The sequence below is a fragment of the Triticum urartu genome, chromosome 1 (genome assembly GCF_003073215.2).
Source record: "Triticum urartu cultivar G1812 chromosome 1, Tu2.1, whole genome shotgun sequence".
NCBI classification, from domain to species: Eukaryota; Viridiplantae; Streptophyta; class Magnoliopsida; order Poales; family Poaceae; genus Triticum; species Triticum urartu.
The window spans coordinates 556,363,650-556,435,738 of NC_053022.1; the positions used below are offsets into that span (position 1 = coordinate 556,363,650).

The 72,089-nt window shown below is 44.5% G+C and overlaps 2 protein-coding genes, 2 long non-coding RNA genes and 1 pseudogene across 4 annotated transcripts in view; 4 read left to right on the plus strand and 1 right to left on the minus strand.

Annotated features, from left to right (window-relative positions):
• Nucleotides 1–16,915: 16,915 nt before the first annotated feature.
• Nucleotides 16,916–18,220, plus strand: LOC125539191 (protein RADIALIS-like 3). Its single transcript, XM_048702563.1, has 2 exons — nt 16,916–17,287; nt 17,935–18,220. The coding sequence occupies exon 1, from the start codon at nt 17,018–17,020 to the stop codon at nt 17,282–17,284; it is 267 nt and encodes an 88-aa protein (XP_048558520.1). The 5' UTR covers nt 16,916–17,017; the 3' UTR covers nt 17,285–17,287; nt 17,935–18,220.
• Nucleotides 18,221–28,578: 10,358 nt separating this feature from the next.
• On the plus strand, nt 28,579–29,691 carry LOC125539199. Its single transcript, XR_007296728.1, has 2 exons — nt 28,579–29,241; nt 29,383–29,691. It is a non-coding gene; the product is annotated as an uncharacterized LOC125539199 (long non-coding RNA).
• Nucleotides 29,692–37,440: 7,749 nt separating this feature from the next.
• LOC125539205 lies at nt 37,441–39,308 on the plus strand (annotated as a pseudogene).
• A 29,489-nt stretch (nt 39,309–68,797) lies between these two features.
• On the plus strand, nt 68,798–70,320 carry LOC125539211 (protein RADIALIS-like 3). Its single transcript, XM_048702592.1, has 2 exons — nt 68,798–69,495; nt 70,010–70,320. Exons 1-2 carry the CDS (start codon nt 69,227–69,229, stop codon nt 70,077–70,079), a joined length of 339 nt encoding a protein of 112 aa, XP_048558549.1. The 5' UTR covers nt 68,798–69,226; the 3' UTR covers nt 70,080–70,320.
• The window catches only part of LOC125539220, a 2,958-nt gene continuing 227 nt past the window's right edge, over nt 69,359–72,089 (minus strand). The window contains exons 1-3 of the long non-coding RNA XR_007296729.1: nt 70,990–72,089; nt 70,327–70,438; nt 69,359–69,488 (exon numbers count right to left, since the gene is read on the minus strand). The exon at nt 70,990–72,089 is cut by the window's right edge and continues 227 nt beyond it. This is a non-coding gene — a long non-coding RNA (uncharacterized LOC125539220). The remainder of the gene's footprint in view (nt 69,489–70,326; nt 70,439–70,989) is intronic.

The window sequence follows — 72,089 nt, forward strand, 5'->3', positions numbered from 1 at the left end:
TGACACTAGAAAAAAATTGAAAGCAATAAGAGGCAGCGGATATCGTTTCGTCCCCAAAGGTGGGACGTTCCCTACCGAAACCATCAGGCTTGTTGTGAGAAGATCTAGTTTGTGAGAAACTTATACCCAAACCTGCCCCAAATGGGGCAAAAATTTTACCATGGCATGTAGATGCCACTCCATGATAGCATAGCAAGTTTCATGAATTTCAGACGAGTTTTGGATTTACTAGAATTTAAAAACCAGGTATCTCAATGTTTGTGGTCGAGTGACCGTGGCACGTTGTTTGACATTCATTCTCATTTCTTGCATGAGACCTAAGCATGCAACCAATGACCCAGATTTGAATTTTTAACCAGTTTATATGCATTAGAGCATGTGCATGTAGTTCAAATTTGAATTATGCATATAAATTCATTGAAAACTCAATTAATGCATCAAAATGTCCAAACGAACCCCCAAAAATCCCAAAAATTGACACAACACTCCTGTTGTTTTATTTTGACACGAGAGAAAAAATTGAAAGCAATAAGAGGCAATGGATATCGTTTCGCCCAAAGGTGGGACGTTCCCTACCGAAACCATCAGGCTAGGTGTGAGAAGCTATGGTTTTTGAGAAGCATATCCCCAAACCTGCCCCAAATGGGACAACAAATTTACCACGGCATGTTGATGCCACTCCATCATAGCAATGCCAAGTTTCATGAATTTCAGACGAGCTTTGGATTTACTAGAATTTAAAACTAGGTATCTCAATGTTTGCGGCCGAGTGACGGTGGCAAGGTGTTTGACATTCATTCCCATTTCTTGCATGGGACCTAAGCATGCAACCAAGGGCACAAATTTGAATTTTCAACCAATTTATATGCATTAGAGCATGTGCATGTAGTTCAAATTTGAATTATGCACATAAATGCATTGAAAACTCAATTAATGCATAAAAATGTCCAAACAAACCCTGAAAAATCTGAAAAATTGACACAACACTCCTGTTGTTCTATGTTGACACGTGAAAATTTTTGAAAGCAATAAGAGGCAATGTATATAGTTTCATCCCCAAAGGTGGGACATTCCCTACCAAAACCATCAGGCTTGTTGTGAGAAGCATATCCCCGAACCTGCCCCAAATGGGACAAAAAATTTATGGTGGCATGTTGATGCTGCTCCATGATAGCATGCCAAGTTTTATGAATTTCAGACGAGCTTTGGATTTACTAGAATTTAAAAACCATATATCTCAATGTTTGTGGCCGAGTGACGGTGGCAGGGTGTTTGACTTTCATTCCCATTTCTTGCATTGGACGTAAGCATGCAACCAAGGGCACAAATTTGAATTTTCAACTAATTTATATGCATTAGAGCATGTTCCTGTAGTTCAAATTTGAATTATGCACATGAATGCATAGAAAACTCAGTTAATGCATAAAAATGTCCAAGTGAACCCCAAAAAATCCCAAAAATTGACGCAACACTCGTGTTGTTCTATGTTGACACGGGAAGCATTTTGAAAGTAAGAAGAGGCAACAGATGTCGTTTCGTCCCCCAAGGTGGCACGTACCCTACCGAAACCACCTGGCTTGTTATGAGAGAAGCTCTGGTTTGCGAGAAGTTTATACCCACGCCTGCCCTAAAATGGATGATATTTTTACCAAGGCATGTCGCTGCCGTTCCATCATATCATGTCAAGTTTCATGAATTTCACATGAGTTTTCAATTTACTAGAATTTTAAAACTATGTATCTCAATGTTAGCGGCCGAGCGACACTGTCAAGGTGGTTGACGTTCGTTCTCATTTCTTGCATGTGACCTAATCTTGCAACCAAGGACAAACATTTGATTTTGCAACCATTTTTTATGGATGGAGCATGTGCATGTAGTTCAATTTTGAATTATGCACATAAATGCCTAGAAAACTCAATTAACATATAAAAATGTCCAAACAATCCCCAAAAAATCCAGATTTTAACATGACACTCCTGTTGTTCTATGTTGACACCAAGAAAAAAATTGAAAGGAAGAAGAGGCGATGAATATTTTTCCACAAAGGTGACACGTTTCCCTAATGGAACCATGAGGCTTTCTTGTGAGAAGCTCTGGTTTGTGAGAAGCTTATACCATAACCTGCCCCAAATGGGACAATATTTTTACCCCAGCATGTTGATGTCATTCCATGATAGCATGCCAAGGTTCATGAATTTCAGACAGGTTTTGGATTTAATAGAATTACAAAAGCAAGTACCTCAACATTCTGACTAGAGAACTATAAGCCGAGAGAACTCCAAGTTGAGACTTGTGTTTGGATCTTGGTAAGGTGTATCATTATTGATGACGAAACCTGTTTTGATCTCGTATTCTCCTGTATTAATCATGAATTAAGCATTGCTTTTTGAAGCATAGATGACATGCATAGGACTCCATTTCTGCTTATTAAAAATAAGATCATGCCTAGCTTTCTAAATATCCTATAGAAGTGTAAAAATAGTATCTAGATTTAGTTCAACACAATGAGAAGACTGAGCCATTTGAATCACATCAATGGGATATAAATTAGGACTCAACTCATCAGACTTGAGACCAAATTTGAACCATATGAGATACTATATTTGAAGAAGAGATGAAGATCTATTTCAGTATCACACATCTGCAACATTCTTTTTAAATATGGGTAGAATACTTGGATCCTCTTACTCCTGTAGTTAGTGCCCGTCTTAAAATTCTTCAGGCAAAAGTTTTGAGCCTAGGAGCCAAATTTTTGCTTTTGCAAACCTGATTAAAGCTAGAAATCTTAGGCTCTGAACAAGCGTTTTTTTGGGCTTCGGACCAGAATTGGGTTTCCTGCATCAAAGCTTTGTAAGCACTTTTTGTGGTGCATTCTACATTAGAAGTGTGAGTCCATAATAAAGTATCATCCATGTTAACATTAATTATATGATGATCTAATTTTTTTCAATACTTATCAAAGAATATGCTAATTTTATCGTCATCCCAACTTTTACAATTGGGTTTTCAAAGATCACTCACAACTTTGGGACGAGGCCTATCTAAATTGGGGTTAAGATGATCATAGACTTTATCCCAATGTTTGCACCAAAGACTAGTCCAAATGCAAGTAGTTACATTAGCAATTTGAATTTGAATAGCCTTGCAAGTGAAAGGATGAATTTTGAGGATAGAGGACCAGAAAGAAGATTTAGGAACATGAACATTGGCTTTCCAAACAGAAGAGTTATGAAAATGTTTGCTTTGAGAATGTTAGTAAAAAGGAATTGGGATTCTTAATAATTCTCCAATCCATTGTAGAAACAATGGACTTATTCATCGTTTATAAATCTCTTATGCAGTTATGCCTAGGCCATATTTATGCATAGGTTTGCAATTATCATCCCAAGCTCTAAAGCAGATAGGTTTAGAATCATTGTCCTTGTCGATATGAGTCCACCAAAATTTTCTAATATTGGAAGTGATTTTATTGATGGTGGATTTATTTAACATGATATTATACATGGAATAGGTAGGGAGAGAAGCAAAGACCAATTTAATAAGATTGAGCCTCCCTATATGAGACAACATGTTTTCCTTGTAACAATTATCAATAAATAAAATTAATAAGCCGCATGTCTATTTTTACCAGGAAGAATAAGAGGATGTCCAAGTTGATTAGTATTAAACTCCATATTAGGGGTAGGAAAAATAGTTTCAATTTGGTTCCTCAGATTGTCAGTAGTAAACTTACTAAAAAGTATGGCAGATTTAGTCTAATTAGGGGTTTGAGCAGAAACATCACTAACCTGATTGATGATAGAAGCAATAATTTTGGCATACCCATTATCTGACATGCCACACACAATCAGATCATCGGCAAACATCAGAGAGAGAATAGGGGACAACCTAGCCCTAGATGGATACTGCTCAAATGACTGGCATTTAAAGCCTTCTGCATGGAAAGTGACAACTCGTTAACTACAAAGATAAAGAGATATAGTGATAAAGGGTAGCATTATTGGATGCCTCGGGAACCCCTAAAGCTGCCAAATGGTTGCCCATTAATGCTAATAGTAAAGGTGGCAAAATAAATGCATTCCATGATTAAATCTATGAAATGACCATGCAACCCTTTACGTAGCAAAGCCCTCCTAATGAAGCACCACTCAATTATGTCAAAATATTTGGCTAAGTGAATTTTAAGAATAAAACCTTTGTGCTTCCAGGAGTTAAGAAGAAAGGGGTGAATGATTTCTTGAGCAACAATAATATTAATAGAAAGCCTTCTACCCTGAACAAAAGCTTGCTAAGACTCATGGATATCTATGAGTCTATTAGCTAAAGTCTTTGTGATGATTTTATACACGACTAATGAGCTTAAAATCTTGAGGGATTTTGGCATTATCTTTCTTCGAAATTAAAGTAATGCGGGTTTTATTAAGTTGAGGATGAGGCTTGCCCCTTGTGTAGAAATCTTTAACTAATATAGTTACATCTTCTCCTGTCCACTTCCAAGTTGGGAGGTAGAAGGCTACATTAAGCCCATCTGGTCCACGAGATGAATTCCTCTTCATTCCTTTAAGAACCTGCAAAACTTTATCTTTATCTCGTATAGAAGGACAATCCATCGTGTCCTCACTATTGTTGTTCGAAGAAGGCAAAGTATTTAAAATGGGTTTACTGGTTGAAAATAAATTAGAGAAGTAATTTATCAATAAATCCGCAATTTCATATGGATCCTGTAAAATTAATTGTTACTATCAAGAATAGAACTAATCCTATTCTTCCTTCTCCTCTTGAGAACAGAATTATGAAAATAATTAGCATTATGATCCCCTTTTATAAGCCAATGCATCTTAGCTCTTGGCTTGTAAAATTCTATTAGCTTGGTCATAGTTTTGTCATAAAACTCCACCAAGATAGCTTCTTCATTGTGGTCCTGCAAATAAGTAGGTTTAGTCTGGAAATTTTCCAGATCCTGAGCGTGCCTACAAGAAGAGAAGTTCTAACATGGAAATATTTATTAGTAGTTCTAAAATGGAATGGTTAGTGTTGTCCTATCATCATTGCCCACCTTCATTATCAGTTGCTTATTGCTCTATAAAGGAATCATTGGAAATATTGGTAATTACAAAGGCACCACTTCTGACATGAAATAGGCTTTTTCCTCGCTTTATAAATAAATTAAACAACACGTCCATAAAACAAGTCCATGAGCGGCCAAAACTAAAATAGTCAGATGGGAAACAACACAAACACGCCCAAAAGAAAGCATAAAAGAAAGATGAAAAAGACCGCCAAGTGGTTGGGAGCTCAGGCGATCTGCTACATATCAAGAAGGCGCGCATCAACAGTCATAGCGACCACCCTGTGTCCTAGCCAGTCTCGATCACGTTGTCTAGAGAGTGGGTGCTAATGCTGCAAAAATGCAAGGAATTTGAAGATAAGAGTCAGAGGCCCACCTAAGAAAGACCCGCTCAATCACAAAATATTTGGACAAGAATAATCCTCCCATTGCTGCCTGGGACTTAATTTGCAGACTTGAAACTAAAGGAGGACTGGGTAATATTAATCTGCATACACGGAATATTTGTCTGGTTCTTAAGATGGTGCATAAATTCCTCAACTATGCCGATCTTTCTTGAGTACACCTGATCTGGGAGGCTTACTATCAAAATGGAACCCCAAATGAGCAGATTTCCAATTGTTCATCATGGTGGAGAGATTGCGTTAAGTTGTTGCACGTCTATAAAACTCATGTTGGTTGCTCTGTTCGGAATGGTCAGTCCATTGATCTTTGGCATGACAAATGGCAGCACATCCCTAGTATTAGAAAATGTCCATACTTGCATTCTTTTTCTTAGGATAAAAGTATATCCTTGCAAAGCTTGTAACTTGGAAGATTTCTCGGATCATTTCCATCTCCCTCTCTCTGAAGAAGCTTACACTAAATTCCAAAAGCTTGGCACAATGTCACAAAAATTGCAGCCCACTTCAGAGACATACAATTGGAATCTACCTCCAGGTGCCTCCAACTTCAAAGTGTCCAAAGCATACCAATTTATCATTGTGGATCATCCAGTCATGCCAGCCATCTAATGGATATGGAGGACTTGTTGTCAGCTCAAATACAAAATCTTCTCATGGCTACTTCTCCAGAATAGACGTGACACTAGAGCAATGCTTCATAGGAAGAATTTCTCTCTTGCTGGTTATACTTGTGTTACATCTGGTATGCAGGTCTTGGAAACTAGAGGTCATCTTTTCATCCATTTTCCTTTTGCACATGTATGTTGGACATACCTTTCCCATCTTGGAAACCAAGCTACCAAGGAGTCCAAGCAGATATTGATCACATCAAGGAACTCCTGGGAATGCCTTTCTCTTTTGAGATCATCATTTTAGCCTCATGGGAAATTTGGAAAACAAGGAATAACTTCATCTTCAAATGCATTACTCCTAACCTTTATACTTGCAGGAAGAAGTTTAAGGAGGAGCTCAAATGAACTATCCATGGAGCAAAGAGAAAAGGGTATCTTCATATTGAAACATGGGTCAACGCTTTTAGATATGGTTGACCTATGAGCCTTTTGTTGTTGTACGTAAACTCATGTTTAGCTTTTTTCTTCTTTGCTTTTGTTTTTCCTTGGAACACCTCGTCTACACTGTTTATTTGAAAATTAACAAAATAAAGCAACAGAGTCTTGTTGTTTCCCTAAAAAACCTTTCCTGCCCTCACATGTATATATACTTTCCCAGGAAGCTCCATACTATACACAAAGCATTACGCCAATCCCCTCATCTATAATCCTCTTACACGGTATCGACCATAAGTTCCTAGACCTAGCTCCAGAATGCTAGCTATTTTTGTCATACTACATTGATGTGTTTTTGTCATACTATGTTGCTGTTGATACTACGAGACTGGTTTCGGTCTGGCAGAAAAGTTTTGTAAGTTATCTTCTATTGGACTATTTGTGGACAATAATTTGTGATTGTGGTGAAAGCCTGACAGTATCATAAATCATGGTAAAACTTATCTCAAGCTTGCTAAATGTTGTGGCCTCGAAAACACAGACCGAAAAACGAGGACACATGTAGCTACGGCCATATATTTCCTACTAGCAATAGTAGCATTAATGAATACATTGGCCACACTCCGATTTATCTTCTTAGAACGAACCTGCGGCGGCGTGGGTAGTGTGTGCCGTGCACGTACCCTGTGAAGAGGAGAAAGCTGGAGGGAGTCGGCCGTTTCCTTTTCAGGTGAAAAAGAAAGAAAGAAGGGCGGGTAGGTTTGAATCCACAGCATATATAGCGACGCCTGCTACCCTAGCCTGGATTTCGATTCCCATTTGCGATCCAGCAACTTGTTGAGAGAATTGAATCCGGATCCTAGAGCTTTTGGGCTCTAATTTGGAATATGGCCAGGCGATGATGCAGTGACATGGAATCCAGTCCAATCCAAGGCTACTACTTGGCATCCATATAGGGAAGGATCAGACAATTATCCAGCCCAGCAGCTGGCAAAGAAGAAGATACTATATACCGACTAATGCTGGCTTAGACAGAGCCCAAAAGCATTCCCACTTTGCTTCTTTTCTGGAGATAGATGATGCTTGTACTTACAAATTCAGCCTGGTTGATTCGTAAAAAAATAAAAATAAAATCAGGCTGAAGGAGGGGCCATCGAGGGACACCCCGACGACTTTCTCATCTTACACCATTGCTCTTCCGACCTATGATATGCTAAGACGAAGGAGGGAAATTGTTTTTTACTGTTCTAGAGTTTAATAACTAATCTATATGTTTTTTCTTAGAATTTTCAAAAGATTTAAATGCAAACAAATTTATTTTGGATGGAAGAGTAGTGGTGCATTGAAGTGGGATTGTTTATATACATGTTTTTTTTTGTTAATATTCGGAAGCAAATAGGTTTTTAGTATGTTGATATTATTTTTAAGAATTGCAAGATTATATTATGTTCCCTTTCTTCTGAAATGCCAACGGACCTCTGTCTATTCTCTAATTCACCCGACCCGATTGTATAGAATTATGCATAGATTGACTTGTAAAGAAAGACGAACCGAACAGTGCTAAGCAAAGAAAAACTCTCTTATTTCTATGCTCGATTCAATCTCTACTCATCTGCTTTTCGACGAAAGCTTAGCTTGGTAGGCTCAGCTTACTCACCCTACTCCCTTAGACAATGCAATGCTCTGGACACGAAAGTTTGCGAGGTAGCCTTGCCCTAACGTCATAGAGAAGACGTGCCGCAGCTGAGAAAGGCAATTTTTTTGATAAATTTCATGTGAAGGCCACGTACACCATCAATCTACGCTTCTTCTACATTTCAGCAAACAAACCAACAGCAAAGTAATTATCCCCACCGAGTTATCCTCCTGTCTTTTTATCCACGCAGCAGCGCTGCTCCTCATCACCCACAGCAAAGGCCAGCACCCCGCATCCCTTCCCACGCAGCAGCGCTGCTCCTCCTTCTCCGCCCTGGCACCAGGTTCCTACCCACGGCACCGCGTACTCGCCCTCTCTCTCTTCCCTTTTCCAAGACCAACCAAGAAGAAGAGCACAGGCGCGGTCACACCTCCCTCCTTCGTGTTCGACTCCCCTCCGGCCTGGGCCAGGAGAAGACCCGTCGAGCTTCTAATCTAATGTCATTGATTCAACCGGCCTGACCTGCCTGCCGATCTGATCTCCCACTTATCTGATTCTTCCTTCGGGCTGATTCAGCCGGCCTGACCTGCCGATCTGATTTCCTAGATATGTGATTCTTCCTTCGGGACTACTCGCTCTTCTCTCTCTTACGGACTAATTCCTAAATTATGTTCCCCTCAGAAGCTTGTTGATTTCTGATGCGGCAAAGTTGCCCGCGTATATAAATTGATTGAATTGGTTGAAAAGGAGCGAGGTGGGACTATTTATCAGTTCTAATCCTCACGGAGAAAATACTTTTTCGGATTTGCTAAAGCACATCTAGATGTGCTTTAAGGTATTGCACATCTAAATTTATGACCGTATGATCTAAATGCTAAGATTCGTGTTTTGTCTCTCGGTCAGGCCATACTGTCGCGCCGCGTCGCACGACCAGTTTTTCGTGTAGGCTGTGTTTTACTCGCTCGGTAGGTCGTCCTGTGGGCTGTGGGTTGCCACCTCCGTGTGTGGGCTTTTTGTTTTGTTTTTTCCCGATTGGAACGAGAGGGAGCGACAGCCTGGGTTACATTTTTTTTTTGTCTCGTGAGGGGAGGGAGGGAGTGCCGCCATTTATAGTTTCTTCAGTCCACTCGTGCAGACTTTGTTTTCTTCTGTTTTTTGTTTTCGTTCTACATTATCTGTAAACATTTTTTCTAGCAAAACCTCGCTAGATTATGTATACAACACGATGTCTAGCTTCCATGCTACCTTCTGTACCCGATTAATATTGGAATTACTCCCTCCGTAACTTAATATAGGACGTTTTTATATACTATGGTAGTGTAAAAACACCCTGCAATACTTAATTGTATGTGTCCCGGTTTCAAGTCAACCCTCGACTCATAACTGTGGGTTTTTTAGGTTTGTAGTTGCCATAGTTGCAAGTCAAGTCTTCACTCGCAACTTGTGCTTTTTCATAGTTCTTTGTAATTGCCCCAATTACATGTCAACCCTCGACTCGTAACTAGGACTTTTTTCGTAGGTTTTTGTAGTTACCCCACTTGCATGTCAACTATAGGCACGCAATTGAGGCTTCTTTTCTAGGTTTGTAGTTGGACCTTGGGGGGGGGGGGACCCAGTTGCATGTCTACCATCGACACGCAACTGGGCTTTTTCAAAGGTTGTAGTTGCCCAACTGTGGGCCTTTTCATAGGCTTTTTGTAGGCGCCCCAATTGCAACTCCACCCTCGACTCGCAATTGGGGCATTATCGTAGGTTTTGCAGTTGCCTGAGTTGCAAGTCAACACTTGACTCGCAACTCGGGCATTTTAGTAGGATTGTAGTTGCACCCGGGGGCCCCGACACAGTTGCATGTCAACTATCGACACGCAACTGGGCTTTTTCAAAATTGTAGTTGCCCAACTATGGGCTTTTTTAGAGGCATTTTATAAGTGCTTCAATTGCAAGTCAACCCTTGACTCGCAACTGTGGCATTTTTGTAGGTTTTTGTAGTTTCCCAGGTTGCAAGTCAGGCTTGACTCGCAACTGGGAACTTTTTGTAGGTTTCTAGTTGCAACCGGGGGCTCCGACCCAGTTGCATGTCAACTATCGGCACACAACTGAGATTTTTCATAGGTTTTTGTAGGTGCCCCCATTGCAATTCAATTCTCAACACACAACTAGGCCTTTTCCTAGATTTGTTGTTGCCCCAGTTGCATGTGAAATATAGACATGCAACTGAGGCTTTTTCATAGATTTGTAGTTGCACTCGGGGGCCCTAACCTAGCTGCATGTCAACTATGGACGCTGAACTAGGCTTTTTCAAAGGGTTGTAGTTGCTCAACTTTGGGCTTTTTCATAGGCTTTTTTATAGGTGCCCTAGTTACAAGTCAACCCTAGACTTGCAATTGGGTTTTCGTAGGTTTTTGTAATTACCCGAGTTGCAAGTCAACCCTCAACTCGCAACTAGGGCATTTTTCGTAGTTTGTAGTTGCACCGGGGGGCGGGGGGTAGACGCAGTTGCATGTCAACTATAGGCACGCAACTCAGGCTTTTTTCATAGATTGTAGTTGCCCAACTGTCGGATTTAGGGCTCTACACCCAAGAAAGGTCCGAACTCTGGGGCGTGTGCGAAGAACTCAATCTCTCCAGCCAACCAGCTCGTCGCCCCCACGACCTAGCTCGAGGAACGGGGAAGAAGATGAACACAACAGTTTACCCAGGTTCGGGCCACCTTGCGGTGTAAAACTCTACTCCTGCTGATTGGCGAGGGGGGGGGTCGGAAAATAGGTGTGTTTGAAGGGGGTTTTTTGTTCGGAGTTTTATTTTTTTGTGTGGGATGTTCTTTTTGCAGTTTTTGCACAAACTAACATGAGGGAGGAATTTCAAGAAGTGTAGGAATCTATTTTTTCAACAAATACCCCAAAATAAGAAGCACACAAGACTTAAAAATGGCAGACACATGTATTTCATCTGGGGAGGGGTTTTATTCTAAAACAAGAGAACATTTACATCAAATCCCTTTATCCTCATTTCTCATGGTCAATTTGACCCCCACCAACCAAAATCAATAGGCGGCACTGTTTGAAATCAGAGAAAGAGGGAGAAGACACGGGAGTGTGCACCTCGAAGGAAAGGGGGAGCTCGCCGGAGGTCACCGGCGATGAGCCCCCGCTGAAAGGCGCCCATATAATGGATCCCAACCCCGCGGGAGCCTCTGAAGTGAGTGATTCTCACTGATTTTCACCCCCACTCCACTCCCTCCCCCGCAAGGCATTCAAGTTTTTTCAGAGACGAATTTCTATAGCATTTTTTGTCATATTCAGGGTGAGTTGGGATTCGAAGTTCTAACGAGTAATCGACCTGTTTCCCAAGCAGAGTCTCGTTAGAACATACGGAGGTGAGAGTTTGGATTCCAAGTTCTATTTAGACACATGGAGGGGAGGGATTTTGGATGGTCCAGAGCAACAAATGGAAATGGAGGCGTAAGCTGATGGTGCCGGAATTTCGAGGAGCTGGATGCAGTCCGATTTCCAAGCGGGGAATTAATCCAGTTTTCACGAGGGGATTCGGTGTGGAGGTGCTTTGTGTATTGCAATTTTTGCCTGCTACAGATTGTTTCGTGCTGGGCTGCAGAGTCAACGAGACGGCGAGCAGTAAGTGAAGTTTTTCCTCATCAGCGAGTTGTAGTTTCCCCTAGCTCTGTTTGTGGGAGGAAGGAATCAGTTCATGCAAGTTAGATGGCCACATTTGCCCCGTTTATTCTGTAATTGCAGGGGATTCCATTTTGATTTTTCGTTTTGGGTGAGATCAGGGAGTGAGCTCTGTCAGTTGATTCTGCTGTTCTGCTGTGGTTGAATCAGTCGGCACGCCTATCTCTATTTCTGCACTCGAAATGGCCACACCCAAGCTGGTTGAGTTCAGAAGAGTGACCGATAAGTGCTTGTCTAGAGGCACAGTATCAGGATTTTGATGAATAAGCTGTCATACTTGTCTTCATAACATGTTTCTGTATAAATGTTTTTTCTGTAAAATGTCTGTTCAATTTGTTCACCCTTATTTCTCTGTTTTTTTTTCTTTTGCCTTTTCTTTTTTTTTCTTGCCTTGACGATGAAGGCAGACATGTGCGTACGAATCGACAACCCAGTTGATGCATAGGCCCAGATCCAATGCTCAGTCGTATCAACTTTTTCTATTTCCGGCCTGCCCAGTTGTTTTGACAACCGAAAACCAAGCCCAGTTGACAACCCAAATTAAACAGCGAGCTCAAAAGAACGACAAGAGACAACGACAACCGCGGGGAGGGAAAGGATGCTTGTTATATATTCATGACATCAGTTTTTAGATGTGCAATATCTGAGGCACATCTAGATGTGCCCTAAACAGACCCATATTTTTTCCTGCTCCTATGTCGTTTTAGGAAAATGTGGGCCATGTCAGTTCGGCCCACGCGCGTGACAACAAAAATTGCGGCTTGGTCCAGTCAAGCGACGGACACGACCTGCTCGATGCGGGCGGGCAAGGATACATAGATAGATTATTAGTACCACCTCGGATATTGAAAATAATAAGTGGACGAACGACGGACAAACCAAAAATGGACGAAATTACGGTGGTAAGAAGCAATAGCTCTTTTATTAGTAGGTATATATATAGATATAGATATAGATAAAGAATATTGGCAAAGTATGCAAGAGAAAATGCCTTCCTGTAGGAAGCAGAAAAACACATAAAGAAAATGACCGCAAAAACATGCATGTTAGCAACTGATTTTCTTTTTCTTTTTCAAAACTAAAAGACATACATGCAGATATAAAGTTAGTTTTTGTATACAAGATAAGAGATAAATTCCACACAATATTCTGGTCACTCAAACTTGCCCAGAAGCAACTCGTTCAAAACAAACCAATCTTCCGTTTTTGCTCCGCAGGATTAATTAGAAATGCCAAATAGCATATTCAGTTTTTTTAAATCATATATCAGATACTGTCATGTTTAAAAATACGGGACCACGCTTTGTGATAACCTGCAATTGTTGTGATACTGCTATTTGGAAGTTAATAACCCATCGGAAAGCAGTGGCCACTCTCGGGTGTACTACACCCAAGTTAGCAAAAAATTGAAAAAAAAAAGGTTATCAAACAACATCCAAAAAATCTGAAATTTTCTGGCATCAAACTTTACCATATGTTCAAGGTTCTTGCAAAATTTCATCCAAAAATAACGTTTGCGAGTTCATCTACAACGCAACTTGCAAAAATAAGCGGGGCTACTCTGAAAGGCAATTTGAAGTGCGTAAGCAATAATATTCACAATTTCATTTTATTACACCATCATTTCTGTTGAGTTTCATTCATATATATGTATTGACCCCCTTCTTCAAATTCGACGTGGCAGATACGGGATGAACTCCTACCACAAGACCGCATAAAAGCAATTCAAGAGGAATTGGCAAGATTCTTTCTTGACCACGTCATCAATAAAGCCGGAGAATACCATGTGGAGGTTGAGTTCAGATGTTAGGGGTTGTAAGAGATCTTACATTGTATATGTTCATGACGATCCTGTGTATGAAAACTTGTTGTTCGACCAATCTCTCGGAGAAAGAAAGGTCGATCACTTCTCTTTGTATATGTTCATAACAATCTTGTGTAATTAATGGTTTCCTTCATTTGTTTACTAGCTAGCGTGTCGAGTCCTCTCTATACGTATAGTACGTAGCGTCGACCAAGCACGGAGATAAGAAAGAACACTTCTCTCTATTAGCTAGCTAACGCAATATATGAAACCCCTAAATTAACTCTACAAAACCCCTCAAAACCCCCAGCCCCCCCCCCCCCCCCCTTAAAAAAAACAAAAACTTCAGCCCCTGAACTGCTGACGCGTGGACACTTATTGGTCCCGGTTGATGCTACCAACCCGGACAAAAGGCCCCCCTGCCTGGGCAAGGCCCATTTGCCACGTGGAGCCCCATTTGTCCGGTTCATGGGCGAACCGGGACTAAAGATTTTGGGCTTTAGTACCGACCCTTTAGTCCCGGTTCCCCAACCGGGACAAATGGGCCTCTTTCTATTAGTGTAGGAGCTCTCACGCAAAAAATCACTGCTTAAAAAGTGCACAGAACTTTGAGCAGTGATTTTGTTATTTTTTGTGCTACCTCCTCAGATGTTATTTTTGGATAAATTTTGCAAAAACCTCCAAAAATTGATAAAGCTTGATGTCATAAAATTTCAGGTTTTTTGGATTTTGTTTGATAACTGTTTTTAATTTTTTTGCTAACTTCGGTGTAGTACACCCAAGAGTAGAAAATCCAGTCTCATAACCCATGCATGCATGACAGTGGAACCATAGGAAATGCTTGCAGAAATACTACATGAAATAAGTACGCATTTTGCTGGTTGTTTACACGGGCTAGCATCTTCCTTAAAAGCATTTTTGCTCCAATTGTTTGAAATTTGACGGGGAATCCTGCATCTTTCCCATGGCATTTACGCAGATATGATTCCGGTGAAGAGATCTCCGGTGGACGGGTGGTGGCCACCGGTCCACACGCCGGCAAGAATCAAACCCCACACAAGTTGCGCCCGCCACCCCCTCCACAGTCCAGTGCATCCGATGCAAACCTCAGCCTCCTAAGTCTCCTTGAGCAAGCAGCAAGCAAGGAGCCAGGAGCAGGATGGAATTTTGTCAATGTCCTTTCCAAGACCATTGGAGATGGAAAGATAGATATATACCTTCGGTCCCCGGACCCACAGGGTGTTCTTCTCCCTCTTTGGAATCTGTTGGCCGATCAGGTGGCGGAGATCATTCGTGCGACATGTAATGAATGGAAGCTCTCAGCCCACATCCCTGCGCTTTTTCTTACCCAAACGGATGAATGGTGCTCCCTAAACTAATGCATGGTCAAGCAAAACACCCTGTCTGAATTCCGTGACCCCTTTCTGAACAATGCAAAAATATTTCTGTAGACGATTTCTGTATCACTTATAAAAGATTTCTCTATCGCTGACTCACTGTTAGAAAAAAAAACTACGATACTATATCGTCGATAATGTAATAAAAGATACAGTGATGCTTAATCCATGCTTTAATTCACAGTTTCTGGCACATATGGCAGAACCACTTTTAGTTGAAATGGTGATTAGCTCAGAAAGCCTCAGATAGGCTATGAGGGTGCATTGTATGACATGCTTGCCAGCATTGGGTCAGAGGGGTTTCAGAAAACTAATGGAAATGAGCATGGATATGAGAGGTTTTTGGGTGTGCGCACCTTGGCAGCTTTGTTCAGAAGATCACGTATCCTCCTCCTCTCCTGGGGCGCCTTGCAGCCTATTGGCTGATATACACTCTTTACGAGACTCTCTGCCGACCCATCATTAATGTCAGGATCACACGGCTGAGACATCGCCATGCATTCTTCCGTTGGTGATGTGAGCAGAGCACGCAGCCTGTGTCCATCGATCCACGCTGCTTGCTATGGCAGCTAGCAATGTGTGCCAAAATGTTGAATTTGGAACCATGTAGAAGATGTGGCCAGGTATGTATTTGAAAACTAAATACCAAGAAAAAAAGAATGGCGATCGACGTACTGAACACATGAATTTAACAAGGAATTTAATTATGAAACAAGCACAAGTTTGACGCTGAAAATTGTTGACAACAAAGCCGGGTTACATCGTGCCCATGCCATGGTCAAGAAGTTGAAACTTGGACACTACAAGTCTACAACCTTGGTGAGATCTAGGCATGTGATCAATGTGACCTTCTACTATACTTGAGTTGAGGGGAGAGGCAAGCAACATGTGCAAAGCTCCAAAGGCTTGACAGGTTTCTACTTGGAGCAAGGCCAGCTAGCTAGCTAGTGTAGTAACTGAGTGCATACATCCATTTACATGTGTCATCGCCAGTGAGTGGTAACTGCTGCCCTCGCGAATGGAGATGAACAGTTGTCAAATGCATGCAAACCATTGGTGGAAGGAGAGGTCACACCACATTGCCATCTGTCAGTGGCTGCGGTGCCACCCTGACATGGGGTGCCCACACCCAGCCCAGGGTCACCTCCATCTACCTGACAGAATATGTTTTGGAGTTTCGAAAATTCTCGAAAAGAATTATAGGATGTTGAAGAGATGGTTTCTATAGACATGTCGAATTTCAAGTTCAAGTTCGAAAACAGTACAAATTCATTTACAAGGCATGGCGAAAACAAATACAGTAATCAATAGCAAGCTATAGGGCCAGAATACGCACACACAAAAAAACATTTCTAAAAAAAGGGTTTAATTTCCCTTTGAGATGCAGCTTAGCCAGGAAATTACATCAAACAATTATTTGAGAAAAAAAGGTAAATTAATCGAATTGTCTTTTACATCAAACCGAAGCACTAATTCAGATTTAGATACGACGGATTCAAGAGTTGTGAGTTAATTCAGATTAAGTTGATGTGTATAGTGTTGGGTACAACTCGATGTCCGATTAAAGAGTTATGAGTTAATTCATACTAAGTTTATATGTGTAGTGTTGGATACAAGTCGAGATGACGTCGGCATCCGTTGGCAGTGCGCAAATGGACCCAAAAGGCTTAATTGCTCAAACAGGCTATCACTTAAATTGTTCATGTCTGATACTGATACCTAGCTCAGAAGACCTGCGAGAACCTTGTTGTCCTCTCCTCAGCCACCTTTTAACACACAGCCACAGAGAGAGACATGGCACGCTCCCAGCTTCTCAGGGCCTATAAATAGCAGCCCTCGTAGCAAAGAGAGACACCAAACCAAACCACCAGAGCTTCTACAAGAGCAAAGGACTACCTCACTTCCAGGAGAGCACCCCAGGCACAAGAAAGTAGTGTTATTAATTCGAGTAGAACATCACATCTCACCTCAAGATGTCTTCCGGGTCGTCGTCTCGGAGCACCTCCCCGAACTCCGACTCAGAGTGGAGCAAGAAGGAGAACAAGATGTTCGAGCAGGCGCTCGCCTACTACGGCGTGAGCGCCCCCAACCTCTGGGAGAAGGTGGCCAGCGCCATGGGGGGCACCAAGTCTGCCGAGGAGGTGCGCTGCCACTTCCAGATCCTTGTCGACGACGTCAACAGCATCGAGGACGGCCGCATCCCCTTCCCCAAGTACAAGACCCAAGGCTTCTGGACCTGAAAGGTATAACTCAACCAAAAACTGTACAGACATAGGATGCTCAAACTGCTGTTTTCAGTTGAACATAATTAAGCATAGTGTATTTGTCTGCTTGCTGGGAAAAGTAGATGTTTGACTTTGAACTCAATGTCAAAGGCACAGCATGCAGGGGCATTTATGTATTGTTGAAAGTCTTCTTCATTTAGTCCCAAATGACTAGTTTAGTCCCTAAAAAGTCCCTCCCATTTGGTAAAAAAGTCTTTAAGAGGGACTTTTTCTAGTCCCTACACAAAAAAGTCCCTGGAAACAAACACCCCCTTACCACCATGCATGCATGACGACTGGCACCATTAACTCTCTATGAGCCAAACTGCTTAACTGCAGCCACCCTGGCCCAATTTATCAGTGGTTTAATCTTAGCACTATCAGACAATTTCCCTGTTTCCAAAATAAAAGCTTAGATGGATCTTGCAGTCTTACTAGGCTAGTTTTCTTGTAGATTTGTGGTATATTTTGTGCAGCTACGCACTATCTACACACCCATTCGCCTAACCTCATGCCTACATAGAGCAAAACAAAAGAAAGAAAGAATAAGTCTCTTCTATTTGAGTATCTGTTATTGTGTTTATAGTTCAGATAAGCTTAGTGCAAGTGTTATCGAAACTTTTCAGGATGAAGCTCAAGTGGAAAGTGAACAAAGTTGTACAAACTAGATCTCTTAAGAATGGGCTGATGTGTTAAACATCATGTATAGAGGCGTGTACACGTATTGTATTCTGTTGTAATCCTAGCTAGGTTATTATGGATGGCCTCCTCCTTATCTCCTGTATAGCTTTACGTGAGGATCAAGTCTCTGTAATAACCTAGGCAACCTGTACCTCTCGATTGATCTCGGATCGATCTATATAACGTGAACACGTCCCTGCCGCAGAGGCATACGCTTCCAGTCTTTTCTCACATGGTATCAGAGCCTCTTCTTCCTTCCCATCTATGTCGATTGCATCTTCCTCTTCCTCCATGGCTGTTCCATCTCTTGCATCGCTTGGTCACACCATCTCTGAAAAGCTTACGAGAGATAACTTTCTGGAATGGCAAACTCAAGTCCTCCCGCACATCAGGGCTGCGGGCATGATGGGCTTCCTCGATGGTGCCATGGCCGCACCAGCTGCTGTCCTTGTCAAGGAGAAGGATGTCTCGGGGAAGAAGGAGACCACCGAGACTCCTAATCCTGCCCATGTTGTCTGGTATACGCAGGACCAGCAGGTTATGTCGTTCCTGCTAGCGTCTCTCTCGCGGGAAGTGGTCCTGCAAGTCATCGGCATCAACTCTTCTGCTGGTGTTTGGAAGGCGATCAACCAGATGTTCGCCTCCCAATCTCGCGCCAAGGTCATCCAGCTACGTGGGCAACTCAACAACACACGCAAAGGTGATCTAACTATTGCTACTTATTTCACCAAGATGAAAAGCTTCGCAGATGAACTTGCTGCAGCCGGGAGGCCTCTCGATGAAGATGAGGTCGTCTCCTATATTCTTGGCGGGCTGGACGCGGATTTCAATCCGTTCGTCTCAGCCATCTCGGTTCGTCCCGATCAGGCGGTCAGCCTGGGCGAACTTTACTCCATCCTCCTCACGGCAGAGGCGCGTCTTGAGGCGCAGAACGGCGGCAGTAGCTACTCCGCCAACCTCGCTGCCAAGGGCGGCCCTCGTGGTCGCTTCTCCTCTGGTGGCAGCAGCGGGAGTGGTGACTCCCGTATACACGGCAATGGTGGCCGTGACTCTGATGGGGGCGACCGCGACGAGCTCAAGTGCCAACTCTGCAAGCGCGAAGGTCATGGAGCACAGGGGCGGGCCCATGTTGGCCCAGCGGGTAGCCCATGACACCGGGTAAAAACCTATCTTACTTTATACATATAGAGCCCACAAAGGCCTGGACACCCCTAAATTTCCTAATGGGACACCCCGTACAGACAAAAGGGCCATAACTAGCCAACTAGGCCCAGCTGTCCCTGGTGAAGGCCCATGCCCAGGCAGTACATCTATACCTACGTCAGTACGTGGCTTCGCGTGTCGCCTTGCCTGTTCTTCTACTCGCCGCTTGGCCGCTGCGCGTTTCGCGGCCTCTCGACTCGTCGTCCTCGACCCCTCGCCTGTTCATCTACTTCGCCAGATGCCCCCAATTCGCTCAATCAGTGAAGGTATGTTGCATTAGACCCCAATTCGCAGCGTGTGTCTGCCTCTATTTCAATTCCCAAATTATGCTCTAATTCTTACTTTATTTGTCTAACCCTAGGATATTAGGGCTACTGGATAAGACTATACATTTTGACTGTATTAGCTATTAGACTATTTGGCTATTGTATTGATCAGTGGCGAACAATACTGCAATATTCTAGGAGATTAGGACGGCTGGAAGCTCCTGCAAGGCAGTAACATGTCATGTAAGTTTTATTTTACAGCTGGGCAATTGTAATTCATGTTATGTATGTGTACACATGATTCTTAATTTTTTTTTCCTTTTGTGAAAAAATCAAGTACCTAAATAATTACAAATTGCAGGAGAAGCTCAGTTTATGGAAAGGTTTCCAAAAAGGAGGAGAACCATAGTGCAAGATGAAGGCCCATCACATGAACATAATCAGAATGATGCCTCGATCCCGCGACTCTTGGTCGAACAAAATGATGTCTCATCACTACATGAACAGGTTGATGTCCCGGCCCCGCCTTGGTGACGATGCCTTGAAGTACATCCTTATTTGTTATGTGGAGAAAAGCAAAATAAGGTAGGATAAAAATGATGCTGTAATTGTTCGCTTTGAGGCCATGAAAGAATGCAGGAAACCATTTTAGAAAGGTAATGGTTTTAACTTACTTATTACACAACTGTAATTAATATATGCTAAGTGATTTTTTTATTGGCAATCATGATCTAGTGTTGCTTTTTCTCGTCAGCGGTTATAATTTATTCATAATTTGAAAACTTTGGTTCTCATTTGCTGTTCAGTTTCCAGCAATCAACTAATAATTCAAGCAAACTCTTTATTTTGGACCTTTTGCAATCATATTCATCGTCATATGGTATTCTAGGTATATTGTATTGTTATAAGTGTGTTACTTTTATCTACATTATGACTTGATATCCACATATATGTAATAGACATGGGACCCCGGGTCATTTTTGTCCTGGGTCCGCCCCTGATGGAGCATGGTCGCGTTTCAAGCACTTCGACAAGACCTTCAACAACAACCCCAAGCGTCGCGGAGGCAGCGGAGGTGGAGGCGGTAGCAACAGTGGCGGCGGCGGTGGCGGTGGCCGTCGCTCGGCAAACGCTGCATCGTCCTCATACGGTGTCGATACCAATTGGTATCTTGACACCGGAGCTACAGATCATGTGACCGGGGAGTTGGAGAAACTTGCTGTACAGGATCGCTACACCGGCAATGATCGAGTCCACACGGCAAGTGGTGAAGGTATGGAAATCGCTCATATTGGTCGTGCACTTCTTCCCACTCCGCATCGTTCCCTTCGTCTTAATAACATTCTCCATGTTCCGAGTGCTTCACAGTGTCTTCTTTCTGCTTATAGACTTATGATAGACAATCAAGCCTTTCTTGAAATTCACCCTGAATTCTTTTCTGTTAAGGATCAGGAAATGGGGAACATACTTCTTCGCGCAAGGAGTAGGCGGGGTCTTTTTCCCGTCTCTGGTCAACTGGGAGTCCACAAACACCAAGCTCTAGGCGCCATCAAACCATCCACTTCGCGGTGGCATAAGCGTCTAGGCCACCCCTCACTTCCGGTGGTCCAGAAAATTCTTCGAGATCATAGTCTTCCAGTGTCGAATAAAAAAAGTCATCATGTTTGTGATGCGTGTCAAATGGCCAAGAGCCATCAATTACCTTATTCTCGATTAACTAGTGAGTCAGTAGCTCCTTTAGAGCTTATTTTTTCGGATGTATGGGGCCCCGGGCCTGTTTCAGTTGGTAGACAAAAATTCTATGTCAGTTTTATCGATGATTTTAGCAAATTCAGTTGGATTTATCTCCTTAAACATAAATCTGATGTGTTCGAAAAATTTCATCATTTTCAACAACATGTTGAGCGTGTCTTTGATCACAAAATTCTTGCGGTACAAACAGACTGGGGAGGTGAGTACCAAAAGTTGAATCCGTTTTTTGAACGTATAGGCATCTCCCATCATGTTTCGTGCCCCCATGCCCATCAACAAAATGGATCCGCTGAACGCAAACATAGGCATATTGTGGAAGTTGGCCTCTCTCTTCTTGCTCATGCATCCATGCCTCTCAAGTTTTGGGATGAGGCATTCCTCACGGCGGTCTACCTTATTAATCGAGTTCCTAGTCGTGTTATTCATAATCAGACACCCTTAGAACGTCTCTTTGGGATCAAACCCAACTACTCCTTTCTTCAAATTTTTGGCTGTGCCGTCTGGCCCAATTTGCATCCATTCAATAAACACAAACTTGAGTTTCGTTCCAAACAATGCGTCTTTCTTGGCTATAGTACACTCCATAAGGGTTATAAATGTCTTGACGTCTCTACTGGCCGTGTCTATGTCTCTAGGGATGTTATTTTTGATGAACATGTCTTTCCATTCGCTAGCCTTCATCCAAATGCCGGTGCATAACTTCACGCAGAATTAGTACTTCTTCCTCCATCCCTCCTTAACTCACCAACTCTTGATCATGGGGAAGAATGTCGTGCTGACCATATGTCTATTTCCAATGCTTTTGATCCACCGTCTGCTACTAGTGTGCAGGAAACAAGAACTGATGGCGAAAAACAGTGGCGAAATTGGTCAGCATTTTATGCAGGGATCTGTCCCAGGCTCGCCTGGCATAGAAGATCCGGCCGGCGCGTCTTCCAGTTCCCACCCCGATCTCCTCGGGATCGCCCCACCTGGGCGCCGGTGGTTTCTCCACGGGATCCGTGGGATCGCGCCAGTCGGCTGATGGGGCGGCCTCTGCCCCTCTGCGGTCCCTCGATCGACCGGGCCGCGCCTCTCCCGCGTCGGCAGTTGGCACGCCTGGACGGGCCGCACCGCACATGTCCCCTGGGCCCATCCCTGTCTCATCTCGGGCCGCGTCTCTGCATGCAGGAGACGACAATGCGAGCGACAAATCTTCTGGCACGCCCGAGTCGATGCATGCTGCTGCTGATTTGTCATCCCCTGGTTCGCTGCATGCAGCGTTTGATGCTGCAGCGGATGAGGCCATGTCCGATGCTTCTCAATCCGCGCGAATTCGACAACAACTTGCACCTGCTCCGCCACCACCTCCGCCCCAACGTACTCATACCAGATCTCAGAGTGGTGTTTATAGGCCAAAAGAGTATAAGGATGGATGCATTCGTTGGTGCAATTTTTGTGCCACCGGTGAACCTAACAATTTGCAGGAAGCTCTTGGTGATCCTAGGTGGAAGGCGGCAATGGATGAAGAGTTTGCTGCTCTTATGAGTAACAAAACATGGCATCTGGTTCCTCCCGCTGCTGGCCATAATGTCATTGACTGCAAATGGGTGTACAAGGTCAAAAGAAAATCTGATGGTATTATTGACAGATATAAGGCACGTCTAGTTGCGAAGGGATTCAAGCAAAGGTACGGTATTGATTATGAGGATACTTTCAGTCCAGTTGTTAAGGCTGCTACCATTCGGTTGATTCTTTCCATCGCTGTTTCTCGAAACTGGTGCATGCGACAGTTAGATGTAAAGAACGTATTCTTGCATGGTGTCCTGGAAGAAGCTGTTTTTATGAGACAACCTCCTGGGTATGCCGATTCTAGCAAACCAAGGTATATTTGTAAGCTCGGTAAAGCTTTGTATGGACTGAAACAGGCACCTCGAGCATGGTACTCTCGCTTGTCATCTAAGCTTTAATCCCTTGGCTTCTCTCCATCCAAAGCAGATACCTCTTTGTTCCATTATCATCGGCATGGGATCACCATATTTATGCTCATTTATGTTGATGATATAATTGTCACTAGTTCCTCTGCCAAAGCAGTTGATGCTCTCCTTCATGATTTGCGCATGGACTTTGCACTCAAGGATTTGGGCAGTCTGCATTATTTTCTGGGCATCGAGGTAAAACCTGTTTCAGATGGCATTGTTTTGTCTCAAGGAAAATATCTGCTAGATCTTTTGAAACGTGTTGATATGAAAGGTTGTAAGCCTGTCACTACACCTTTATCTGTCTCTGAGAAGTTGTCTTTATATGATGGTGATGCACTTGGAGGTGAAGATTCCACCAGATATCGCAGCATTGTAGGTGCATTGCAGTATCTGACCTTAACTAGACCTGATATTTCTTTCTCGGTCAATAAAGTTTGTCAGTTCTTGCATGCTCCTACTAGTGTACATTGGACTGCGGTGAAACGTATTCTTTGCTATTTGCAAGGAACACCGTCTCATGGATTGAAAATTGTCAAGTCAAATTCTATGTTAGTCAGTGCTTTTTCAGATGCAGACTGGGCAGGTTGTCTTGATGACAGAAGGTCTACTGGTGGTTTTGCAGTTTTCCTTGGCAGTAATCTTGTTTCTTGGACTGCTCGTAAACAAGCAACTGTGTCTCGTTCAAGCACGGAAGCTGAATACAAGGCACTTGTTAATGCTACTGCAGAGATTATTTGGGTTCAGAATCTTTTGACAGATTTGGGTGTGCCACATCCCAAATCAGCCTCTCTCTGGTGTGATAATCTTGGTGCCACTTATTTATCTGCTAATCCTATTTTTCATACGAGGACGAAGCACATTGAGATTGACTACCACTTTGTTCGAGAAAGGGTAGCAAATAAATTGTTAAATATTCGGTTTATACCTACTGGTGATCAAGTGGCAGATGGATTCACCAAACCTCTCACAGTTCGACAGTTAGAGGTATTTCGACACAATCTCAACTTAGATAGTTGTGATTGAGAGGGAGTGTTAAACATCATGTATAGAGGCGTGTACACGTATTGTATTCTGTTGTAATCCTAGCTAGGTTATTATGGATGGACTCCTCCTTATCTCCTGTATAGCTTTACGTGAGGATCAAATCTCTGTAATAACCTAGGCAACCTGTACCTCTCGATTGATCTCTGATCGATCTATATAACGTGAACACGTCCCTGCCGCAGAGGCATACGCTTCCAGCCTTTTCTCACATGATGATCTAGGAGGAGGCAAGGGTATCCAGCATTGGTTAGAATAACAGGAAGGAATGGAGTATTGTCTATTGTGTGTACAAAGTATTGTTAGGCCCTGTCCAAGGTTAAGTCTGTTAGATTCTCGTCTACATTCATGAATCGGGTGTTGCTCATTATCCTCTCGAACCATGTCTTCAAATAAAATGTCATGTGTAAACTCATGTGTTTGTGTTATTTGTAAGAAGTTGTACCTCTAGCATTTTGTCGTCTCCAATATCTGGTTTAGCTGGCCACCATGTTCAGTTTGGACTCCACAGGTTCAGAAAGCACACAGAATCCTTGTTTTCTGAAAAAGGGTTTCACCCCGCTTTATATTACTCCCTCCATTCCAAAATATAATGCGTCCGTGCTTTTCGAGATTCAACTTTGACCATAAATTTAACCAACGAGACCAACTGCGACGGGAGAAAAAATTATATAATTGAAAACTTTTTTTGAATACGAATTCACTGATATAATTTTTGCTCCCGTCGCAATCGGTCTTGATAGTTAAATTTACGGTCAAAGTTGAAGCACGGGATAGAGAAAGCACTACATTATGGAATGGAGGGAGTACAAAGCAACGACCCAAGCATCCAACAAATCAGTTCAAAGTACAATCAAGTCATAAAGCCATGCTGGGGCACAGCAAGACAAGCCCCAAACAACACAGAATCCTTGTCACCGCTACCTTCCTCCAAACTTTGTTCAAGAACCACGGGAAGAACCTAATGCCAGAATAATCGACATCTGACACTACCGGACTAACCCCCTATGCCGTCGGCTTAGGTCTATATTGACGGCCACCGTCGGCATACACCCGTTGGCATAGATAACGTCAGCGTACTTGTGTCAAACCGTCGGCATAGGCATAGGGTGGTCCGTATTACGGTAGAATCAAAAATAGTACTTGAGATTGGCTATAAGATAGGCTCATGATTCCGTCAAAAAGAAGTTGCGAGTATTATTTCAAACACTGCAAAGTACAGTATAATCAAGTCAAAGCGGACATATGGTGATCCGATATTGTTTCCAGCCAAAAAAATTACACTCTTCTCTACAAGTAACATGACAGGATGAAACTAAACTTCATTGATAACAAGACAGGACAAGTACATCAAGATAAAACCATATTAGCGACCATAGTGGGCACATAGACACACAAGCCACAGTGTGACACACTAATACTTCACTAATCCAAGCAGCATCTGCCACATTGTCATCTAAATTTAACAGCTTGAGTACAACAAATACATACTAGCATCACACACAAATGACACAATACCTAGATATGAGCTCACATTGCCCTTCTTTGCCTTATTCGCCGTGGCACCGTTGCTCTACAGGAGGCACCACATGAACCTATGTGAAGAGGAGAAAGTCGGGCGGTCACCAATTCCTTTTCAGGGGAAAAGAAAGCTCGCTTTGAATCCCCAGCATTGCGACACTCGCCATGCCAGGAAAACCACCCTGACTTAGATACCGATTCCCATCCCCAACCACTTGACCGGTGAGCGAATCAGGATCCCAGAGCATTTGGGCTCAAACAATTGGAATCTAGCAGCCGATGATGCAGTGATGGAATCCAGTCCGATCCAAGGCTACTTGGCAACGATATATAGTGATCAGTCATTCAAGCAGCTGGCAAACAAGATATCATATACCGAATGATGATGGCTCACACCACAAAAGCATTTCCACTTTGCTCTGCTTACTTAGCTTAATATACTTTATAAAGATGATGATGTTTGTAGTACTAGCCAAGGATCTAGTTATGGAGAGAGGCAAGTTAACCGTTTGCATAAATTCAGGCTGGCTATTCCCAAGCCTCAACATCACATGAATGAATTTTCTCCAAGAATAAAAACACATACATGTAGATAGAAAGCTAGTTCTTCTGTGCAAGATAATGTATTCTGCACTACTGTGATGCCGTTATTTGGAAGTTAACCCGTGCATGAACGCATCACAATACTGAACTGACAAAACCTGTCCCGTACGAGAACGGAAATCTAAAGGAAAAATGCTCGCAGAAATACATGAAAATGAGTCTAGTTTACATGAGCGCCAGCATCTTCCTGAAAAGCTTTGCTCCGATTGTTCGAAATATGAGGGGGGAATCATGCATCTTTGCTATGGCTTTTAGGCAGATATGATTCCTGGGGAGAGATCTCCAGTGGATGTATGGACCGGTCCACACGTCCAAAGAATCAATTGCAAGTTGTGCCCGCCGCCCCCCGGTTCAGTGCATCCGATGCAGCCACCAGGACTACGTGAGCATGCAGCAAGCAAGGAGCTGCAGGATCGCATTCTGTCAATTCCCTTCCCAAGACCACAGGAGATAGAAAGATAGATATATTCCTTCGGTCCCCTGGAGCCTGGGGGTGTTCATCGTCTCTTTGGGATTTGTTCGTCAACGAGTAAATTGCACAAAACCAACAGTTTGAAGGCTAGGTTTGCAAAAAACACTACAATACATTTTTTTTTTGCAAAAAACACCGTGTCTACCGTAATCTTTTTGCAAATAACACTGATCGATGGATTTGCGTCTGTTGAGTATGTTTATGACAGATGGGGCCCGTTAGTCAGGCTGACGTGGCACCGCTTAACACCTCGCATGTAACGGCGATGTTTGGGACGTTATCCTCTTGTGTGGAGCGCCATGGGGTCCACCTGTCACTGAAACAAAAAATAAAAAATTCTGGCAGTTCTCACCTTATCTTCACCAGCTCGCTGCCGCCCGTCTTGCCCCCGTGGTCAACAGCGCATGCCCGGAGGCCCGCACCCGACGTGCGCCCGACGCCACTACGCGCTGACGAGCCGTATTGCACAACCCCGCCAATCTGACAAGGGGAGGGAGCAGCGGGATGGCCGCCGACGTTGCTGCTTCGTCTCGTGCATCTTGACGGCGACCTCCTCCGAACCAAAGCCACCGCGGTGCTCGAGCAGGGAGTCGCCGCCTCCTTCCTCAGCCATGGCGACAAGTGGGCCCCATGTCCATTTGAAACGGTTCTACTTAACGGTGTTAGAAATTGGTGCCACATCAGCCCAACTAGCGGGCTCCATCTGTCATAAACGTGCTCAGCCGAGGCAAATCCGTCGATCAGTGTTATTTGCAAAAAGATTACCGTAGACATAGTGTTTTCTGTAAAAAAAATGTATTATAGTGTTTTTCACAAACCTAACTTTCAAACTGATGGCTTTGTGCAATTTACTCTTCGTCAACCGGGTGGTGGAGATTGCACGGCATGTAAAAAACGGAGGTTCTTAGCCCACATCCCTGCATCTTTTCTCTCCCAAATGGACGAATCAATCATGGTGTCCCTAAACTAATGCATGGACAAGCAAAATTCGTTTTTGAACGAGGACAACACCCTGGACTTCTCTATCATCGATGGTGACGGAATGAAAGAATGGAGGCTCTTAGCCCACATCCCTGCATCTTTTTCTCTCCCTAAACGAATGCACAGACAAGCAAAGCACTCTCTCTGAATTCTGGAACCCCTTCCCGAACAATGCAAAAAAATTTCTTTACACGATTTATCTATCATAAAATTCCATAGATATCCCATACAAAAGAGTCAAAAAGCTGTTTTGAGGAAAGACTTCTAAGATACTCTAACGTAACAAAATATTTAGAAATACAGTTGGTGGCGCCATGCTTAATCCATGGTTTCACAGCTTTCCGGGACATGGTAGTACCACTGTTTTTAGATGAAATGGCAATGAGGGTGCATGCATTTTTTTTTTTTTTGCGGGAGAGAGGTTGCATGCATGTTGCGTGACATGCTTGGCAGCATTGGATCAGAGGCATAATTTTAAATAACCGGCTATAGTCTTTTTAGCATGATGCTTTCACAAATAGTTCGCTATAGCCTGCTATTTTTCATAGCCCGCTATTTAAAACATTGATCGGAGGGGTTTCAGAAAATTAGTGGAAATGAGCATCGAGATCAAAGGTTTTTGGGTATGCGCACCTGTGCAGCTCTGTCGTTCTGAACAGGAGTAGTATCACGTACCCTTCCTCCTGTGGGCGCCTCGAAGCCTATTGGCCGACCCATCATCCATGTCAGGATCACACAGCTGAGACATCGCCATGCAGAGGTGCGTGCTTCTGTTGGTAATGTGACGCAAGCCATTTGTGTGAGCGCTAATTAACTTATATGGTAAGACTCTATGGGAGGCTCCGACAATAAAACTATTTTAGAAGACACGGCAATATTTTACTATATGAAGTGAAAATGTACAAGTTGTAGATGGACAACTATGGCAGCTCTTCTATACAGTTATTTACTGTCCAGCGAGGCCCTCAGAGGATATCTAAAGTAGTGAGAATGTACACCTTGTTTTTCTAGGCCAACATGACTTGGATGAGTCAATAGCATAGTAGCCATAGTTATCTAAAAAGGGCAGTGTCCCAGGCAACAAGGTAAATTGTTCTGCTGTCCAATGCATTGAAGCTATAATGCATATATGCTTAGTAAATTGTTTAGATTTGTCTGAGACTAATAATGACCAACTTAGTGAATTGTTAAACCTGAAAGTTTGTGTTTTCCATTTAACACAGTGAATTGTTTGCACAATTCAGTTCCGTGTTGATTGAATGGACGTGACGTGATGTTTTCTCCAGGGAACGGACTGAAGTGGATTGACATGGTTTCTGTCCATCATGCAGTTATGTGCTATTCTTCCTTGCTGCAGTGTTGCGCATCTTTGCTGCTGTGGCTGACTCCATGAATATGAAAGCTATATTTACTCCTAAGCTATGAGTGTCCTCTAACTTCCTTCCATGAGAGGTATTTGCTCTCAGTCCCGGCCATCCTTATTACGAGGGATGTAGCAAGGTTCAATGGATCATGACGTTTGGACTAGATTTGAATCTGTATCCACCAAATCTGTGCGTACATTTGTATGCTATAAATTTCTTTTTCTTTCAGTATCCTATTGAAGTTCTATCAGCCGACAGGTGCATTGCACTGTTGAGGAGACACATGCATTTGTATTCGATATTGAAGCGAGCCTGACACCCTGAAAGAACTATACAATGACATTTGGCTATTGCTTTCAGTATTAGAGAAGCATAGAAACAGAACTGCAGGGCTTACTGTATTTTTATGTGGCATTCCTCTATGCCATCATGCCATACTGTTTATTTTGAGCAACCTTTCTATGGTATTTTGTTGGACAGTTTTTAGTGTAATCTCAAGCACCTCAATATATGGTAAACAACTGCATGCTTGGGTATATGTTCTATTCTCAATGTTGTATTCCTTTTATTTGCTCTGTTACTGTAGCAATCAAAAAGAATCGGGCACAAGCTCCATTTAGTCCTGTACAAAAATTGGTGTAGAAGTGTGATCTATGGATTCCTTATTTTGTCGATTCAGACTTGGGATTGTAGGGAAAAGTGTGGACTATGGATAAATAACAACGTTTTAAATAGCGGGCTATGGCATTTAGCGGTGACCCTAAAAAACAGCTATAACTGGACTATAGCGGAGCTATAGCGGCAAATTGTACATGAAATCATTTAGCGGCAACCCCCTCAAACAGCTATAGCGGGGCTATAGCGGAGCTATAGCGAGGCTATAGCCGGCTATTTAAAACTATGATAAATACCAGAACTGGATTGACCATGTCACATCTTCACCAAGAGTCATGGCACTGGCATATTCAAGCTTTGTTGTTTCCTTCGTTTCCAAGCAACACTCTTAAAGGCAATATATGCAGGTTTATCATTCATGTGAGAGATATGAAGGATGAAACAAAAGTAAAAGGTGTTTATGCTAACAGATCATCATAATTAGGTAGGAGTGTCTGTTGGTTTTATAAACCCAGTATCATCCTACTCCTTGTAGTTTTTGTATCGCCTGCAAATAATACAATTTTCAAATGATATTTTGTTATGGTCATATATAAATATTTAAATATTTAAAAGTTCCAGAGGTTCCTTGAGACGAGATGATGGCTCTGATGTGCTATATGTTTACATCGGAGATATTTTTTTCTCACAGTCGTGCGTTGCACGTGCATTCTTACTAGTGTGAGTAAAGGACACAACCTGTATGGCTGTATCCATTAATTGCGAACTGCGAAGACAGCTAGCAATGTGTGGTGTCAAAATGTTCAATTTGGAACCATCTAGAAGATGTGGCTGTAGGAATTGTAGGATGGCTAGAATATTGGGTTGTTGTATGCTACTCCCTCCATTTCATAATGTAGTGCTTCCTCTATCCTCATGCTTCAACTTTGACCATAAATTTAACTATCAAGACCGATTGCGGCGGAAGCAAAAATTATATCAGTGAATTTGTATTCGAAACAAGTTTTTAATTATGTAACTTTTTCTCCCACCGCAGTCGGTCTCGTTCATTAAATTTATGGTCAAAGTTCGACATCGGGAAGCGCGGACGCACTATATTTTAAAATGGAGGGAGTATATTAATCTGACCCTCATATGGGGTATATATAAGAGTACACATGGGAAGAGGATTGGAGTATAAGGCAAATCATTGTTGGTTTAAACCAAATCTATCTCTATCTCTCCTAATCCCTAACTAACTAACACGTTTGTACTTCTAACATTCCCCCTCAGCCGTAGTGTGAGTGAAGCGGACGATTGCGGCTGAATTTGAAGTCTTGCGCTTCCGCTATCTTCTCCGTTGCGTCATCAACAACTGCGTCTCTAATGGGTTCACACATAGGGCCGTGACTGTGTCCCCTTCTAGTGGCTCCCTTGACTCTCCTCTATTCCCTCCCGCGGTCACAGCGGGAGTGGCGCGAACGCTGGTGATGACGCGGACGTTGTTGACTGGAGTCTTTGCCGATGTGTTGCTGTAGACCAAGCCATTAATGTCGATGTCGAGGTAGCCGATCGTGGTGATGTAGCCGTGGTCGATGTAGTCGTGGCCGATGGTGTAGTCGTCGTGGAGGATGAAGCCGCACAAAGTCGGAGGCGCAAAAAAAATGCGCTATGGCGGAGCTGTAGACGTGAACAATGCACCTTGCGGATGTCAGAGGGTGCCGTCGGCGATGAGTCCGCCGATTTTGTCAAGACCGGAGGAAGCCATCGAGCACACATCGGTTTTGCCAGAACCATGTGGCCGTGTAGGGACGATGCAGTCGTGCCGTCATGGATGACTCGGTCGATTCTGTCGTCGTGACGCGGTCAATGCCACCGTCGAGGTCGCGTATTGCAGAAAGGTCTGTCAGAGGACGCTAGGTGTCCATCTTATGCACAAGGCAGCGACGATGTGTTGACGAAAATGTTGGTGAAGATCACGTTGATGAAGACCTTGACGATGAAGTGTCGGCGATGACGTTGTAGCGGCGTGTCGACGATAATGTGTCGCTTGAAGGCATCCCACGCGGCGACGAAGTATCGATGCCGTGTCGCGTCGGAAAAGTCGATGAAGAATTGTATCGATTTCCACACCGGTCTGGCGTGTGGTTGATGTCACTTCTCGTGGATGTGCTCGACGAAGAATGTGGGCTCGTAGCCTGGCATGATGGAGTCGTACAGCTTGATGGAGAGGTCCGGCTCGGCGCAGAGACGTCGGTGTAGACCAGCGCGTCCTCTATGCTGATGTGGTCACAGGGTCTCTGACTGTCGATGAAGCACTGCTGGCCTTGCGTGTGTCGGTGGCAGCCGGTGAAGCAGCAGAGGAGGCGAGTCCGGTTCAGCATGGAGTATCATGTCCTATGTTCAGAGTCCATGCCATGCACTGCACGTGCATCACGCATATGGCCATGAGTCAAGACGTGTGTTTTTGCCTGAGTTGCATGGAGTCGGCGAGGCTGCAGGCCGTGGCCTTGAACCGGACACAATCGCGGTGCGTTATTGTGGCTGCGGGATACGGTACATTAGTAGAAAAATGGCCATTTGTCTCGGTTTATATGGGTCTTTAGTTTCGATTTTGAAATCGGGACTAAAGGGTCGTTACTAAAGGCCCCCTTTTAGCCTTCACATAACCGCTGCATATGACCACTGCACATGAAATCGGGATAAGAATCGGGACACTAAAGGGTCGTTACTAAAGGCCCTCCACATGACCGCTGCATGGAGTGGAGAGGTCCACCTTTAGTCTCGGTTGGAGCCACCAACCGATACTAAAGAAAATTTTATAATTTTTTTTTAATTTTATCTGAAAATAAATTTGAAATTTTTTATCGAATTTTCAAATTTCTGAATTATTTTAACCTCTAATCTCTAATCAGCCCTCATCACTGCTCAATTTAACCTCTAATCTCTAATCATCCCTCATCATTTCAAATCATCTAACTTCCCGAACGGTCACCCATCCTCTCACTATCCAGCCTGAGCACGCTTAACTTCCGGATTCTATTCTCCCTCGTTTCCAAGTCTGCACTTGTTGTTTTCCTAACAATAGTAAGATGTTAATCCTATTAACCCTCAGGAGTTTAGCTTAAGCATGAAGTCACACATTTCACTGTTTGAGTTTGAAACTATCGTTCTAAAAAACACTAATTATTTAGTAACACTAATATTTCTTGAATTAGTAGTTTGACCATTATTTGACCACAGTTTGACCAGAGTTGACCATAATTCAAAAAAACTGGAATAATTATTTAGCAACACTAATATTCTTGAATAATTATTTAGTAACACTAATACTTCTTGAATAAGTAGTTTGACCATAGTTTGACCAGATTTAACAAAAATTCAAAAAAAACTAAAATTTGAGCATAACTTTTTTTCCTTTTAGAATTTTAGGATTCTAAAAATTTGCAAACAGGTCGTAGGCTGTCAAAATCGGATGCGGATTTTCGTGCTGAACATTTTGATATATTATACGTTTTTTCTGACATCGTATGCAAAAGTTATAGCCGTTTTACATTTTCCTACACATTTTGCAAAACATGTCCAAATTTAAGTTTCTAAATTTTCCTAACTAGTAGATGTAGTAACATAACTACATCTCGAAGGATTTTAACTTTTGAAGTTTTATCATTTTCTTTTGCTTTTTACAAAACTGTAAAGGCGATACACACAGGGAGGGGGATAGGATTTGAAAATTGCACCATTAGTACCGGTTCGAGGCATTAGTACCGGTTGGTGCCACGAACCGGTACTAATGGGCATCGCACCCTTTAGTCCCGGTTCGTGGCACCAACCGGGACTAAAGGTCCCATTTGAACCGGGAGTAATGCCTGTACGGTGCCCTATCCGCTCGAACCAGGACTAATGCTCACATTAGTCCCGGTTCGTAATGCAACCGGTACTAATGCTCTTTTTTGATCGAACCAAAGCCCCTTTTTCTACTAGTGGTGGGCGCGCTTGGTTCTAGTTGATGAAGCCGGCTGGATCAGATCGAAGCATGGGAGGCTCCGTATGGCCCATTCTCACTCGTAAGTCTGATCAATTCGGTCGCTGCCCAACCAAAGCAGCGTTCCTACTGTGTGTGCGATCGCATGTCGCCGCTATTGCCCACCGGGCGGAGTCGACGAGGTTGGAGCCGGCGCCCCGCGGTTCCATGTAGCCGCGCTCGGGAGATCGCCCTCCCGTGATCCCGACTTCCGTGGCGGACGGCATAGTGCTCGCTGCAGAGGCGGAGTAGGCTTGACGTCGATGAAGATAGTTTGGAGGCCAAGTAGGCTTGACGTCCTTGAAGATCGTTCGGTGGAGGCCAGTGTCCGGCGGCGCGTATCGACGTAGATTGGAATCCACGCGTATCGCCCGCTGGGTGAGGACGTGCTCGTCACGCGGCCGCCTACTAACAGCAGCCTTGTGTAGATCACGTCGGGAGATGTCGGGCTTGTGGAGTATGTATTTTGTACTGCACATGTATAAATTCACTTCATACTAGCATCGAAAGACAAGAAGGCAGTGATCTGGTGGAGTTGTGACCCAACTCCTAGTCTTGTATAGTTGAGGTAAAGGCCTTCTTTTGTATTATATATGCGTGCATCAGCACCCCAATCAGTATATCGTATTGCAACACTAGTAGAAAAAGGATCAAACGTGAAGCACATTAGTGCCGGTTTGAATTTGAGCCGGCACTAATGTGTACATTAGTGCCGGTTCCAACGGCTAGCCGGGCCGCTCTCATTAGTACCGGTTCGTGGCGAACCTTTAGCACCGGTTCGTGCCACGAATCGGTACTAAAGTGAGTGGTGGCAGGATGTTGTCAGTCCGGGGCCCCTCCAGCACCTTTAGTCCCGGGTCGTATCACGAACCGGTACTAAAGGTCGTCCTACATAGACCGTTCGTCCACCCGAGCTCGCTCTGTTCTTCCCATTTCCCCTCTCCTCTCTGTTCTTTTCCCTCTTCCTCTCAAGCTCATCACACATTTTGCCCAAAATTTGTCAAGATTTGAAGGCCCCCATCCATTCAAATGATCACAAAGGTTAGCAACTTTGTCCTTTCATCTCTCATTGCTAGATAAGCTCGTGCAATGCTTTATATAGTGATTGATTTTTGAGTTTAGTAATTTGGGAGGAATTATATATATGTGCTAGTATTTGATTTATATGCAATTTGAGGTAAACAATAACACTTAGTTTGCATATGTAGGTGTGGTTTACTTAGTACCTTTTAAATCTCCGTCGTAACCACCGTCGATCGCTAGCAATGTCCCGTCGCCGGCACCACCTTGTGATGAGCCTCTTGTTCATGAAGTTTTATATAAAAAATTGATGTTTGTGTGATTTGGATATATAGTTACTCGTATAATTATCTTACCCATACGTTGTTTGTTATACATAGTGCCATGGTTTTGATATCCTTCCCCGTCGGCCCTCGTCCGGGTTATGATTCGGATGTGGTATATTCCCTTTTAAAAATATTCATTGCATTTCGTGTTTATGACAAATTATGCCCATCAAGTTGACATAGATATTTGTATGTAGGAGGTAGTTGTTGGGGAACGTTGCAGAAAACAAAAATTTTCCTACGGTTTCACCAAGATCCATCTAGGAGTTCATCTAGCAACGAGTGATTAGATGCATCTACGTACCTTGTAGATCGCGAGCGGAAGCGTTCAAAGAACGGGGATGATGTAGTCGAACACGACGTGATTCAAATCACCGATGATCAAGCACCGAACGGACGGTGCCTCCGCGTTCAACACACGTACGGAACGGATGACGTCTCCTCCTTTCTTGATCCAACAAGGGGGGAAGAGAGGTTGATGAAGATCCAGCAGCACGACGGCGTGGTGGTGGATGCAGGGCGTCACAGTAGCAGGGCTTCGCCTATACTACGAGAGAGAGACGTAACGGGGAGAGAGGAAGCACCAAAGGCTGAGGTGTGAAATCCCTCCTCTCCCCCACTATATATAGGAGGGCCAAGGGGGGGGGTGCGCAGCCTAGGAGATCTGATCTCCTAGGTGCGGCGGCCAGGGGAGGGTTTCCCTCCCCCCCAAGGCACCTCGGGGTGCCTTCCACCACTTGGACTCCTCCTTGGTGGAAACCCTAGGCGCATGGGCCTAGTAGGGCTGGTGCCCTTCGCCAATGTAGGCCAAGGCGCACCCCCTACAGCCCATGTGGCCCCCCGAGACAGGTGGCCCCACCCGGTGGGCCCCCGGGACCCCTCCGGTGGTCCCGGTACAATACCGATAACCCCGAAACTTGTCCCGATGGCCGAAACAGCACTTCCTATATATAATTCTTTACCTCCGGACCATTCCGGAACTCCTCGTGACGTCCAGGATCTCATCCGGGACTCCGAACAACATTCAGGTTACTGCATACACATATCTTCATAACCCTAGCGTCACCGAACCTTAAGTGTGTAGACCCTACGGGTTCGGGAGACAAGCAGACATGACCGAGACGACTCTCCGGTCAATAACCAACAGCGGGATCTGGATACCCATGATGGCTCCCACATGCTCCACGATGATCTCATCGGATGAACCACGATGTCGAGGATTAATCAACCCCGTATACAATTCCCTTTGTCAATCGGTATGTTACTTGCCCGAGACTCGATCGTCGGTATCCCAATACCTTGTTCAATCTCGTTACCGGCAAGTCACTTTACTCGTACCGTAATGCATGATCCCGTGATCAACCACTTGGTTACCTTGAGCTCATAATGATGATGCATTACCGAGTGGGCCCAGTGATACCTCTCCGTTATCCAGAGTGACAAATCCCAGTCTCGATCTGTGTCAACCCAACAGACACTTTCGGAGATACCTGTAATGCACCTTTATAGTCACCCAGTTACGTTGTGACGTTTGATACACCCAAAGCACTCCTACGGTATCCGGGAGTTACACGGTCTCATGGTCAAAGGAAAAGATACTTGACATTGGAAAAGCTCTAGCAAACTAACTACACGATCTTTGTGCTATGCTTAGGATTGGGTCTTGTCCATCACATCATTCTCCTAATGATGTGATCCCGTTATCAATGACATCCAATGTCCATAGCCAGGAAATCATGACTATCTGTTGATCAACGAGCTAGTCAACTAGAGGCTTACTAGGGACATATTATGGTCTATGTATTCACACGTGTATTACGATTTCCGGATAATACAGTTATAGCATGAATAAAGACAATTATCATGAACAAAGAAATATAATAATAATGCTTTTATTATTGCCTCTAGGGCATATTTCCAACAGTAGTTGAACCGGAAATTCCAACCGACCCTATTGTCGAGAGGTTAAATTTAGTTGAAAGAGAAAACGAGGATTTGAAGGAAAAATTGAAAAGAATTGAGGGGGAGAAGATGGAATTGGAGTTGCATGTTGCCGATGTCGACGATGATCACAAGATTAAGATGGAGAAAATGCGCTTGAAGATTAGAAAGATTAGAAAATATGCCATTTATAGTGAGGCTTGGTATCATTATGTTGTTGGATCAATTGTTACCTTAGTTGTGATCTTGATCGCACTTGTTGTTGCATTTAAATTCTTTAGCTAGAGAGTTATTTGTTTGTTGCATTTAAGTATTGTATGATCTTTATGTATGAACTTTATGTATTGTATTAATTTGATGTTTTCGGTGTTGTGTATTGAAGATGAGCCGGCAATGGATGTACGATGACCGATACTCTCCCGAGTTCATTAATGGTGTGCGTACTTTTCTGCTTGCGGCTGAGGCAAACAAGCGAGCGGATGGTTTTATGCATTGTCCATGTGCTGGCTGCAAGAATGGTCACAATTACTCTACGTCAAGAACCATTCACGCGTCCACCTGTTTGAGTCCGGTTTCATGCCCCACTATAATGTTTGGACCAAGCATGGAGAAAGAGGGGTTATGATGGAAGACAATGAAGAAGAAGAGGACGACGACGGCTATCCTGGCCATGGGTTCCCTGAATACGATGATACAACAATGAGGGAAGAAGCTGAGCTGGTAATGCGGGAAGAAGCTGAGCCAACAATGCGGGAAGAAGCTGAAGAAGAGGCATCGGATGAGCCCGTTGATGATCTAGGTCGGGCCATTGCCGATGCAAAGAGAAACTGCGCAAGTGATTTGGAGAAGAAGAAGTTGCAGCGCATGTTAGAGGATCACAAAAAATTGTTGTACCCAAATTGCATAGGTGACAAGAAAAAGATGGGCACCACACTAGAATTGTTGCAATGGAAAGCAGAGAATGGTGTATCTGACAAGGGATTTGGAAAGTTGCTGGTAATGATATAGGATATGCTTCCAAAGGACAACGAATTTCCCGAGAGTACGTACGAAGCAAAGAAGGTTGTCTACCCTCTAGGGTTAGAGGTGCAGAAGATACATGCATGCCCTAATGATTGCATCCTCTACCGCGGTGAGTACGAGGATTTGAACGCTTGCCCGGTATGCGGTGCATTGCGCTATACGATCAGCCGCGATGACCCTAGTGATGTCGAGGGCGAGCGCCCCAGGAAGAAGATTCCTGCCAAGGTGATGTGGTATGCTCCTATAATACCATGGTTGAAATGTTTGTTCCAAAACAAAGAGCATGCCAAGGCGATGCGATGGCACAGAGAAGACCGTAAGAAAGACGGAAAGTTGAGAGTACCCACTGACGGGTCGCAGTGGAGAAAAATCAAAAGAAAGTACGGGAAGGAGTTTGCAGATGACGCAAGGAACGTATGGTTTGGTCTAAGCGCAGATGGCATTAATCCTTTTGGGGAGCAGAGCAGCAACCATAGCACCTGGCCTGTGACTCTATGTTTGTATAACCTTCCTCCTTGGTTGTGCATGAAGCGGAAGTTCATTATGATGCCAGTGCTCATCCAAGGCCCTAAGCAACCCGGCAACGACATTGATGTGTACCTAAGGCCATTAGTTGAAGAACTCTTACAAGTATGGAATGGAACAGGTGTACGTGCGTGGGATGAGCACATGGGGGAAGAATTTGAACTAAAGGCGTTGCTGTTCGTGACCATCAATGATTGGCCTACTCTCAGTAACCTTTCAGGACAGACAAACAAGGGATACCGCGCATGCACGCACTATTTGGACGATACCGACAGTATATATTTGGCTAATTGTAAGAAGAATGTGTACCTGGGACATCGTCGATTTCTTCCGAGCAGGCATCCCGTAAAAATGAAAGGCAAGCATTTCAAAGGTGAGCCGGATCATCGGGCGAAGCCTCGCCACCGTACTGGTGCTGATGTACATGATATGGTCAAGGATTTGAAGGTGGTCTTTGGAAAGGGTCCTGGTGGACAACCTGTTCCGAATGACGCTGACGGACGCGCACCCATGTGGAAGAAGAAATCTATATTTTGGGACCTGCCCTATTGGAAAGACCTAGAGGCCCGCTCCGCAATCGATGTGATGCACGTGATGAAGAATCTTTATGTGACCCTGCTTGGCTTCTTGGGCGTGTATGGGAAGACAAAAGATACACCTGAGGCACCGGAGGACCAGCAACGTATGCACGGAAAAGACGGCATACATCAGGGTCATGCAAGCTACGCTCTTACCAAAGAAGAGAAGGAAATCTTCTTTGAATGCCTGCTCAGTATTAAGGTACCGTCTGGCTTCCCGTCGAATATAAAGGGAATAATAAACATGACAGAGAAAAAGTTCCAGAACCTAAAGTCTCATGACTGCCACGTGATTATGACGCAACTGCTTCCGGTTGCATTGAGGGGGCTTCTACCGGAAAACGTTCGATTAGCCATTGTGAAGGTATGTGCATTTCTCAATGCAATCTCTCAGAAGGTAATCGATCCAGAAATCATACCAAGGTTAGAGAATGATTTGGTGCAATGTCTTGTCAGTTTCAAGTTGGTGTTCCCACCATCCTTCTTCAACATCATGACGCACGTCCTAGTTCACCTATGCGAAGAGATTAACATTTTGGGTCCTGTATTTCTACACAATATGTTCCCCTTTGAGAGATTCATGGGAGTCTTCAAGAAATATGTTCATAACCGTGCTAGGCCAGAAGGAAGCATCTCCAAGGGCCATGAAAATGAAGAGGTCATTAAGTTTTGTATTGACTTTATTCCTGACCTTAAGCCGATTGGTGTTCCTGAATCGCGGCATAAGGGCAGACTGGATGGAAAAGGCACACTAGGAGGGGAACAAATAATATGTATGGACGGGCATTCTCTCACTGAAGCACACTACACAGTTCTACAGAATTCCACCTTGGTGGCTCCGTATATGGATGAACACAAGAATTTGCTATGCTCCAAACACCCGGAGCGGTCTGATGACTGGATTACACGTGAACAAACCAGGAGTTTCGCCAGCTGGTTGCAGACACGTACCATGCATGACACCTCCATTGAAGATGACCTGTACTTGTTGTCCCAGTTACCATCTTCGAATATAATGACTTTCAAAGGGTACGAGATAAATGGTAATACATTTTACACGATCGCCCAAGATAAGAAGAGCACCAACCAAAACAGTGGTGTCCGCTTTGATGCAGAAACCAAGACGGGAAAGGAAACATATTATGGTTATATAGAGGACATATGGGAACTTGACTATCGACGTGGTTTGAAGGTCCCTTTGTTTCGATGCAAATGGGTCAATATGACACGAGGCGGGGTAACGGAAAACCCGCAGTACGGAATGACACTAGTGGATCTCAACAATCTTGCGTATGCAGACGAACCATTCGTCCTAGCCAATGATGTGGCACAGGTTTTCTATGTGAAGGACATGTCTACCAAGCCAAGAAAAAGAGAAGATAAGGAAGCGAATGCATCGTATGATGAGCCAAAGCGGCACATAGTTCTTTCTGGGAAGAGAAACATCGTGGGAGTGAATGAAAAGACAGACATGTCAGAAGATTATGAAAAGTTTGATGAAATTGCTCCATTCACAGTGAATATTGACCCGAGCATCCCGTTAAATGATGAAGATTTTCCATGGTTACGGCGCAAAGGGACACATGCGAAGAAAAAGTTTCACACCCAAAGATCTAGGATGTGATCGGCTTCACTATCATCACGTTCTTCTGTGTTTCACACCCAGGAGGGAATCTCTGTAATAGTTAGGGTAGTAATGTGTTTTGGCATTTGAAACGCAAAGAAATTTTATGTGCAAACAAATTCTTTCATGCATTTACTGATTTTTAAAGTTAAGTTATTCATAAACTAGTGATTCACACTAATTCCAAATAATTCAAAATTTAAACTATTCAAATTTGAAAAATACGGGCACTAACAGAAAGTTTGTAACTTTTTGTACCTAAAGCAAAAATATTCACAAAGAAACTCTAAATACACTGATTTTTAAAGTTAAGTTATTCACAAACTAGTGATTCACACTAATTTCAAATAATTCAAAATTTAAACTATTCAAATTTAAAAACTACGAGCACTAATAGAAAGTTTGTAATTTTTTGTACCTAAAGCAAAAATATTCACAAAGAAACTCTAAATACACAAAAAAACAACTCAAAAATAAATAAAGCAAAAAAATAAAAATAAAAAGCCCGCCTACTGGGCCACAGCGGCCTGCATACGACTAGAAACCCAACCTGTTGTTGGTCCAGGATGCAGGCCCGCAAAGGCCCAGTAGGCCTACAGGGCAGCACAGAACATGTAGGCCCAGTAGGCCTGCTTTAGAGAGGAGCTCGAGAGAGCTACCGCACGGGGGGGTTATAAACCAGTGCGGACGCCCCTCGGCTAGCAAGGTGGGACTAAACTTGCCGCACCGCACATGCGCCAGCGCACCCCCTTTAGTACCGGGTGGTGGCACTAACCGGTACTAAAGGGGGGGGGGCTTTAGTACCGGTTGGAGCCACCACCCGGTACTAAAGGGGGTGCGCTTCCCGCCGCTTGACCTGGCCAAAACAGGCCTTTAGTACCGGTTGGTGGCTCCAACCGATACTAAAGGTCCATCCTATATAACTAAACACTTCAAAAATTTCAGTTTCTCATCTGCTTCTTCTCCTCTGCCCCGTCGCCCGCCGCCCCCGTGTCCATATCCCTCGTCGCCGCCCCCGTCGCCGCCCCGTCCCCATCGTCGCGGCCCCGTCGTCCCCGTCCCCGTCGTCACCGCCGCGCCGTCCCGGCCCGTCCCGCGTCGTCCCCATCCCCGTCATCGCCGCCCCGTCTCCATCGTCGCCGCCCCGGCCCGTACGTCCCCGTCGCCGTCCCCGCCGTCGCCGCCCCGTCCCTGTCCCCGTCGTCGCCATCCCCGTCGTCGCCGCGCCCGTCGCCATCCCCGTCGCCGCCCCCCGTCGCCTCTCACCTCGCCGGTGAGCACACACACACACATACATTTTTTTAGTTTTTTAGTTATAGAAATAGTTATAAAAATGTTAGAAATTTTTCTTTTTTTAGTTATAGAAATAGTTAGTTATATAGCATTGTTAGAAATGTTATAGAAATGTTAGAATTGCTAGAAATTTTTCTGTTTTTTAGTTATAGAAATAGTTATAAAAAAGTTAGAATTGTTAGAAATTTTTCTGTTTTTTAGTTATAGAAATAGTTATAAAAAAGTTAGAAATTTTTCTTTTTTTTAGTTATAGAAATATTAGAAATGTTATACAAATGTTAGTTATATAGCATTGTTAGAAATGTTATAGGGATGTTAGTTATATAGAAATGTTAGAAATTTGAGTTATCAAAATCCAATCATTAAGAAATGTTACTTTTTGCGGGCATATAGCTAGTATTTGTTCTCGACGATGCCCGGCCCGCATCCTCACCGTCGACCCGTCTGCGACGACGTCCGGCTGACCCATGTCCGGGACTGGGCTCCGCCGGGCTGGCACTGGGAGATGCTGCCTGGAAGGGCGCGCCGCTTGATGAGGAACCCGGCCCCGGGTCCCGTCGTCGACCCTGATCTCGTTTGGTGGCGTCGCGTGGGCCAGTTTCGGTGCGGAGGGAGCCGGCCCCGCCGGAGGTGGTACGTCGCCGTGTTAGGGAGGAGGACGAGCGCGTCCATCGCTACATGGTTGCGTTAGAGGGCGGCAGGTTCTCCAATACCTCGCAGTTTCTTCAGGGATCTCACTTCAGCTATGATCCTGTGAGGGTTCCTTCTCTTTGGGTGTCCACCGCCCGCGCCGCATGAACCGCTAGTGTCCTAGATTCTTCTGTAGTATTCGATCTTTATTAGCTACCTAGCCAGTGATGTATTCGATATATAATATTCGAGACGATGTATTCGAGATTATATATTATTCGAGACGATGTATTCGAGATTATATCTATTATTCGAGACGATGTATTCGAGATTATATCTATTATTCGAGACGATGTATTCGAGATTATATCTATTATTCGAGACGATGTATTCGAGATTATATCTATTATTCAAGACGACGTATTCGAGATTATATTCGATGATGCTTATTATGTACTATGATCGATTCAGTTTTTCCTTATTAATTGATTGCATCCATGAATTGTAATTTGAATATATTTCTTTTGGATTAGTTAAACAAAACCTATGGCGGACAATACCGGCAGAGAGGGAGAAGAGGCCATGTTCAATATCATACGCAATCCTCGCGGGCCAGATGATGATCAGAATGAAGAAGATTATGACGGCTTCGAATATCTAAACAACACCGGGGAGGGTGATATGATATTCGATCGCGACGATCGAATTGATGAAGTCATGAACTATGAACATGACGAAGAAAATGTTGATCTTGAAACAACAAAGACTGGCGAGGTATATATATTTATATAAGCAGGCATCTGGTGATCATCACATGTTTTAAATGACTTGAAGATATATTAACAAACCGATCTTTCTTCTTTCAGCCATCCGGATCGAGCAAATCTTCAGGCAACAGGACAAAACGAGGCCCGAACAAAAAGTTGAAGGAGGGCGTAAAGTACAATATCGAGGCAATCAGACCTAATGGCGAACCATTAGCGCCTAAGAAGATTGCGGACAAGTTCATTCGTCAGTGCGGAGTTCTTGTGAAGGACCAACTCCCGATCTCCCTTCAAGAATGGAGAGAGCCAGCAAAGCCACGTCCAGGAGTTACTTTTGTCGACGACAGACAAAAACATTTGCTTTGGGAAACGCTCATGGAACATTTCACCCTACCAGATCATTTCACAGATGCAGATGTGGAGAAAGTCAAGGACGCTGCTCTTAGGAAGATGGCGGTTGCATTCAAGAACCACAAGATTCGTGAATGGGCCAAGTACGTCAACGGAGGAAGGAAGACTCTAGTATTCGAGGGAACACTAGAGAACCAAAGTGCTCATTGGGACGATTTCATGAAATTCAAGGATTCAGAATTATCTAAGGAACGGTCGAGAATAAACAAGGCCAATGCAGCAAAAAAGGATAAGTTCCATAAGCTGGGGCCAGGTGGCTATGCGGTGGGAATGCCTAAGTGGGATAAGTCTGAGAAAGAGATGCTGGATGCAGGTGTCACTCCAGAAACATTGAGCTGGCCCCCCACGTGCAGGACTTGGTTCTATGCGCATGGGGGGGAGTTGGACCCGAAGACAGGCAAAGTTTCGAAGAAGGCATGTCTGGACGGAGCCGAAGATAAGCTACTTGTTGCAATAGAAGAGGCTCGATCGGGGTTGTTCGAGCCCAACAGAGAGAACGACGAGCTTACGCGTGCCCTGGGAAATCCTGAACACCCGGGAAGAACACGAGGCATGGGCGCTATTCCATGGTATGAGGGGTTTTCGGACTGGAACACCGACTACAGAACCCGTGCGAGAAAAAGATTGCGGAGGAGAAGAAGAGGAAGATGGAGGAGGAGCAGAGGAAGCTAGACTATGAACGCCTTCAAGGCCTAGAATCAGCGCACGCGGACTTGGCAGTCAAATTCCAACGGCAGCAGGAGCAGATCGACTCACTTAGCCAGCAAAGGGGGTCTCAGCAGCTAGCGGATGATCCACCATTGGATAGCACCGTCCCATCCATGCCGAGAAGCAGCGTGGGTTCCGCCCCGGGCGACACATTGCTGGATAGCTACCCAGTGGATGACATCATGGAGAACACTAACTGCGAGCTACACTTCAAAATGAAGAACATATCCATGAAGGTGGCGGACGCCCTTGCTTTTACAAATCCCCCCGAGGCAACCTTCCATTGCAACCCGATTCCAGCGGGCTATGCTCGTGTCTTGGTTGATGAGGTGGTGGACCAATATTCGGGGCTAGAGCTTGACATTCCTGGGTGACGATGAGCACACACTAGGAGAGGCCAACCATCGTATCATCCTATGGAGAAAGGATTGCATCATCTTTCGAAGGCCACCGACACCGCGTCATCCGACTCCTCGTTGCAGTCCACCACCGAGTCAGCAGACTCCCGCTCCTCCAAGTCCACCAACGCGTCAGGCCACTCCTCCTCCAAGTCCGGCACAGCTTCAGGCCACTCCTCCTCCTCCAACTCAGCCACGTCAGCCGTCTTCGCCGCCTCAGCAATCACGGAAGAGAGCCGCCTCAGCTATGGTGCGTAGCGGTACAAGTCGAGGTAGTACTGGAGGTACAGGCGGAGGCAAGCGATTTCAATATGGTCCAAGCCTCGCGCCTCTTCCGCAGAGGCCTTACGACAAGTCCGAGGAGGAAAACGTAGCCATATCGAAGGACGAGGTGGAAGCCCATTTTGCACCGAAACCGCCACCGCCGCCAAGGGAGAAAGTGCCTGTGGAAAAGATTGACCACTTCATTCGTATGGCTAGAGCACCAGCTCCCAAGCCTGTTGACACAGACTATGAGCGCCACATCAAGAAGTTAAATTGAGCACGTCTACAGAAAGAGGCGAGCTCGAGCTCGAGCAAATCAGCTGGCAAAAGGAGCGGTAAAACCGTTCCCCAGCTGGGAGAACAGGCGGCGCAATCAATCCCCCCGCTTGTTGTGCCAACAACACATGAGAGTAGGCGCGCCCAATATTATTATGGGCAAACCGTTAACGTTCCCGGGGTGGGCGATGTGGTAATAACCGAGGAGCATATTGCGCAGGCTGAATCGATCGGGATCACTGTTGGACAACTCCTCGATATCTAGCCCATGTCTCCGACTAGAGAGGAGGAAATAAAACGGAAATATGCCTGGGGCCAACCTTTGTTCGAGCCAGAGGAGGTCAATAAGCTCCCAACGAGAATGTATGAATTGCATCAATGGTACATGGACATTACCAAGATTTCCAATCGAGAGTCCCTCATGGTGAATGTCAACAAGGAGCATTACTACCATGAGAAAGCTGTGACCGTTGAGTATTCAGAACTATTTCAGCTATACAATAAAGACGCACTCGACAAATCTATTGTCAGTTGCTATTGTCTGTAAGTGATTTCTTTCTGTAATTTAAGTCTCAAGCTAGCTGTACTGATCATTTTGATCAATCATTACCTGTAATTATCCTCACTATATTTTTTTTGTGGTATTATGCAGGATGAAGATTTATGAAATGAAAAAAGGTGGACGCTATGGCATTGGGTTCGTTGACCCAAATACCATTAATGAATACACATGGAAAATAGATCCATATCACGAAAAAAGTGTAGAGGAAAGCATGCTACAGTTCTTCAAGGAACTCAAATACAATGAAGATATATACTACTTCCTTACAACTTCCAGTGAGTCACACTGTCTTGTACTACAAATTCTGTTTTTCCCTACTAGCTATAGCTACATGTTTTTGCTTACATATGCCCGCTTAATTAAGACATGCAAACGTGTGTGCATGCAGATTTCACTGGATCTTGTTAATCATTAAAGTTGTTGAAGGAACAGTTGAAGTACTAGACTCACTACTTAAGAAAGCAAGTGACTACACCATCGTGAAGGGGATAGTCAACAGGTAATTTCAATTATTATTAACTATATCTCGGCCTATTTAATTAGTTCTTCATTTCCTGATAACAACTATTTAATAACCCATTTATTCATTTTCTTTGTTGGCGGGCAGGGCTTGGGCAAAGTTCATCAAGGCCACTCCAGGCCCATGGAAACAAAATCTGAAATGGTATCGACCCAAGGTAAGTAATTAATGGTATCGACCCAAGGTAAGTAATTAAGTAGTACTAGCTAGCTGCCATCTCTTTAATTATCATGCTTGATTAATTATTATCTGATCAAATTCCATTCTCGTAAAGGCCCTGAAGCAGGCGCCGGGGAATGATCTATGTGCATACTATGTTTGCGAGAACATTCGCATGATGGCGTCCGAAAGGAGCAAATCTCAAAGACAGGAGTGGGTACGATATCGATTGTCAGAACACTATTCACAATTTTTACACCATTATCGATATCTAGTCACACAACTAATACACATGCATATTGATCTCCTTCTTAACAGTTCAAAGAGGTGCGGGACAAGCTCCTAGCACAGGACCGCATAGAAGCAATTCAAGAGGAAATAGCGGGATTTTTGCTCGACCAGGTCATAGATCCCAAAGGAGAATACTATTACCCGCTACCGCCCCCATGAACCACTTCCAATTGTTATCGTGCTCCGAAGGCACCAATTAGCTAGGCTAATGCCACTGGCTCCGAAGGCACCAATTAGGAGAAATTGTGTATACATATATATATACATGTGTGTGTATATGTGTGAATTAATTAATGGTGGTTGTGAGACATTCGATGATATATATATATATATATTATGATCGGTTCTACTAGAAATTCTATTTATATATATGTGCATAACGTGTACAATATGTAGTATCGTAAAATACCAGCAAACGAAAAATAATTAAATGGAAAACACAAAATTAAATGAAAAAGAAATCATAAACCCAAACCCCCCCCCAACCTTTTAATACCGGTTGGTGACACCAACTGGTACTAAAGGGCTCCCTGCCCCCGAAGCTGGCTCGTGCTACGTGGTTGCCCTTTAGCACCGGTTCGTGCTGAACCGGTACTAAAGGGGGGGGCTTTAGTGCCTACATTTTAGTGCCGGTTACCAAACCGGCACTAAAGGGCCTTACGAACCAGTGCTATTGCCTGGTTCTGCACTAATGCAAATTATCTATCTACATGGTATCATCCTCTTCGGTCTAACCCTAGGTTCAGCCGCTGCCGCGCCGCCGCACCCGCCACTTCCGCGCCTCTTCTCCCACTAACCCGCGCCGCCGCCTGCGTGTGCTAGCTTCCACCCCTGCGTCCCACATTGCTACCGCATGTGTGCCCCGTACCGCTGCGTCCCGCGCGCCTGCTTCGCGCCACGCCGCTGCGTCCCGTGGCCTGTGCCGCTTCGCGCCGCAGCCGCTACAATCCGTGCACCTGCGCGCCTGCTTCCTTCAGCTGCCTCATATGTCTCTCACTGCAGTCGCATATGCTGCTACTGCCACCTCCTCCTCCCAACCCTAACCCTAGTCGCTACCCCGCACACCACCGCCATGTCGTGGCCCTCCTCCCCCGGCTCCTCCACCACCCACTCGTCCAACCCGTTTGCTGGTCCCGAGCCCTCCGCCGCCGCCATCCATGACCTCAATATTGAGGCCCGGGTCCTCATCCGTCTCAACAGCTCCAGCATGTCATACTACGCGTGGAAGACCTACTTCAGCCTCGTCTTCCGCGAGTACTATCTCACCGAGCATATCGATGATTTCGTGGATAGCGCGTACATGTGTGGCGACCCGGAGTGGTCCGTCATCGAGGCCACGCTCATCTGTTGGTTCTACCAGACGGTCTCGAAGGACATCTTCCACACGGTCGTCGCCGAGGACGACGACGCCTACATCGTGTGGGCCAAGATCAACGCGCTCTTCACCGACAACAAACTCCAGCGCCTTGTTTTCCTGCAGCAGGAGTTCTTCGGCTATCACCAGGACAACTCCAACATCGATGAGTACTGCATGAGGCTCAAGATGCTCGCCGATGAGCTTCGTGACATCGGCGCTAAGGTCTCTGACAACCTAATGCTGAGCACCCTCACCGTCGGGCTCAATGAGGACTTCGGCAATGCGGCGTCCAACCTCACCCTGCTGCAGCAACCCACTTTTCAGCGCGTCATCGCGTACCTCAAACTTGAGGAGCGCCGGATGACGAAGCTGAAGTAGCGGGTCCAACACACCGCTCTCGCCGCTGGTACCACCCGCGGCAGCCCTGCTCCTCCGGCCGCCCCCCGCCAGTACGCGCCGCCAGCACCTGCCGGCTACTACCCGCTGCCGCCCGCAACTCACTTGTGTTCTACTCGTGCATATAACATCTACGCATAAACCTTGCTCGGATGCCACTATTGGGGAACATAGTAATTTCAAAAAAATTCCTACGCATACGCAAGATCATGGTGATGCATAGCAACGAGAGAGGAGAGTATCGTCCATGTACCCTCGTAGACTGTAAGCGGAAGCGTTATGAGAACGCGGTTGATGTAGTCGTGCGTCTTCATGATCCTACCGATCCAAGTATCGAACGTACGGCACCTCCGAGTTCAGCACACGTTCAGCTCGATGACGTCCCACGAACTCTGATCCAGCAGAGCTTCACAGGAGAGTTCTGTTAGCACGATGGCGTGATGACGGTGATGATGTTGCTACCGGCGCAGGGCTTCGCCTAAGCACCGCTACGATATGATCGAGGTGGATTATGGTGGAGGGGCACCGCACACGGCTTGGAACAATCAACTTGTGTGTCCTAGGATGCCCACTACCCCCGTATATAAAGGAGCAAGTGGGGAGGCCGGCCGGCCCTTGCAGGGCGCGCCAGGAGGAGGAGTCCTTCTCCAAGTAGGAGTAGGACTCCCCTTTCCTACTCCTACTAGCACTGGTAGAAAAAGGGCCTATAGTCCCGGTTCGTAAGGGCCTTTAGTCCCGGTTCCTGAACCGGGACTAAAGTGTCGGTACTAATACCTCCCCCCTTTAGTCCCGGTTCAATCCAGAATCGGGACTAAAGGCCCTCCACGTGGGCAGTGCGCAGAGCCCAGTCAGGAGACCCTTTGGTCCCGGTTGGTGGCACCAACCGGGACCAATAGGCATCCACGCGTCAGCATTTCTGTGGCTGGGTTTTTTTTTGAAAGGGGGGGGGTTGGGGGTTTTGGGGGGTTAATTTAGGTGTTTCATATATTGTGTTAGCTAGCTATAATTACTAGAGAGAAGTGTCCTCTCTTATGTCCGTGCTTGGTCGATGCTACGTACTATACATACGTATAGAGAGGACTAGACATGCTGGCTAGCTAGTAAGCAAACGAAGGAAACAGAAGATCGTGATGAACATATATGCATACAGAGAGAAGTGATATCGACCACCTCTCCTTCTCCGAGAGATTGGTCGAACAACAAGTTCTCGTATATCTATCTGACACTACCGGCTACATATATACAGTAATTATCTCTTACAAATATAATCATACGGACTCAGGGTCAACATAGAATTCTCCGTCTTCAGGGATCACGTGGTCAAGAAAGAATGCCGCAAATTCCTCTTGAATTCCTCGCATGCGAGCTGGTGCTAGGAGTTCATCCCGCTTCCGAAACATCTAATTTAAAGAAGGGGGTCAATACATATATATATGAATGAATGAAACTCAACACAAATGATGGTAATAAAATAAAATTGTGAATGTTGTTATTTACGTACTTCATATTGTTCGTCAGTGTAGCACCGCTCACAGGTCGTGTGGCGGATGGACTCGCAAACATAGTATCCATAGAAATCATTCCCTTGTTCCTGCCACAACCACTTTACAAGAAATAGAGGTTAATCAAACTGATAAGCAAGAATGCCAAATGGTATTGATGAAACTAGCGCTTGAATGACTAGTAGATGCGCTTAAAATGCTACTATAGCTAGTACTTACTTTCGGGTGTCTAAATTGCAGCTCCTTCGGCAGTCCCGGAGCTTTTCTGGTGAATTTTCTCCAAACCCTGCCGGACAAAGAAAACAATTACTTGATATATCAAGAAGTGAACAAAGTTGCTGATATGGTGGATAATGATCGATTTAATTTACTTCTCGAGTATTTGAGTCATGTCTGCATAGTCCTTGGGATCTTTTCGTCTTGAGTCTAAGACAGTTACTAGTCCCTGCTCAAGCTTAATATGTAGGAGAATATAGTGGAAACTGCACACGCATGCATAACTCATCAATTACATTACTATAACCTTGACTAATATATAAGGGAAACCGAATACGCACAAGACAGTAACACTCACTTGAAGTTGTAAGGAAAGAGTATTATATCTTTGTTTTGATTTATTATCAACGATTGTAGCATGCTGGCCTCGGTTTCTGCGGCATGAAATTTAACCTGAGTTGCATCTATGAGATATGTGTTAATGAACCCAATATCACCGACTTGTCTTTTCTTCAATTCGATGATCTTCAATCTGCATAATATAGTGAGGATGATTATAAATACATGCAATGAAAGAGCTAAGCTATATAGAGAAACTTAATGACAGAAGTAGTACTACTTACAGACAGTAGCAGGTCACAGTTGCTTTATCGAGGGCCAATTGATTGAAAAACTGATAGAACTCCTCAAATGGAACAGGCAACAGATCAATTCCAACGAGGTCATGCTCCTTTTTAACTTTCAAATACAAAGTACTCCTCCCCCCAGAGTCTCTGCAGATTTTCAAGTACCAATCATGCAATCTTCGCATCATCGTTGATAGAGATCTTTCATCTTTGACGAGAGGCTTCCCGTACTCGTATCTTTGTATCTGCACATCCATGGGTTCATAATGTACATCGTCGGGCAGGTAATCTGCAAGATTGCTATAACCGGGCACCATCCTCGGATCATTAGCGACGTTGTGGCTAGGCACCTTAAGCGGGGGGCACGATTGCTTCGCTTGTTCACCGAGCTGGGCAATTTGTTTCCCAGCTCGTCGTTCTTTCAGCCTTTGATCACTGACAGTACTTCCCGACTGCTCCGCTTCGGCAAATTCCTTTCCAATAATGCGGTCATAGTTTCCTTTCGACGAATCAGACTTCGGTGGTTTTGTCAGGGCAGCCAGAGTGCACTTCACTTTCACCCGATCTACCTTCTCCTCCGGAGGTGGATGTTTCTTTGCTTTCACCCCTTCAAAGAATTTCTTCACTTCTTCTCGCGCGATCTCGGCGTTCTCCTCCTGGGTCCTCTCGTATGGTAACTTCTCTGGAGTCTTCAGAGAAGGACCGAATCTTTATGTCCTCCCGCCTCTGGTTGTACTGCTAGACGCCGACCGAGCAGACGTAGCGGTTGTCTTCTTTACTTGCTTAAGAGGCGGAGGAGAAGGACTACGACGCGCCGGAGCAGCTGGAGCGGCGGCAGGTCTCTTCCGCCCTTGCTGATGAGGCGGAGAAGGAGGAGGCTGGCTGCTCGGGCGCGTCGGCGCAGGCGGAGAAGGAGGCGGAGTGCCGCCGCGTGCCGGAGAAGGAGCCGGCCGAGGGCCCTGATCGTCACTCGCCGGAGGAGGAGGCGGTGGAGGCGGAGTGCCCTGACTCGCCGGAGGAGGAGGAGGAGGCGGTGGCGTCCAGTTCGGAAGGTTGATAAGCTCCTTCCGCCATAGGCATGGAGTCTTCAGAGCAGACCCCAGCCGAGTCTCCCCTTCACCGGTAGGGTGGTCAAGCTGGAGGTCCTCAAATCCCTCCGTTATCTCATCCACCATCACCCTAGCATATCCTTCTGGAATCGGCCGGCAGTAAAAAGTTGCGCCGGGTTCAGTAGGAAAAACAGAGCCAACAGCCGCCTTGACCTTCAAATTCATCCATTGCGTCATAAGGTGGCAATTTTGAGACTCTGTTATAGCATCCACGGGATAGCTGGTAGGAGCCGTCAAGGCATGCTCCGGCTGAAGCAGCTCGGTGGAAGCCACGCTGCTTCTGCGCTGAGATGGCGGGGTAGCTTCGGGGGAGGCTTCGGCAGTACGTTTGCTGCGATTTGCTTCTCGTTCCTCTATCGCGTCTACCCTTGCTTGCAGCGCCTGCATTTGGGTCTGCTGCACTTTTTTCCTCCTCTCATGGGATTTGTAACTGCCTGCGTCCGGAAACCCAACCTTCCACGGAATGGAGCCTGGCGTGCCTCGTGTCCGTCTAGGGTGCTCTGGATTCCCGAGGGCCATTGTGAGCTCGTCGTTCTCTCTGTCTGGAAAGAACGTCCCTTCCTGCGCTGCTTCGATATACTGCTTAAGCTTACTGACTGGTATGTCCATTTGATCGTTCGTCCAAATGCACTTCCCTGTTACAGGGTCCAGTGTTCCGCCAGCCCTGAAGAACCAAGTCCGGCAACGGTCTGGCCAGTTAATTGTCTCTGGTTCGATCCCTTTATGAACCAGATCATTCTCAATCTTGGACCACTTAGGCCGGGCTACGAGGTAGCCACCTGACCCCGTGCGATGGTGAAGCTTCTTCTTCGCAGCATTTTGCTTGTTTGTCGCCGACATCTTCTTACTCTTTTCCGATGTCTTGTGGGCCACAAATGGGCCAGTGATCTCTGATATTCTCATATCTGCCCTTAAATTCTGGTGTCTCATTATTTTCGACAAACTTATTCAGCTCTTTCTTCCACCTCCTGAATAGTTCTGCCATCCTCTTCAGAGCAAAAGACTTGATTAATTTCTCTTTAACTGGGTTCTCTGGATTATCCTCAGGCGGTAGGGTGAAATTTGACTTCAGCTCAGTCCAAAGATCATTTTTCTGCATATCATTGACGTAAGAGACCTCAGGGTCTTCTGTAGCCGGCTTAAACCATTGCTGGATGCTTATCGGGATCTTGTCCCTAACCAGAACCCCGCACTGAGCAACAAATGCGCTCTTTGTCCGGAGGGGTTCAATAGGTTGGCCGTCGGGCGCGATTGCTATGATCTCAAACTTTGCATCCGAGCTCAACTTTTTATTCGGGCCTCGTCTCTTTACCGAAGTTGTGCTCGATCCGGAGGGCTAGAAAAAAGAACAAAGACTTAATTAATATGTGTACATACCAAAACAATGAATGCATCAATCATCTAGTCAGCATAGGCTTAACTAATATATATACCTGGCCGGACTCGGTTCGGTCACCGGAGCCGTCATCACAGTCTCCTTCTTGCACCGGCATTGGGTCACCGGAGCCGTCCTCATGTTCTTCTTCTTGCACCGGCATTAGGTCACCGTAGCCAGCTTGTTCACCCTCTCCTTCCAGACCATCGGTTTCGTTGAGAAACAACGAGATGGCATCACTTCCTTCTGCGATTATGTCCCTCAACAACGCTTCTTTTGTTACTTCGTCTAGGGCGGTGTCCATAGTTTCTACAAATATTTACAACATGGCAATTATTATTCAAACATGACAGATGGATATATTAGTGCCAAATGTAGAACTAGCTACCTAATCATAGTAAGCTATCGGGAGGGGGTATATATCGACAACGACGACACTACATCTATGTCCCTCGACGACCCTCGTTCCCGATAAAAAAGAGGAAGAAGAAGAAAAATAAGAGAAGAAGAAAGAATAGAGGAGAAGAACCCTCGACCCCTAGACGACCCTCTTCTTCCTCTCATGTTCGAGAGGATCGCCGAGGGGTCGGGAGGTTTCCTAGTGTCAAAGGATTCAACAAAACCATGTCTTCATCATTAGGCGAAAGTAACATGTGCATGATGGTACGAAGCTCTTCAAAGTTGTTCTGGAACGGAGTCCCAGATAGGATAATTTGCTTTTTGGTACAAAGTTCAGCAAGAGCCTTCCGAATATCGCTATTTGGAAGGCCTTTGCTGAATTCGTACCAAAAAGCGGATTATTCTATCCGGGACTCCATTCCAAAACAACTTTGCAGAACTTCGTACCAACATGCCCTGGTTACTTCCGGCTAATGATGAAGGCATGGATTTATTCAATACTTTGACACTAGGAAACCTCTCTCTACTTCCGGCTAATAAGAAGAAGAAGAAGAATAAGAAGAAGAAGAAGAAGAAGAAGAAGAAGAAGAAGAAGAAGAAGAAGAAGAAGAAGAAGAAAAAAAAAGAGGAGAAGAAGAAAGGAATAGTGGAGAAAAGAGAAAATAGAATATATTCTATTTTCTCTTCTTCTCCACTATTCCTTTCTTCTTCTCCTCTTCTTTTTCTTCTTTTTTCTTCTTCTTATTTATTTCTCCTCTTCTTTTCGGTAGAGGAAACCCTAAATAGCTAGCAAGTATCGTGGGTGTGAGATACATGTGGCCTTCGGTGTCGGACACTACATCCACGTCCCACAAGTGACGTGGGCGTCGAAGCCCGCGCCACTTGTGGGATGTGGGTGTAGTGTCCGACACCGACGGTACATGTATCTCACACCGACGATACTTTCTATTTAGGGTTTCTCCTCTACCGCTGGGCGACCCTCTCGACGACCCTCGTTCCCGATAAAATAAAGAGGAAGAAGAAGAAGAAAAAAGAAGAGAAGAAAGAATAGAGGAGAAGACTTCCTCTTCTTCCTCTCCTCTTCTTCTCCCTCTTCTTCCCCTTCTTCTTCGCCTCTCTCATGAATGTCCGACGTTCTCGACCCCCCCCCCCCACGTGTCGAAGAAAAAGAAGAAGAAAAAAAATAGGAGAAGAAGAAAGGAATAGAGGAGAAAAGAGAAAATATAATATATATTCTATTTTTCTCTTCTTCTCCTCTATTCCTTTCTTCTTCTCCTCTTCTTTTTCTTCTTTTTTCTTCTTCTTATTTATTTCTCCCCGTCTTCCTCTCCCCTCTCGGCGACCCTAGACCCCCTCTCGACCCTCGGCCCCGATAAAAAAAAGAGGAAGAAGAAGAAAAAAAGAGGAGAAGAAAGAATAGAGGCCTCTATTCTTTCTTCTCCTCTTTTTTCTTTTCTTATTCCTCTTCTTTTTTTATCCTCTTCCTCCTCTCATGTTCGACGACCCTCGACCCCTCGGCGACCCTAGACCCCCTCTCGACCCCCTCTTCTTCTCCCTCTTCTTCCCCTTCTTCCCCGCCTAAAATGACCTAAAATGAAAATAACCTAAAATTCACTAAAGTTATCGATGACCCTCTCGACACACCCACGAATAAGAAAATATATCATCTTCTTCATCTCCTCTTCTTTGCATATTCACATAGCCACATACACATACATAGCCACATACATATAGAACTTTTCTGAACATATATATATAGCCACATTCATATAGAACTTTTCTGAACATATATAGATGATTTTCTAAAAAAAGTAACTTTTGCATATATGAACAGAGAGCAGCGGCGGCAATGGGTGGCATCGTCGGCGACGGGGATGGGATAGGGGGGAGCTCACTGGGGGCGGGCGGCGACGGGGAGAGGAGGCCAGCGACGGGAAAGGAGCTACGGCGGGCTCGGGGATGCCGGCGACGGGGACGGCGTGCGCGGGGCGATGGGGAGACGGGGACGGCCGCGGGCTCGGGGCGGCACACGGCGACGGGGACGATCGAGGAGGCGGGGCTCGGGGCAGGGCGGACGGCAGCGAGCTCGGGGCAGGGTGGCACACGGCGACGGGGACGGCCGCGGGCTCGGGGCGGCACACGGCGGCGACGGGGACGATCGAGTAGGCGGGGCTCGGGGCAGGGCGGACGACGGCGACGAGGAGGACGATCGAGGAGGCGGGGCTCGGGGCGCGGCGACGGCAACGGCGATGGGGTAGGGTGCAGCGACGGCGACGAGGAGGACGAGCAGCCTGGCGGCGTCGGCGATGGGGAATGGAGCAGTTGGCGAAAATTTCGCAAGGGTTGTATATATAGCCAGAGCAATGGTCCCGGTTTGTGGCACAAACCGTGACCAATGCCCCCCTTTGGTCCCGGTTTGTGCCACCAACCGGGACCAAAGGCCAATTTTCAGCAGCCCAAAGGGCGGGAAGCGGCGGCCTTTGGTCCCGGTTGGTGGCACCAACCGGGGCTAAAGGGGGGCATTGGTCGTGACCAATGCCCCCCTTTAGTCCCGGTTGGTGCCACCAACCGGGACCAATGCCCTTGTGCTGCCAGCGCCCAAAAGTTTAGTCCCACATCGCTAGCTGAAGGGCGCCGGCACTGGTTTATAAGCCCTGTTGTGCCTCCCCATTCGAGCTCCTCTCTATTGCAGGCTTTCGGGCCTAAACTTGCTACTGCCTGTGGGCCTATTGGGCCTCTGCGGGCCTGAATCCTGGCCCATGTAGGGTTTCTAGTCGTATTCAGGCCGTGGAGGCCCAGTAGGAGGCATTTTTTTGGTTTTTTCTTTTTTATTTCTACATTTTTTTGGTTTTTTATTTTTTTTATTTCTACTTAAAACTAAATACTTATAGTTTTTTAGTGATTTCTTTTTGCTTTTAGGTCACAAAAATTATAAACTTTCTGTTAGTGCCATTAGTTTTAAATTTTGAAAGTTTAAATTTGAATTTTTAAAAATTTGTGTGAATCACTAGTTTATGAATAACTTTAATATAAAAATAGAATTTTTTTTTATTTTTTATTTATACTTACAACTAAATACTTATAGTTTTTTAGTGATTTCTTTTTTGCTTTTAGGTCACACGCCCAAGAAGCCTAGCAGGTTCACGCAAAGGTTCTTCGTCACGTGCATCACGTCGATTGAGGAGCGGACCTCTAGGTCTTTCCAGTAGGGTAGGTCCCAAAATATAGATTTCTTCTTCCACATGGGTGCGTGTCCCTCAGCGTCATTCGGAACAGCTAGTCCACCGGGACCCTTTCCAAAGATTACGTAGTGTAAATCATTGACCATAGCAAGCACGTGAACACCGGTGCGCATGGCGGGCTTCTTCCGGTGATCTGCCTTGCCTTTGAAATGCTTGCCTTTCTTTCGACATTGATGGTTGGTCGGAAGAAATCGACGATGGCCCAGGTACACATTCTTCCTGCATTTGTCCAGGTATATACTTTCAGTGTCATCTAAACAGTGCGTGCATGCGTGGTATCCTTTGTTTGTCTGTCCTGAAAGGTTACTGAGAGCGGGCCAATCGTTGATGGTCACGAACAGCAACGCCTTAAAGTTAAATTCCTCCTATTTGTGCTCATCCCACGTACGTACACCGTTTCCATTCCACAGCTGTAAAAGTTCTTCAACTAATGGCCTTAGGTACACATCAATTTTGTTGCCGGGTTGCTTAGGGCCTTGGATGAGAACTGGCATCATAATGAACTTCCGCTTCATGCACATCCAAGGAGGAAGGTTATACATACATAGAGTCACGGGCCAGGTGCTGTGATTGCTGCTCTGCTCCCCGAAAGGATTAATGCCATCCGCGCTTAAAGCAAACCATACATTCCTTGGGTCCTTTGCAAACTCATCCCAGTACTTTCTCTCGATTTTTCTCCACTGTGACCCGTCAGCAGGTGCTCTCAACTTCCCATCTTTCTTTCGGTTCTCACTGTGCCATCGCATCAACTTGGCATGCTCTTCGCTTCTGAACAGACGTTTCAACCGTGGTATTATAGGAGCATACCACATCACCTTCGCAGGAACCCTCTTCCTGGGGGGCTCGCCGTCAACATCACCAGGGTCATCTCGTCTGATCTTATACCACAACGCACCGCATACCGGGCATGCGTTCAGATCCTTGTATGCACCGCGGTAGAGGATGCAGTCATTAGGGCATGCATGTATCTTCTCCACCTCCAATCCTAGAGGGCATACGACCTTCTTTGCTGCGTATGTACTGTCGGGCAATTCGTTATCGTCTGGAAGCTTCTTCTTCAATATTTTCAGTAGCTTCTCAAATCCTTTGTCAGCCACAGCATTCTCTGCCTTCCACTGCAGCAATTCTAGTATGGTACCGAGCTTTGTGTTGCCATCTTCGCAATTGGGGTATAACCCTTTTTTGTGATCCTCTAACATGCGATCGAACTTCAGCTTCTCCTTTTGACTAATGCATTGCGTCCTTGCATCGACAATGACCCGGCGGAGATCATCATCATCGGGCACATTGTCTGGTTCCTCTTGATCTTCAGCAGCTTCACCCGTGGCAGCATCATTGGGCACATCGTCTGGTTCCTCTTGATCTTCACTAGCTCCCCCCGTTGCAGCATCACCGTATTCAGGGGGCACATAGTTGTCATCGTACTCTTCTTCTTCGCCGTCTTCCATCATAACCCCTATTTCTCCGTGCCTCGTCCAAACATTATAGTGTGGCATGAAACCCTTGTAAAGCAGGTGGGAGTGAAGGATTTTCCGGTTAGAGTAAGACCTCGTATTCCCACATTCAGTGCATGGACAACACATAAAACCATTCTGCTTGTTTGCCTCAGCCGCATCGAGAAACTCATGCACGCCCTTAATGTACTCGCGGGTGTGTCTGTCACCGTACATCCATTGCCGGTTCATCTGCGTGCATTATATATAATTAAGTGTCCAAATTAATAGAAGTTCATCATCACATTAAAACCAAAGTGCATACATAGTTCTCATCTAACAACATATAGCTCTCTAGAGCATCTAATTAATTAAACCATACATTGAAACTATGTAAAACATTTCAATGCGAAAACAAATGCGATCATAATCGCAACCAAGGTAACAATTGATCCAACGGCATAATGATACCAAGCCTCGGTATGAATGGCATATTTTCTAATCTTTCTAATCTTCAAGCGCATTGCATCCATCTTGATCTTGTGATCATCGACGACATCCGCAACATGCAACTCCAATATCATCTTCTCCTCCTCAATTTTTTTTATTTTTTCCTTCAACAAATTGTTTTCTTCTTCAACTAAATTTAACCTCTCGACAATAGGGTCGGTTGGCATTTCCGATTCACATACATCCTAGATAAATAAAATCTATGTCACGTTGGTCGGCATAATTTTCATAAACAATAAATGAACCAATAGTTATAAAGATAATATACATACCAAATCCGAATCATAGACAGGACGAGGGCCGACGGGGGCGGATACCAAAACCATCACGCTATATAAGATGCAATAATAAATGTAAGAAAATGATACAAGTATCTATCTAAACATACAAGTAAGAATATTTTTCCTTTCAGAAAGAAGATAAGAACAAGAGGTTCACCACGGTGGTGTCGGTGATGAGATCGGCGCGGGTGATCGACGGCGGTGAAGACGGGGACGGGGCGTGACGGACCGCTAAATCTAGACAAATCTCGAGGAAAATGGAGCTTGGAGGTCGAGCTTTGAGAGGAGAAAGCTTAAGTAGTGTGGCTCGGGCATTCCATCGAACACCTCATGTGCATAGGAGGTGAGCTAGAGCACCACAAAGCCCTCTCCCCCTCGGCCAGAAAAAACAGAGCACTGCGCTCTGCTCTTGCGCGAGGGGGTATATATAGGCACCTCATTGGTCCCGGTTGGTGGCATGAACCGGGACCAAAGGGGCCAGGAGCGAGGCCCATTGGTCCCGGTTCATCCCACCAACCGGGACCAAAAGGTCCAGACGAACCGGGACCAATGGCCCACGTGGCCCGGCCGGCCCCCTGGGCTCACGAACCGGGACCAATGCCCACATTAGTCCCGGTTCTACACTGAACCGGGACTAATGGGCTGAGCCGGCCTGGACCATAGCCCTGTTTTCTACTAGTGTAGGAGGGGAAAGGAAGGAGGAGAGGGGAGAAGGAAAGGGGGCGCCCCCCTTCCCTAGTCCAATTCGGACCAGAGAGGGAGGGGCGCGCGGCCTGCCCTGGTCGGCCCTCTCTCTCTCCACTAAGGCCCATGTGGCCCATTACTTCTCCCGGGGGGGGGGGGGGTCCGGTAACCCTCCGGCACTTCGGTTTTCTCCGAAATCACCCGAAACACTTCCGGTATCCGAATATAGTTGTCCAATATATCAATCTTTATGTCTCGACCATTTTGAGACTCCTCGTCATGCAGGACTCCTAACTACCTTCGGTACATCAAATCACATAAACTCATAATACCGATCGTCATTGAACATTAAGCGTGCGGACCCTACGGGTTCGAGAACTATGTAGACATGACCGAGACACGTCTCCGGTCAATAACCAATAGCGGAACCTGGATGCTCATATTGGCTCCTACATATTCTTTGAAGATCTTTATCGGTCAAACCGCATAACAACATACGTTGTTCCCTTTGTCATCGGTATGTTACTTGCCCGAGATTCGATCGTTGGTATCTCAATACCTAGCTCAATCTCGTTACCTGCAAGTCTCTTTACTTGTTCTGTAATGCATCATCTCGCAACTAACTCATTAGTTGCATTGCTTGCAAGGCTTATAGTGATGTGCATTACCGAGAGGGCCCAGAGATTCCTCTCCGACAATCGGAGTGAAAAATACTAATCTCGATCTATGCCAACTCAACAAGTACCATCGGAGACACCTGTAGAGCACCTTTATAATCACCCAGTTACGTTGTGACTTTTGGTAGAACACAAAGTGTTCCTCCGGTAATTGGGAGTTGCATAATCTCATAGTCATAGGAACATGTATAAGTCATGAAGAAAGCAATAGCAGTAAACTAAAACGATCAAGTGCCACTACAAGAAACCTGTTAATGCATGACGGATTTCCCATGAAAGTATCAAAAATCGTCATGAACGGCCCACTACAACCCCGCAAGCCCGCCAAAATCCCGCCTAAAGCCCTAAACGTTTCGTGTATATAAAAGCTAAACCTAAAACACTACTGCCCCAATCTCCTACCTCCATCCACCGCCGCCGCATCTCTACTCTCCTCATCCTGGTCCTCTGCCTCCACCTCCCTGCCTCCAACCGACGACGGCGGCAGAGGCCCGATGGAAGCGGCGGCTAACCCTAGCCACTGCGGCACTCCTCTGCTACTCACAACCAAGGACCGGGTCCATGGATCTGCAGCAGGGGCCTCCCTCCTCCATCTCCCAGATCGTGAAGCTACCTCGCCATCCGGAGATTCGCAGCAGCAAGCGCCGGATGAGGAGAGGACGACGACCGTGACCTGCGGGAGGCCCGAGCTCGACGACGCACCGCACAGGGTCCCTCCCTACTTCTCCCCATCGATTCCTCTCTCCTTCATTCCTTCCTTCTCTCTCCCATTCCAATAGACTTTGTTGCTTTGATTCAGATCAGCAGGAGCTCTTACCCTCTCCAGATCCATGAACGGCGACGATCGGGACCCCACGCTCGAGCCCCACTAGCTGGACGAGCTCGACAGTGAGGTCATCTGCCCCGTCCACCATGATTCCCCATAGAACAAGAAGGTCGACCCTCTCGCTCTAGTTTCTTTTCTTTCCAAATACTTGCTCCTCTGCTCTAGGATAGTTCTCCAGGGGCTCTCAATTTTTCTTTGTTTGAACCTGATGCAAAAAATGTGGTCACTTTGTTTCCTGATACTCACAAGTTACAGCCATCGATAGGCTAGCATCGCTGGATATTTTGTTTTTCTTCTCTCACCATGTGAGCACTAGTAGTGTAAAATTTGTGAGATCTACTACTTAGTTAAGAAACTACTAGTTTAATAAGTAATTCCCAATGAGATGCCCGTGTTGGTTCCTTCGATTTTTCTTGTTTATGGAGGGAAAGTAATTCATTCATCTCACTGAATCGATTGACCAAGAGTAGATTGTTTGTTAACTAGGCCTGCTATTACACTGCTTCTCTTTTATATAATATGTGCAAACTTTCCATTTGTTATGTGGTGAAAATAGCCATCATATTGATTTCCACACAATTAAGTTGATGAAATTTATGACACATGCTGGTGGTGCTTGTTGCCATGGAATGCTTGGTTTGATCCCATTTGTTGTCAGCAAATATACGTGTTATATTTTTGTAAGTTTTGTTATGAAAGACAAGTCCCTTTGGAAGAAGAACACTACTTGAAGGAAAAGGGGAAGCCAAAATAGCTGACGACTATGTATTCTCAGTTATTGGTAATATCAAAATCTGGTAGAACTCATGCTTGATTGTTACTGGGTTAATGCCAAGCTGCTTATACAATCGATGATGCTATTTTTTATATGCGTACCTAGAAGTAGCTGACATCCTTGTACTTCATCGGCTAATATAATTGATGCATACAAGTAGGCTCCTGGTCTTTGCTCAATTTAATATATATCACAATTTGATGAATTCCTTGTTTCCAGTACATGTCACCAATTTCAATATATTACGTAGTAAGTGCCTCCGTCTGACAAGATGTAAAAATAAACCTTTTCCTGTCCTTCACTCTTTTTTATTTGTTTATAATGGAAACTAGTGCAGAGTTAGATACGTATATTGCTTGAAGATTTGCCCTCTTAAGACCTCTTAAAATAGTTCAGCCATAGTTTGTATCTACACGTGCATTGAGCATCCATATTTTACCCAGTTGATATATCTTTGTTATTATCTAGATTCGTTCTCATGGTTGTTAACTTGGTTTTTTAAAGCCATTGTTTAGTGGAGTTCATTGGTATATATTGTTTTTGCAAGCGTATACACAGAAAGCGGAGACTCCTTTTTCAGAATGGTTCCAAGAAAATTCTAAGTGATGTAATATTGATGTTTGTAAATCACAACGTCCACCACTGAATGTCTCTGCACATTTGTAGGCCTTGATTTGATATAAAAACAATCCAATTTATCTTCTTGCTTATGTCCTGGATTTCACTATGACTCTTTCTGTGATTTCTTGTTACACGGCGTGCTGCCCCATAGGTGTAGATGCTGAAACATTCCTACTGTAGGTGTGCCATTCACATGTTTGCTGAGATGTTTGATAAAAAATACGGTCTTATGCAATTCCGTCAAAATAGCTTAGTGATTGCTACTCCTTGGTACATGTAAGTCCCCTGAGATCCCATGTCATACTTAATTAAGAGAGTGCATGAAGTATTATAGCTTGCATAAACTAAGGTGACTTTTTACTATTATGTATATGCGTGTTCAAGCTGGCATACACTAATTAAGATCACAAGAAACATAGACATGATTCTGATTTGCAATGTAGATATTAAATATGAAATTGGTGGAGGGTATGTGCTAGTATTTATAGTTAAGTAGTGCCTTTTGTTTCATGGTGATACATTTTTGGTTCTCCTAGTCTGAGCATATCCAAAATGCAATCTGTACACGATGAACCAATGAAGAAAGAAATTTCAGAGTTCAGCTTGTACCTTAATAACCTTGCATTGCTTCGATACACTACTAGAGTGGTTATCACCCTTTTGTTCCTGTGTTCTGAATTGGCTTGTACCTTGATAGCTGTGAAGTAATTTTTAAGCCTTGTGTATAGACTAAATTTGTAGTTCTCATGCAAGTTGTCATCTTGTTCTCATATATACTGCTTCATTTCATTTCTTTTCATTATTGTTTCCTGTTATAAATAATAGTACTATGATGGTTAAGTCGGCAGGAAGTATTGTTACTATAAAGATTTAAGAATTTTGGAGGATTTTGGAGGATTTTATAAACTGCGACGTTGATACATACAGATAGCTTTTTACTGGATGAATAGTTTGACACATTGCAAATACTTCCTCTTGGGTCAAAACTGTGATTAGGATTTGTGTGATGCATTATGCTAAAAACGTACTGGGTCAAAATTAGGCCGAAATAAATGGGCTCTATATTGTATGTAAATCCATGACGAATTTTATGACGAAGAATAGTATTCACGTAGGCGGCCATGTGGCAATCGAAAATCCTATGTGGCAACAATCCACGACGGTCTACTCCGTCACAATGGTTTGGGTCTGGGTGGGCCTGGTGTAAATACATGACGTTCAGGAACCGTCAAGGAAGGTACTATGTCAAATTATGACGCGATATACATGACATATTTCCTATCCGTCATGCATGGACACCCATGATAGTTTTTCACTTATGCGTGACGGATCGGATCCGTCATGTATTAACAGATTTCTTGTAGTGCTAAGCTAACGGAATGGGTCAAGTCAATCACATCATTCTCCTAATGATGTGATCCCGTTTATCAAATGACAACTCATGTCTGGTTAAGAAACATAACCATCTTTGACTAACGAGCTAGTCAAGTAGAGGCATCCTAGTGACACTCTGTTTGTCTATGTATTCACACATGTATTATGTTTCTGGTTAATATAATTCTAGCATGAATAATAAACATTTATCATGAAATAAGAAAATAAATAATAACTTTATTATTGCCTCTAGGGCATATTTCTTTCAGCCAAGGTCGTGGTCGAGTGCTCTTGGATACGTCAGCTGCTTCAGGAGTTGCTTTGTGATGTTCATAAGGCCACTCTTGTCTACTGCGATAACGTCAGTGCGGTCTACCTCTCCGCCAACCTGGTGTACCATCGACAGACGAAGCATATTGAGCTCGATATTCACTTTGTGCGTGAGCAGGTTGACCTTGGACGTGTTCGGGTTCTCCACATGCCGACGACGCAACAGTTTGGTGATGTGATGACTAAGGGATTGCCTACTCCCGTCTTCGAGGAGTTTCGGTCCAGTCTTTGTGTCTCCGGCGACACTCCGACTGTGGGGGGGGGGTGTTGAGTATGTATTTTGTACTGCACGTGTATTGGATTTGTGGCCCACCTCCTAGTCTTCTATAGTTGAGGTAGAGGCATTCCCTTGTATTATATATGTGTGCACCAGCACCAATTGAAGCGAGCCGCATGTAGCAGCGCACCGTGGTACCGTAATCGCCACCGTGTATGAACTTGCACTGGTTTTCACAGTATGAGGGCTATGGAATTTATTTGGTGGCTAAAATAAATCAATCTACACGAATTTCGGAATTTGGAATTAATCTAATCTAAGAAATTGATCTAATCTACGGAATCGATCAAACCTTTGATTGATCGAGTGTCGCGCCGGAGAGGAGATTAATCTCCCCGGGGGCGACACGTCACGGAAGTAGTGGAAGGTCTTAGTATCGGCGTCGTGAGACTAACTGCTCTAATATCCACTGGTAGAAAAGGGTCATTTGTTTCGATTCAAGAGGGCTTTTAGTCCCGGTTCCGGGACTAAAGGGTCGGTACTAAAGCCCCCCCTCCTTTAGTCCCGGTTCTTATACGAACCGGGACTAAAGGCCCTCCACGTGGAGGCTGTCTGGAGCTCCACCTTTAGTCCAGGTTGGTAACACCAACCGGGACTAAAGGAAATGTTACGATTTTTTTTCTGATTTTCAAATTTAATCTCTAATCACCCCTCATCACTGCTCAATTTAACCTCTAATGTTTAATCACCCCTCATCATTCTAAATCATCTAACTTCCCGGCCGGTCACTGATACGTCTCCGTCGTATCTACTTTTCCAAACACTTTTGCCCTTGTTTTGGACTCTAACTTACATGATTTGAATGGAACTAACCCATACTGACACTGTTTTCAGCAGAATTGCCATGGTGTTATTTATGTGCAAAAACAAAAGTTCTTAGAATGACCTGAAACTCCACGGAGCGTATTTTTGGAAATAATAAAAAATCCTGGCAAAAGATTAAGACCAGGGGGCCCACACCCTAGCCACGAGGGTGGGGGCGAGCCTGCCCCCCTGGGCGCGCCCCCTACCTCGTGGCCCCCCTGGAGCTCCACCAACCTCAACCTTGACTCCATATATTTGCGTTCGGGGAGAAAAAAATAAAGGAGAAGGATTCATCGCGTTTTATGATACGGAGCCGCATCAAGCCCTAAAACCTCTCGGGAGGGTTGATATGGAGTCCGTTCGGGGCTTCGGAGAGAGGAATCCCTCGCCATCGTCATCATCAACCATCCTCCATCACCAATTTCATCATGCTCACCGTCGTGCGTGAGTAATTCCATCGTAGGCTTGCTGGACGGTGATGGGTTGGATGAGATTTATCATGTAATCGAGTTAGTTTTGTTAGGGTTTGATCCCTAGTATCCACTATGTTCTAAGATTGATGTTGCTATGACTTTGCTATACTTAATGCTTGTCACTAGGGCCCGAGTGCCATGATTTCAGATGTGAACCTATTATGTTTTCATGAATATATGTGAGTTCTTGATCCTATCTTGCAAGTCTATAGTCACCTACTACGTGTTATGATCCGGCAACCCTGAAGTGACAATAATCGGGACCACTCCCTGTGATGACCGTAGTTTGAGGAGTTCATGTATTCACTATGTGTTAATGCTTTGGTCTGGTACTCTATTAAAAGGAGGCCTTAATATCCCTTAGTTTCCACTAGGACCCCGCTGCCATGGGAGGGTAGGACAAAAGATGTCATGCAAGTTCTTTTCCATAAGCACGTATGACTATATTCGGAATACATGCCTACATTACATTGATGAATTGGAGCTAGTTCTGTGTCACCCTAGGTTATGACTGTTACATGATGAACCACATCCGGCATAATTCTCCATCACCGATCCATTGCCTACGAGCTTTCCATATATTGTTCTTCGCTTATTTAATTTTTCGTTGTTATTGTTACAATCACTACAAAATACCAAAAACATTACTTTTGTTATCATTACCTTTTGCTACCATTACCACTACTATCATATTACTTTGCTACTAAACACTTCGCTGCAGATATTAAGTTTCCAGGTGTGGTTGAATTGAGAACTCAGCTGCTAATACTTGAGAATATTCTTTGGCTCCCCTTGTGTCGAATCAATAAATTTGGGTTGAATACTCTACCCTCGAAAACTGTTGCGATCCCCTATACTTATGGGTTATCAGTCACACATCCTCTCACTACTCCAGCCTGAGCACGCTTAAATTCTGGATTCTATTCCCCCCTCGTTTCCAAGTCTGCACTCGTTGTTTTCCTGACTATAGTAAGATGTCAATCCTATTAACCCTCAGGAGTTTAGCTTGAGAATGAAGTCACACGTTCCATTGTTTGAGTTTGAAACTATTATTCTAAGAAACAATAATTATTTAGTAACACTAATATTTCTTGAGTAAGTAGTTTGACCATAGTTTGACCAGATTTGACCAAAATTCAAAAAAAATTGAAATAATTATTTAGTAACACTAATATTCTTGAATAATTATGTAGTAACACTAATATTCTTGAATAATTATGTAGTAACACTAATACTTCTTGAATAAGTAGTTTGACCAGATTTAACCAAAATTCAAAAAAACTAAAATTTGAGCATATCTTTTTTTTCCTTTTGGAATTTGAGGATTCCAAAAATTTGCAAACAGGCCGTAGGCCATCAAAATCGGATGCAGATTTTTGTGCTGAACATTTTGATATATTATACATTTTTTCCGACATCGTATGCAAAAGTTATAGCTGTTTTACTTTTTCATGACATTTTTTTGCAAAACATGTCCAAATTTAAGTTTTTAAATTTTCCTAACTAGTAGATGTAGCAATATAACTACATCTCGAAGGATTTTATTTTTTGAAGCTTTTACCATTTTATTTTGTTTTTTTAACTGAATGGCGATACAGGGAGGTAGAGTTTGAGAAATGGGCCCTTTAGTTCCGGTTTGAGATATGAACTGGGACTAAAGGGCATCGCACCCTTTAGTCCCGGTTCATATCTCAAACCGGGACTAAAGGTCTAATCTTTAGTCCCAGTTTGAGACACGAACCGGGACTAAAGGGTGCGATGCCCTTTTGTCCCGGTTCGTGTCTCAAACCGGAACTAAAGGGCCCATTTGAACCGGGACCAATGCCTTTAGCCGCTCGAATGCAACCGGGACTAATGTGTATATTGTGCTATGACCAAAACCCTGTTTTCTACTAGTGACCATGTAGAAATTGTAGGATGGCTAGAATATTGCGTTGTTGTAGGCTATATTGATCTGACCCTTGTATGAGGTATATATAGAAGTACAACGTAGGAAGATGATTGGAGTACAAGGCAAGTCATTGTTGGTTTAAACCAAATCTATCTCTATCTCTTTTAATTCCTAACTAACACGTTTGTACTTCTAACGGTGGCCAGGTATATGTACTCGAAATCTGAATAGCAAGTAAAAAAGAATGGCGATCGATGAACTAAAATGCGTGAACCTCACAAGGAATTTAACTACGAAACAAACAAAGCTGCCTGCTGCCATCATGCTCATGTCATGGTGCCCAAGTTAGAAGTTGGACACTGCAATCGTGGTGAGAGCTAGCCATGTGATCAATGTGACTTTGCTGTCAGTAACTTGCACACAGAAAAAAAAACATTTCTAAAAAGAAGAGCTTATTTCCTTTTGAGATGAAGCCTAGCCAGTGACTTGCATCAAACCAAATGACTAATTCAGATTCAGATACGACGGATTCGAGAGTTAATTTGGATTTCAGGTGATGCTTGTATAATGTTGAAAACATCTCTGGACAACGTCATAAGTTGGGGGCACCGATACCCTCAAAAAAAAAGTTGGGGGCACCGGCAAATGGACCCAAAAGGCCTAATTACTCAAACGGGCTGTCATCTAAAATTTTGTCACAAACACCACACGCTTCCCATGTCTGATCCCTAGCTCGAAAAACCTGCGAGAACCTTGTTGTCCTCTCCTCACTCCTCAGCCACCTTTTAACCTACAGACAGAGACATGACACACCCCCATCGCCTATAAATAGCAGCCCCCGCAGCAAGAGAGACACCAACCAAACCCCCAGAGCCTCCCCAAGAGCAGCAAGAGAGACACCCCAGCACACCAGGCACACAAAGGCTAGCATTAGTACGAGTAGAACATCACATCTCACCTGAAGATGTCTTCCGGGTCGTCGTCTCGGAGCACCTCCCCAAGCTCCGACTCGGAGTGGACCAAGAAAGAGAACAAGATGTTCGAGGAGGCGCTCGCCTACTATGGTGTGAGCGCCCCCAACCTCTGGGACAAGGTGGCCAGCGCCATGGGGGGCACCAAGTCTGCCCAGCAGGTGCGCCGCCACTTCCAGATCCTCGTCGACGACGTTGAAAGCATCGAGCACGGCCGCATCCCCTTCCCCAAGTACAAGACCAGGGTTTTTGGACCTAAAAGGTATAACTCTCAACTAAAAACTGTACAGACATAGGATGCTCTGGTGTTAACAAGTTTTCAGTTGAACATAATTAAGCATAACAGTTGCTGCTGTATTTGTCTGCTTGCTGGGAAAAGTAGATGCTCAATGTCAAAGGCACAGCATGCAGGGGAATTTATGTATTTTTCTTTTTCTTTAGAGGTCACTTACCATCATGCATGCATGACGACTGACACCATTAACTCTCTATGAGCCCAATTGCTTAACTGCAGCCACCCTGGCCCAATTTATGGGTGGTTTAATCTTAGCACTACCAGACAATTTCCCTACTTCCAAAACAAAAAGCTAGGATGGAACTTGCAGTGTTACAAGGCTACTTCTTTTATAAATCTTTGGTAGATTTTGTGCAGATAGGCTTACAATCTCATGCCTACATACAACAGAAAGAAAGAAAGAAAGAAAGAACAAGATTCTTGTATTTGAGTATGAGAATTCAGATAGGCTTACAATTCAAGTGTTTTCTCAACTTTTCAGGATGAAGCAATGTAAGCTCCAGTGGACAGTGAGCAAAGTTGTACAAACTAGGTCTCTAAGAATGAGCTGATGTTCTAAGAGGAAGCAAAGCAATCATGAATTGGTTAGAATAACAGGAAAGAAAGTGGTATTGTCGATTGTGTGTACAAAGTATTATTAGGTTATGTCCAAGGTTAAGTCTGTCTCTATGTTGTCATAGATTCTCGTCTACATTCATGAACTGCATGTAGTTCATTATCCGCTTGAACCAAGTCGTCAAATAAAATGTCATGTAAACTCATGTGTTTGTGTTATTCCTTATTTGTAAGAAGTTGTACCTGTAGCATATTGTCGTCTCCAATATCTGGTTTAGCTGGCCACCATGTTCAATTTGGACTCCACAGGTTCAGAAAGCACACAGAATCCTTGTCACCACTACCTTCCTCCTTCCTAAAAGAGAAGTCACTAAACTTTATTCAAGAACCACAGGAGGAACTTAATGCCAGAATAATCTACAGTGGTATTACGGTAGAATCAAGAACAGTCCTTCAGATTGCCTAAGATATGATCATGACTCCATCAAAAAGAAGTTGCAAGTATTATTTCAAACACTGCAAAGTACAGTATAATCAAGTAGAACAGGCTGTATATATCAAGTCAAAGCTGAACAATTATAGAAGATCATGGAGCACAGGCATGGACATATGACGATTCCATATTGTTTCCAGCCATAAAAATTACACTCTTCTCTACAAGTAACATGACAGGATGAAACTAAACTTCATTGATAACAAGGCGGGACAAGTACATCAAGATAAAACCATATTAGCAACCATAGTGGGCACATAGACACACAAGTCACAGTGTCACACACTAATACTTCACTAATCCAAGCAGCATCTTCCACATTGTCATCTAAATTCACTGAAACAACTCTGGGGCAAATCATCCAATACCCCTACAACAAATACAAACTAGCATCACACACAAATGACACATACCTAGCTATGAGCTCACATTGCCCTTCATTGCCTTATTCGTCGTGGCACCGTTTCTCTACAGGAGGCACCACATGAACCTATGTGAAGAGGAGAAAGTCAGGCAGTCACCAATTCCTTTTCAGGGGAAAAGAAAGCTCGCTTTGAATCCCCAGCATTGCGACGCTCGCCATGCCAGGGAGACCACCCTGACCTAGATATTGATTCCCATCCCCTACCACTTGACCGGTGAGCGAATCTGGATCCCAAAGCATTTGGGCTCAAACAATTGGAATCTACCAGCCGATGATACAGTGACGGAATCCAGTCCGATCCAAGGCTACTTGGGAGTGGATTTTTCCTAACTGATTGCGCGCACAACCTGTATCCTTGCCGTCCATCCAGGGCACTGTCCAATCAACCTGCCCCACCATGTTCTCAGCCATGCAGTGTATTCTCAGGACATGTGATATTCTGTTGTGTGTATATAAAGCCGTATTGCAGCAAATTCTAGATTCGTCACGAGGGATGCGCTGCTCATTATCTATGCAAGTCTAGATACAAATTATGTAACATTTAAAGAACTGACACGCATATGTTTAATCTGGTCGGAAATTCATAAGTCACAAAAAATGGTAGTAGTAACATTCATAAAAATGCCACTTTCTAGCAGAGTCGACAAAGGGGCAAAAAATCAGAAAAGTTCTACTGAACTTGTGATAAAGTCCATAAATTGCCTTCATAAAGTTTTGTACTATTTTCATAACCTTCAAATTCACATGTACACAAAGTTATTCAAGGATTCATACAAACTGCCAGCTAGTTAAACATAAAGTTCTATTAACATCAATATGGCAAGAAAAAGCATTCTCTTTTACATACAACAATAAAGTTCTTCAGCAATTTATACAAAGAGACCGCTTTGTAGAAACAAAGTTCTTTGTAAAAAGATAAAGTCCTTCATCAATTTTCAGCAAAGGACGATCCGGACATCCAAAAAGTTCTTGTACAAATCTGCCCAAAAAAATTCAATCTATGCTGAGAACTTGGAAATAAAGCATGTCTATACAAAGGGATTTCACCTGTCAGTGCAAACAAAATAAACTGCAGCTTATTTTATCAGA

Excerpts from the sequence above, each read along its gene's own strand:
- LOC125539191 (XM_048702563.1), top strand. The coding sequence starts at position 17,018 with ATGTCTTCCGGGTCGTCGTCTCGGAGCACCTCCCCGAACTCCGACTCA.
- LOC125539211 (XM_048702592.1), top strand. The coding sequence starts at position 69,227 with ATGTCTTCCGGGTCGTCGTCTCGGAGCACCTCCCCAAGCTCCGACTCG. Across the intron at positions 69,496-70,009 it reads AGGGTTTTTGGACCTAAAAG|GATGAAGCAATGTAAGCTCC; the intron begins GTATAACTCTCA and ends TCAACTTTTCAG.